This window comes from Benincasa hispida, chromosome 11, assembly GCF_027475165.1.
Source record: "Benincasa hispida cultivar pf3 chromosome 11, pf3_genome.v1.1, whole genome shotgun sequence".
Lineage (NCBI taxonomy): Eukaryota > Viridiplantae > Streptophyta > Magnoliopsida > Cucurbitales > Cucurbitaceae > Benincasa > Benincasa hispida.
In genome coordinates, this window is record NC_143488.1 from 68564824 (window position 1) to 68636912 (window position 72089).

Below are 72089 nucleotides of genomic sequence, written 5' to 3' on the forward strand. Positions count from 1 at the left end.
GTTCAACAAGTTAAAATCAATATTAATTGGGATTCGGACAGAAGACCTTCTCGATTGATACATGAAAAATCATCAATTCCCTTAAAAATTAAGCCGATGGTTTATGGTAAATTTAGTTATTTTAATGCCTTAACACTACGAACTTCAATGACCCAGGAACAGGCAAATGGAACAAGGATCAAGAATATGATAATTTTCTTCAACATGAATCACCTTGTTTGTAGGGTATACTTTCTCCTTATACCAGTCAGGCCTGTGATAAAGGTTGAGAGGAACTAGCTTTATTTTATCTTGTAGTCCCTGCACCCAATGAAGAAGAGCAGAAAATGACAATTGGTGCAATAAATGATACAAAATACAAAAACAAAAACAGAACCAAGAACCAAAAAAATTCACCTAATTAAGAGTACTTCAGAGTGGAATTAGATCCATGAATTAATTAGCGTTGAAATTAATTAAGTGTTGTAAAGCATAGTCAGCTACCATTAAATCCAAAACAATTAAGTCGATACCATATTTAATATTTAATTTTATATGCATGTAGATGAAATTGAAAGGATACAGCCACCGCAACTGCAAATAACAAGACGGTGCATAGACCGACAAATAATAAATTAACCTCATTCTTCTAAATCGAGTTGTTGAATACCTTTAAAAAATTTCGAAACTCAAAGACTCGCTGTTTTCCAATTGAGAACCAAAATCCTTAATCATAAACTAAATTTCCCATGTGACTGATTACAAATTTACAAATGAACCCAAAACCTATTTTAATAGAAAAGAAGTCGATTCCAACCATTTTTTAACACTCCTCTGACCTGTGGATTGAGAACTTACCATAAGAATCAGGACTCCACATGTGATCACCTCTATTCTGATACTAATTAAACTATCACTAAACCATAAAACTTTAAGCACATTTAATGTTTCTAGTTTATCTTTAAACTTTAAAAAATATTTAGTAAACCCCGACTTTTAATTTTGCATCTAATAAGTACGTATATATTCAATATTTTAAAAAATAACAAATCTATAATACATAAATTATATTTTATATCTGATAAATCGTCAAAGTCTCGATTTCGTGTCCGATAAATTAGTAAATTAAAAAAAATATAGAAAAAATTGAAATTTTAAAAATCTATTAGAAACATTCTGAAATTTAGAGACTTATTTGACATAAATCTGAAGCTCCAAACTAAACTTATAATTTAACCATTTTTTTTTAGTACATTCTTAAAAAGTATAATTAAACAAAAATAATAATAACGATCGTAAAGCAGCCATGACAAATAGGCAAGAAAATAGAATAAGACCTCGCAACCCAAAAATGAACAAGCAAACCTTGTAGTTCCGGGTGATCCACACACGTTGAGCATATGGGCAAATGTAAGCAGTATACAGCCTTCAAATAGCAGAGGAAGAAGAAGTCTCAAATGCGAGTGAATTTAGGGTTAAAAAGGAACTCAATCAGCGAGAATCAGAGATCTCAACAGATAAAAAGGGCAAAAAAAAAGCGAACCTAGTAGTTCCGTCGAACAAAGGAGGTTGTTCGGCGGTGGCATTCAACGACGGAGGTAGAACTTCTTCCACGCTGCAACAAGAATTAAATTCATGAACGGAAAAAAAAAAGAGTGAAAAATCATTTACTGAACTCGCAATACTCACACAGCAGCCATGGGTGTTCTTCGAGAGATGATTGTAGAAAACTTCACTCTCGGAAATGCAAAACTTGGAGAAGATGCTCTGAGACAGACAGGACTATGAACGATTTCAGTAAAATGAAGATTATTTATAGGGAATCGAAGAACGCGGGTAGTGAAATTCACAAGGCTTCGGTCTCAGTATTAACCACTGGGAGAAGGTTATGGGACTTTTTTGGGGCTTTGATAACTGACCGACTAACTACGTCTGAAGAAAAATAATAAAAAAAAACGCAAGCACTGACGTGTGGTCTGCAAGGATATCCCGAAATTTCCATTTTAGCGAAAAGTACTTTTAGGATTCTCAAATTAATAAAAGAGTATGACATTTGAGATTCTTGACCCACAATTTTATTCCAATTATAAATATGTTAAATTAAGTATCAATGTAGATGTCAATTCTTAGTGTTAATTAGCTATATGTCACTTATTCATTATCCTGTCCATGTGTCCAAAGATTGCATATTATTAGTGTCTATATAATACATTTACTTATCAAATTATCTATAAATGGTAATATTTGGTGGGTTTTGGAAGATACATATTAGACAAAGTCCATGAAAATTGGAGAGAGTGTAGAATTTAGAGAAATTCCTTACTTTATATTTTGCTATTTTATTTTATTTTATTTATTTATATATTTTAATATTATATTTTATTGATATCCGTGTTTCCGTTGTGTTCTTCAATTTCACAACACGCTAAAAGTGTGGGGATGAAAACCCTAAAGTCATAACATACAGAACCCAAAACGTATTTCAAATTGCCATTTAAAATCAAAACAATTTTTTGGAATAAAAACTACATATCAAAATAGATTAAACATATAATTTTAGAAACAAAACCTACAAAGAGAAGAAACCTTACCTTGCAAACCTTTAGGAATTATGTGAAATTCAACGGGCACTACCACTTGGACTCCTCCATATTTTTGTAGGAAAATTGAGGATTTGAGAATGGTGGGATTCTCTTTAGAAATTGGGAGGATTTTGGGAAAAACACATAGAGTTTTTTGCTTCTACAAAAAAAAAAAAGAAAAGAAAAAGAAAGGGAGAGAGATAAAGAAAAAATGTTCTTCCTTCTGCATTTTTTTTTATACAGAAAAAATGAGAGAGAAGTAAGGAGACGTGGGATGTAACTCGCCTACGTGGGGAGTTACATTTTTATTTAATTAAAATTGAATAAAACCATCTATTTAATTTAACTAAATAAATAAAAGCCAATAGTCATTTAAATCTGATTTAAATGGTTCCCTTTCACATAACCTATGATTTTAATGCGCATCTATTGTGCATTAAATTTAACCTATAGTAGAGACATACAAGTGAATCATGTTTGAGTGATAACTTAAATGACTGTAGTAGATGGATAAAGTTGGATACCTTATCCTGGTGACACTACAAATATGACCCATTTTTTAGATGTTACAGTTTTTATAAAGTGCTACAAATGATCTGATCCTGATCATTCATGTGTTGATATGTGAGCGGGAGTATTCTTGTAATGACCCGACATTTTGAGTACTCTGACAAAGGCCGTTATGACTAAATACACATTTAAAACCCATATATTTTGTTAAAAGAAAATTCATTAAAACAATAAGGATAGTTTTTCTAAAACTCGAAAACAAATAAATAATAAATAAATAAATAAATAAAACATTTATTCGGGGTCCCTTAAAAAATAATATTCACAAAGAAAACATTTAAAATGTTAAAATTTGCTGTCTTACATTAAATTCGAATTTCAAAGCATTCAAATGACAAAAATATAGACTGGGCGGAAGTGATTTCTATTGTCCCCATATGGCTCTGTCACAGATCCTGTCTGTCATTCGCCAACATGTTTCTGTCATTCCCTGAAAAACATAAAGGAATAAAGGATGAGTATAACAATACCCAGTAAGTAATCCCATTACCGGGATCAGGTTGGAATGCTTGTGGTTAGTGGAACTTTCATGGTGAAGATGTTCCTGAATGGCTAACTAAGGGGATAACCTGACTCGCCTTAACTTAGTGGCACACCGTCAATCATGGAAAAATAAACATAATCATGTACCTATCGCATCACACATGTCTAGTGGCCTGAAGGCACACCGTCAATCATGGGAAAAGAAACATAAACGTGTACCTGTTGGTTCACACATGTCTAGTGGCATGAAGGCACACTGTCAATCATGGAAAAAGAAACATAAACGTGTATCTGTCGGTTCATGCATGTCTAGTGGTCTGAAGACACACCGTCAATCATGGGAAAAGAAACATAAACGTGTACCTGTCGGTTCACGCATGTCTAATGGCCTGAAGGCACACCACCAAACATGGAAAAAATAACATGAACATGAACCTGTCAATTAATGCATGTCTAGCAGCCCGAAGGCTCACCGTCAAATATGAAATTGGACTCATCGGTCCCCTGTAAATATACATGTATCGAGATGAGATGGTATATCGCCCCTACTAGTCTAATCATGCATCATATACAAATATTTCATGGGTAGTTCCACAGCTCATATGATGACATAACAAGTAGTCTCAAACATGCTCAAACTCCAAAAAAACATACATATACAATAAGGTATAACTTCCAAGTCTAGCTTCTAGATCCCAATAAGTAACTTGATAAACCTAAATTAGGGTGCCAGACATGGAAACTCCGGTAATAGATTCACTTACCTCAAATTAAGTTAAGGACAGTTATATCGACAACCAACTCCAACAATTTACTTGAACTAAAACCAACGAAAGGACCAAACTAAATCCTGCTAGAAAGCACGCCATTGATCTCCAAACTTCGAATATGTTCAAAAACTCGTTTCCCTTATTGGATAGTGACCAGAAACGCTCCCAAACTTCAATCGAAAAGTGAAACGCAAAGGATATCAACCAATTTGGGCCAAAAGCTAATAGGTGGTCAAGAACCTCCAAGAATTCTAAAACTTACCCAAAATATCAATTTCGGTGACAATAGCATCAGCAAGGGTGGCAACCATAGATAGACAGCGGATGTTGCTGTCAGACGACATAAATTGTTTAGGCTAGTGGCTGGTAGTGAGGGTCTTGCATGAGGATGGTTTGTGAGAGTGAGAGAGAAGGGGAATTTCTAGTTTTATAGATTTTATTCAACAACAATTACGAACAAACAAGAGCTTCAAACAACAATCCAATCGTTCAAAATGAAACTTTACATGTCTCGAATAGACTGACCAAATTTGAGCACGATTCGACAGTTCAAACTCCGAAAATCGACAATTTTGTGGAATCTATCGCTGAAAAATCAAATTGCTTTCTCCTGGATTTTTGGTCTCTATTCACTCTCATTTAAGTTCGAAAAATCTCAATTCTTTTATTTTTTTTCAAATTTTGAAAAATAAATAAAATATTTTATCACAATATCTCCAAAATATCGAAAGATTCTGTTAATTTAATAAATCAATTAACTTTTCAAATTATCTTAATTTAGGTTTCAAAAACCAAAATTAAATGGCATAATATCCATCAACTTGATACAAATTAAATCCTTCCAAATATTTAAATCAATTCAAAACCACATGAAATTAATTATCTCCTTGATTTTTTTTAAGTTGGCCCTAAAATCCAAAATCAAAAGGAAGCAAAATTCAATATTTTCAAGATAATTAGTTCGAATATCTAATCAATTAAATTCAATTTAACCAATAAAAGTTTTTCAATTATTTCAATTTAATTTCAATTTCCCAAATAAGAGGGAAATTTAAACTCAATAATTTTAGATAATTAACTTAAACTTTTTTAAAATTTGGGATGTTACATTCTTCCCTCCTTATGAGACTTTTGTCCTTGAAAGTTCAAGTCCTTAAAGGCTCATGATACTTAGTACTTGTCTCATCCTCACGTTTCCAAATCGCTTCTTCAGACTGATAATTCTGCCAAAGTACTTATAACTAGCACTGTCTCCAAGTTTCAGAAAGCCTTCACCACTCTAGCAAGAATTTTCCCTAGATTGCTCCTCGTAACTCATGTTCTCATTCAAATGCAAGCACTCATAGTCCAACACATGAGATCGATTTTTCATATACCTCCTTAACATACAAAACTTATGCCTAAGACAAACATTAGGCATATGAAAATTCCCTTTTTGTTCATGTATCTGTGCCTTGACTACTTCAACTCTCGTATCACTTGTATTTTACTTGGAGCTAAAATACTTTCACCTTTAAAGGTCAAATTAATGGCATCATTTGTTTCTCGTTCTAATTTTGTGCCCAAAATCAGGATCACCTAAACCTTGATAACACTAGCAATGATGTACATTTTAACTAATAAAGCCTTATGATTTCATGTCAATAGTTCTCGAACAACTATTGCTACTAATATCTCCACTTACAATATTTCCTAGAACTCTACAATAATCTAAAGAAGCTTGTCAAGTACTCTTCCAATGCGTGATTATCTAGCTTAATCAAATTCTCATTCTAAAACTGAGTTCAAGGAACAATAGCTTAGGTAGGATATCCATTCGACCAACAAATATGAAGATCAAAGTTCCATGTAGTAACAGGATTGTTCATACCAATTCCAAAGATTTGCAAACATATATACCTATCTTAAACACCTATGTTTTCAATCTTAAAACATTAATTCTCTTACCTTCTCAAAACCAAAAAAATATTTCTCAAATACTTTCATTTTCCTTCACCCTTATATTTTTCGAGACCAATAAATCTAAGATGCTCTTTTCTACTTTCCTAGTGAAATATATCTATATCAAATCATATGACTGTTCGAATCCCTTTCCATAGTCTACAATCCAAAACCCTAAGCAAGCTATATATTTTTTTGAATAATGCCTACTGCAGTCCAAAGTTCCAAATGGTAATAAGAGATTCCTCCCTTACACTAAAACCAACGCCTGCTTTATACTAAAACCAACGCCTTGTATCCACCCATATCATGTTTTAAAATCCAAACCATGCTTAACTATTTGGGAGTCTTGAACACATTAATTTTCATTTACCTCTCCAAATTAAAAAAAAAACCTTTCCTTAAATACTTTTATTTTTCTTCATATTTATCCTTGCTTAATCCAACAACTTGAAGGTATACTTTTCCCTTCCAGTGTGAAACATAATCCCTAAACCAAGACACATGACCCTTTATAACCTTTTCCATAAATCTAAAATTCCATTCCAAACTTGGAACTATAGTAGGGTATCCCCACAAGATAACATTGCTTTTAAACTTCAAAACGTTTATCCTTCCTCTTGGTATGATTAATTAAACTTGAACTTTTTCATTGTAACAAACACATAGTTCAAACCCAAGCACCTTAAGACTTTTTCAATCCAACAACTCATTTTCTCCCATCTAAAAGCAACCATAATTTCAACCATCTTGGCATTCCTTGACCAATTCATCTTACCTAGGTCTTGTAAAGAGTTCCTCATACTATCGCTTTATGCTCCATCTAGTAATTCTTCTTCCTTTTAGGTACGTTACATAAAGAATCAAAATACCATACATTACTCGGTCCACCAACTTCAATACCATGAAAGTGATCATGATCTATTAATCCTTTCAAAAATTTTCTTGGAACATTTTGACTTTAATATCTAGTAATCCTTAATAGAATTTATAGTCTCTTCTTCACCTCTTTCTTATCTTATAAAGAAACTTTAATCTCGTAACTAAGAACGTGTGCCTTGTGATAAAGTTCCTTGTAGCACCGCTAGTTTTATTCTCGTAATGCAAAACTTAATATCATTCCCTAGTGAATTTCCAGTTCACCTACCTTATTCTATAGCTTAACCAAATACATTCATTTCTTTCTTTCATGTCATAAGGGCATAACACTTTATAGTTCTATCAGGTTTCAATATCTATGAACAGAAATATATGTCTGTTTCTAACAGTCCTTCCATAAATTGAACTAACGCCAAATGAACTTATTATGATCCTTCTTTTTTTCCATAACACAAAAACAAAATAGTCATCTCATATTAACTTCTTTCAGGTTGTTAAACTAGCAATAACAATTAGTCAATATATAAAGTTTAGACATGAAGGATTTTAAACACATTTTCCATAAAATATTTAATGAAAGAACATACCTGGTAAGGACGAAGGATCCGTGAATAGCCATAGGGGACACAAAATGAAGACTTACATCGTAAGTCAGTCTACAGAACCTAAAACTTAGGCTCTGATACCAATTGTAACGACTTGACCTTTCAAGTACTCTGACAAAGGCCGTTACGACTAAATACACATTTAAAACTCAGATATTTTGTTAAAAAAAAATTGATTAAAACAATAAGGATAGTTTTTCTAAAATAAACTCGAAAACAAATAAATAATAAATAATAAATTTTGGTTTATAAGGGCACTTTGTTTTTGGGCATTAATTGCGATAGAGTATGAAATTCTTTAGTATTGAGTCATTTGTGAGTTTTCCGATGGATGTCTAGAGAAAACGAGGCCAAAATCGGAGGAATTCGCAATTGTAAAATGGCTGTTGTACAGTAGCATTGCAATGTTGTGCCCTAGCATTGCAACACTGCAAACAGTGAACACAAGAATTTTTCGTAGCGTTGCGATGCTAGGCCACAGCATTGCAATGCTCCGAGACGATTTTTTTTTCCAGTTCGCATGCAGTTCGATTCGAGTTGAAGCTGGTTCGCATCCGGTTCACTTGGTTCGTGCAGTTCGAGTGCTGGATGGTCCGATTTGTGCGGTTCAAGACTCGGTTCACCTGTTTTGATCTAGTTGGCTATTATTTTGTAATAATTAGCTATTTTTTAATTAAGTAAATTAATATAAGTGGTATATTAATTTAATTAATTGTTTAGGAGTCTAATCTCGGTCCAATAATTGTTTTAAATTATGCATATGATGTATGATTTATTTTATATATTTATATGTCATAATGTATGCCATACAATAATATCCTATCATAGGTTATGCATTATTCATGCATCACTTATATTATAAATGTTATAATATATAGTTGCATGATTTAATTTTATAGTATGGTCATGCATCATATAATATAAATGTTATAATATATGTTTGCATGCATTAATAACACAACCAAACATCATTTATATTATAAGTGTTATAATATATAGTTGAATGTATGGATGGATGTATGTTATTAATTATTTCATTAGTATATAAGTGTTATGTATATTAAGTAATGAAATGGAATTACATAAAATATGTCACTACTTTAGGTTATTTTATAATTGTTATAATTTACCTAAGTATGCTTTAACATGCAATAATTGGTTTTAACTTATTTCATTTCTAAATTTGTAATTAAATAAAATTAGAAATTAAAATCAATAATGCAGAACTGCATGCAAACCTTAGGTTAAAATCATTTTTTAAAATAGTTTTAAAATATGATTCACATAAACCTAATATCACATTTCTAATGAGATTAGAAATAAGTTTAATAGGATTAATTTGGTTTTAACTAAAAGATTAAATTGGTAGCAAATGTACCTATAAGAGACCTTTTGTCTAGGTTGGGGTATTTGAGCTGACGGAAACGGAACACCTTTATCTAGGAACTGACATAGAAAGGTAAATTTGATAGATTTGCTACAAGCATGAAATTATTAATTAAGGTTTATTAAAGTATTTAATGAACATTAATCAAAATTTTTAACTATCCAAAGTAAGTGTTACTTTTAGGAAAATTTAAACTATCACTTAGTAAAACAATTAGCCGTTTTTTTTTTTCTAAGTTAAATCAATCCCAGATAAAACACTCAGTGGGAGGAAAATGAGGTATATGATACTTCAATGTTCAATTTCACGTTTCTCCTTCAAAGTTCGCATTGTGAGATTTATACTCAGCCTCGAGGCACCTTTGCTTGTGTGCCCCTCTGAGTGATGTTTAGATAGGTCAATAATGGAGATAGTGTTTATAGTAAGTGAGAGTGGGACGTGTGTCAACATATCCCATAGTCTCTCTCATTAGTTTGTTGCAGTGTTTTTGAAGTGACCCCAAGCGTGCGCCTGAGGCGAGAGACAAGGCACCTGAGGGCCTATGTGCCTTGTACGTAGCTGGGGTGAGTAATTTGAATAAGGCGCTTGCCCAATGGCACCTTGCAGTGCCTTGCATCTTGGTCAAAGCGTGCACCTGGTGTTGGGATTGACGTCCTAATTCTCCCGAAGTTCCATAGTTTGTAAACTTTGTACTCATTGTTATTAATAAAATAAGAGTTATTTTATTTACATTTACTCATATCCAATAAACAAAGATTTGTAGTTATTGTATATAAACTTAAGCATGTATATGAGATATACAAGTGGATCATGTCTTAAGTAATAATCTAAAAGGTCTGTAGTATAAGGATAAAGGAGGGATACCTTATCTTAGTGACACTATGGATACGACCCGCTTTGTTGAGGTTTACAAGTGTTGTGAACTACTATAGATGGTCTGATCCTGACCATTCATGAAGAGACATGCGGGTGGAAGTGTCTTATACAAAGAGTTTATATAAGATCGGACCACAAGATGATTAGTCCCTTTATATAACGCCGTTGATACTTGAGACTTACATCTCACTATAACGACCATAGGTGACATGACCTTAATCCTGAGTGTTTTGGGAACTCCTGTTTTTGAGGGCAGTCCTTTGATTAATATGGGTGAGAGTAGCCAAATTGCCAACTCAACAAGCCTATCTTTTTAGGTATTTGTCTGATTGGGGAGTTGGGAACTCAGTTACACAAGATGTAATTCACTCATTCCCCGAAGCATGGGTAAGTAAATAGATTGCTCCCTTAAGGGTTGATTCCAAGTCTTGAACACAGTGGCCACATCCTCTCTTCTAAAGAAAGAACCCAGTCATAGTAGGAATATGACTTATTGTTCATTAGAGTACTTAATGAGTTAGATTTTCTATCTCTTTTTCACCTTTTTTCTTCTTCCACTTTTTGGTGTCTGAAGAGGAAGGCACAAATTTAATACCAGAGGTCGAACCTCTGTAGAACTTTTTAGAGGACGAGGCAATATTTTTCTCATCCTTCTGTTCCTTGACTTTCATCAAGGATTGGAAAGTCTGTAGCTTGTTAAGCAAGGTGATGAAGTTTTAGTCAATCCTATTCATAACAACATTGCTACGGAACTGAAGGAAACTTTTAGGTAAAGTTTCCAGGATGAAGCTAACCTAACTCGCCCCATCAATTATAGACTTGTTCATCTCAGCCACATTAAAGTGGACCGTCATGTTCAAAACGTGTTCTTGAACAGAGACCCCCTCTTATATACAGGCATTGAAGATGAATTTAACAGCGTCATGCCTGAGCTGAGCGGACAGTTTTCCAAAAATTCCTTGTAATAACTCCATGATCTCACGGATAGTGAGCATGGGCTCATGCTCCTTGGCCAAGACTTCAGAAAGACTTGCCAAAATATACGCTTAGGCCTTTTCGTTTGCCCATACCCAGCGTTTGTATGCCTCACGAATGTTTCGAGTGATATTTGGAGTTGAGACTGGAGGACATTCCTCCACTAGAATAAATCATAAGTCATCGATGATTAAATCTGTATTGATTGTGTTTTTCCATGTGATGCAATTATCCTAGTTAATTTGTCGACGACGAGCATATTTAGAGCCACAAAAGTCATATTGAAAAATTGCTTAAACATGCAATTTATTTATATTTGTAATCCATGCATTACTCATTTTGAAAAACCAATCAAATTTAGCAAAATAATTTAATGCACCCTATTTGATATTTATTTTACAATGATGTTTCAGTGAGACAGGGTAAAAGCCACCATAGTGTGATCAGGTATCCTTCACTGAAATGAGACCATCTCAACCAATATACAGAACAACTCTTTGTTCCCGTACATATTAGTCACCTTTGTTTGGTCCATAAAATGTTATACTTGACATTTTCTTATAAGTGTAACCCCTCATTTTTAGATTCTACAGTTCCACCCCAATGAGCCAACCGTAGGAAAAAATCGATTGGGATAAAACTAAAGTAATCCTATCTATTTATGGAGTTTAAGTAAATAGTCATGCAAATATCATCCATAGGGGGACACAAGCAAAGGTGTCTCAAGTCAAACATGAAAATGTACTATAAACTAATGAGAAAGACCATGGGATGTGTGGACACACGTCCCACTCCCACTTACTATAAACACTCTCTCCATTCATCTTAGTATTGACCTATATAAACACCACCCTTAGGGGGACACTAGGTTTCACGGTGTGAACTATGAGGGAGAAACGTGAAAAGAATAATGAAATATCATATACCTCATTTTCCACCCACTGAGTATTTTATGTAAGGTTAATTTAACTTAAGAAAAAAAAGGGGCTACTTATTTTTACTAAATGATTGTTTAAGTTTGCCCAAAAGTAACACTTACTTTGGATAGTTAAACAATTCTGATTGATGTTCATTAAACATTTTAATAAACTTTAATCAACAATTGTATGCTTGTAGCAAATCTATCTAATTCATCTTATAAGTCAGTTCCCAGGTAGGGGTATTCCGTTTCCGTCAGCTTAAATACCCTAGCCTAGACAGAACTAGCCTTAGACAAAGATCCCTTATAGATACATTTGCTATAATTTAATCTTTTATTAAAACCAATTTAATCATATTAAACTAATTTCTAATCATATTAGAAATATTGTGAACTTAGGTCTATGTGAATCATATTTTATACTATTTAAAAAAATGATTTTAACATAAGTTTGCATGCAATACTTTGTTATTGATTTTAATTTCTAATTTTGTTTAATTATAACAATTATAAAATCAAATGAAATAAATTAAAACCATACATTGCATAAAATGACGTACTTAATAAAATTATAACATTTATAAAATTACCTAAAATATTGTCATACTTCATGCAATCTCAATTTTAAATTTCATTACTTAATCATACATAACGATTATATACTAAAATGATGAAATTATTAATAACATGCATACATCCATACATCCAAACTATATATATTATAACCCTTATAATATAAATGGTGCGTGACTATGTCATTAATGCATGCAAACATATATTATAACATTTATAAGATTTGATGCATGAGCATGCTATAAAATTAAATCATGCAAAATATACTATAGCATTTATAATATTTATGATCTATGAAATAATGCATAACCTATCGTGAGATTTTTCTATATGACATATATTATGACATATATAAGAGAAAAAAAAATCATACATTGGACCGGGATTGACTTTCATAATACTTTATTAAATTAATATAATTTTATATTAATTTAATTAATTAAAACCTAAAAAAATTACATAAAATGGAAAAAAAACTGCAAAAGCCGCATGGACCGGACCAAATCTCTGTTGGGTTTGATGCCCTAAATCTCATAGGATCCTATAATTTGTAAATTTTGTGAACAAACTCGTTGTTTATTTAATAAAATATATGATATTTTATTCCAATTTTTATTGCATCAATCGCAAATCAATAAACTAAGTTTCATGGTTATCTTAGAACTTAAACGTGTATTAGAGACATACGGATGGATCATGTTTTAAGTGATAACCTAAATTGTCTGTAGTAGATGGATAAGGTTGGATACCTTATCCTTGTGACACTACGAGTATGACCTGCTTTGTTGATGTTACAATTGTTGTAAAGTGTTTCAGGTGATATGTTCCTAATCATTCATGTGGAGACATGTGAGTGGGGATATTCTATACAAAGAAGTTTATATAATACCGGACCATGAAATGAGTAGTCTCATTATATAACACCGTTCTTAATAGAGACTTTTATTTCATCAGGATGACCATAGGCAACACGACATGAATCCTACGTGAGTTATGAACTCCTGCATATGAAGACAGTCCTTTGATTTGTATGGGTGAGAGTGGCCAGATCGCCGACTCAACATGCCTACCATTTTGGGGATTCGTCTGGTTGGGGAGTTGGGAACACAGCTACACAAGACAAAGTTCACTTTTTCCTCAATGTCAGGGAAAGTAGATAAATTGCTCCCTTAAGGGCTGATTCCACGGCTTGAACATAGTGGCACCACACCTTTTCCTGGCCCGAGAGGGGTTAGTCATAGTGGGACTATGATTTATTGTTTATTAGAGGAATCAGTGGTACTTAAGAAGTTAGATGTAACTACAGGGGCAAAACGGTAAATTGACCCAGCTGTACTTACAAGCAATTTGTGAAGGGTCGTCGTACTGTGGATTGGTTATATCCAATGGACACAAAAATATATCTATAGTACGAAGAGTGCAACTATCGATCTTTAGTGAAGTGCCCGACAGTTAACAAATGGTGAATAATTTAATTAAAGAGTTTAATTAATTATTCACGAACCGTTGGAGCCTTAAGCTACAGGTCCATGAGGTCCCCTCGGTAGCTCATTGGATTTTATGAGAATCAATTTTTGGATTTATTTGAATTGTTCAAATTAATTGGGGGAATTAATTATATATGATATAATTAAGTTTAAGTAATTGTATATGATATAATTACTACGATGTATTTGATATATTATAACATAAAGAATTTATTAGAGGAATTCAATGTGAATATGATTCAAATGTTAATTATATAAATTAGTTTCATATAATTAAAATTTAATGTAAATATGATTTATATTAAATACCATAAGAGAGAGAAAAGAAACTATAGGTTATATATTGTATATGATATAATATTATACTATATGTTATATGTTATATATAGTGAAACCCGGATTTCCATTTTGCCTACTTAAGCAGGTGATTAAGGGAATTAACTAAGTGAAAGTTAAATCCTATGTTAAAGAGAAGGAAAATTTTAAGTGTTTAAAAAATATTGTTTAGTAGCTTTGAGATAAGTCTTAACTAGTAAAAATTTGGTTAAGTATGAATCCAAAAGAACTATGCATTGAAGGCTAGGAAAAATAGCTAAGTATTAGACAATGCGTTGGCCATTAGAATTTAAGAAGTTATTTGGGTATTGAAAGAGGCTGAAGTATGACCGAGAGGAAAGGCTATGCGGGGACAAGCATGCGGCAGCCTATGTTTGAGAGGTTAGTAGAGCATGTGGTAGCCTCAAGTTGTGCGGACATAGACGCAAGGCACTGGAGATGCGTGCGCGAGTTGATCGTGTATGCAGCAATGCTACACAATGGATGCGGCGATGCTACACGATGATGCTACGTGATGGATGCGGCGATGCTACGCGATGGTATGCGGCGATGCTACGCGATGGTATGCGGCGATGCTACGCGATGGTATGCGGAAACACTATGCGATGGTGCTATGCAGCAGCCTTGCTAAAGGATGAGCTAGGCGATGAGACAAGTCATGGTGAATGCATGGTGAATTGTCTTTGTGCTGCTAAGGCTTTTGATAATAAGGTTTATGAGGTGCGTTGGTCTTGAGCAAGAGACTATGGACATTGACAGGCAACAAGGACATACATGCGTTGGTCATAAGGGATGCGTTAGAAAGAGCCTAGGCGATGATGAGCTATACCATGAGGTGTTGAGTTGAGAACCAAGTCGACCCAAAGGTTGTTATGCGTTGGTGATGTGCTATGTGCCGAGGACATCCGAAGCATGTGGACACATAGGACAAGGCTTGAGCAAATAGTATACGGTGGAAAAAGGTTGGTCATAATCCTAGTTGAGCGCATAAGGCAAAGGTAAGCCATGCGGTAGAGGGCATGCGACCAAAGAAGAGCCTTGCGAGCATCTAGTATATGCGACCAAGTTGCGTCGATGGGATGCACAAAGTAAGGTTGCGTTAATTGGAAATGGCACAATCGAGGTTAGTAGGTTACATATGAGGAAAGGTGCTAGGCGACAATGGCGTGAAAGGTGTTATGTTGAGATTTAAAGATGGTGCATATGAGGTTGGATGGACGCATTTAAGGTCGTCATCCGAACATATGGCTTGTTAGGAAGAAATCTTAAGCCTTAAGAAAATAAGGTGGATGCACGAGAAGACATGCAAATGTGAGGGCTATGTTTTGGCTAAAGGAAGAGGAAGATACCTTGGGTTGCGATGATGTAAGATTGTGTTAATGTTGTAAAGAAATGACACTTGGACATGCGGCCAAGTAGGAAGTGTCGACTTTGGAGAGATTTTGGATGCCTATAAATGGGTCCAAGGACTTCTCTTCAGATCATAATTCAAAGGAAATTAGGAAGAGTGTGAAAACTGATTAAACTATGCGTTGGTAGCAAAAACCATGCGTCGGTCATGAAGTTTCAAGAGAAGGAGATGTTGTCGGACAGGAAGATCTGAAAGTAGCATCAATTTGGGACAAAAAGTTCTCCCAAAACACTTGTGCGTTTGGAGTGATTCCAAAGCCACCTGAAAGCTATGAGAGTCTAATTTTTAAGGTAGGGCTTCTAAAGAAGAAACTTCAAGGAATCGAGCTGAAGAATGAGGAAAAGACAGAAGGGTCAAGCTGTCGGGTAAGCTGGGCCAGTCTTGATGTTTTGAAGATTCTAGCCAAACCATGAGGAGTTCTGAGCTAATATTTTGATGTTAGCTTCTTGAGAAATTTTAGAGATTATTTGTAGAAGGAAGTAACTCGATATTAAGCCTATAACTATAAGTAATCTGAGCTTTAAATTGAATCTAGAATTTAGGGTTCAAAAGCGGAGCCTAGGAAGATCAAGGAACTTCTAAGAGAAAGATTCCTATCCTTACCAAGGTGAGTGGTACTTTCCTTTAAGTTTTAAGCATATCTTTTAGATTAAGTTGTATATGCTTATGTTATGAATGAGTATCTAGCATGGGAATGAGATTATGTGATCGGGATAGTCAGGGGGTCAATAGACCTAGTTCCTGAGCCTGAAAGTTAACCTCGCGGGATGGTCAGGGGACCGAGAGGTCTAGTTCCTGAGCCTGTGGGAGGATCCTCATATGGGATGGTCAGAGGGTTAACGGGCCTAGCTTATGAGCTCATGAGCGGGGAGTTATGTGCACATAAGAGACTAAGTAAGCGTTCATGATTAGTATTAGTTAACTATCTACCGTGTGTGTAGGTAGTAAATAGACACATTCTAAATAGTTATCAGTTTAGCTATCTACCGTGCGTATAGATAGAGTTGAGAACAGACTCATTCAAGGCTGAGGTTTAAATGTAATCTCGTATTTATGATATGCTTGTTTTTATGAGTTGAAATAGACTCTAAAAGTTTCTTACTACTCACTGAGCTTTGTGAAGCTCATTCTGTTATTTTATGTTTCTTTCTAGGTAGTGAAAGGTGAGAAGTTCCAGGGTGCTGCTAAGGTCAAGGTCTGCCACAAGCCACAATTATACTTCCGAAGGATTTTACAGTTGTTGTTGTAAACTTTGTAGTGAAGTCTTGGAGTTGTATAAACGTAACATTATTGTAATAAAATGGGCCTACTTAATCAGTTGTTGTTGTCTTCTTGACTTAAAGTTTACTGAGTGTAGTAAAGAGGTACAGTTGGACAGTAGGTATCACAAAAGGATGGTATCTACGGTCCCTCACGCCTCTCATCGGGCTCAGGAGTGCAGTCTCGGGGTAGGGTGTGACATATATGATATAACATATGATTGCATAATATATATAATAAATTGGTTATTATATATATTTTTTATAATTTTAATTGTGAATTAAAATTATTTATTAATTATTTTATTATTAAATAATTTTTTGATTATTTAATTTTAAATTAATTAAGAGGAGGAAGTTGCTTTTTCTCTCCACAACTCACGTAAGGAGTGGTGAAGATCTCTCCTTCTTAAACCTACAAAAGAAAAAAAAACGACAGAAAGAATGTTGCTCTTTGAAGGTTTTTCTTTTAAATCTTTCCTTTTCCCTCAACCCAAAAACACTCTTAGCCCACACCTCTTAGATTCTCACCAGAGAATACTGAGGACTCCTTCGTGGTAGTGTTCGAGGGTTTCGTTTGAAGAACGTCTTCAAAGGTAAGTTTTCCTAAACCTTTTTGGTTTTTTTTGGCATGTTGTATGATTTAATTTTTCCCCAAATGTATGTGCTGTACAATTGTTTTCTTTTAAAAAACGATTGAAAATTGGGATGATCTACTTCCACTGCGGTCCTATTCACAGGGGTTCCTTCAATCTCCCACGGCAAAAACCGCCTAGACCGGACCAAATCTCCCACTGCAAAAGAAAAAAAAGCTCCAAAAATGGCCCCGTCTCTTCCAGATCTTCACCGAAATAGCCACGAACGACTCGTACTTATCAAATTACAGACTCGATTTCATAATACACCCAAAAACAACGGGCTCTTACAAACCAATTTGTAAAAAAAAAAAAAAAGTGGTAAAGAGAAAATCAATCCCGAAAACATCCAATATGTACAAAAACCACATTCTTCTACATAAATACAGAATTTACCCACCATAAACAATATAATTTAATTCCGAAAATTGAAAAATTAGGAATAAAAAACCTGGCTCTGATACCAATTGAATGACTGTGAAGTCTGAAGTGGAAGCGGAGATCGGTCACAATTTTTAATTTCACACTAAACTAAAAAACAGAAACATAAAAAATGCATTCTAACAAAATTTTACAACATGCTAAAGAATAAATATAGAGAAGGAAAAAGGTTCAAAGATATACTTATCCTTGAAGCCAAAGATCTTCACGAATTCTTCTCAACGAAGATCACAAACAAAAGACCAAATGGACACCACCACAAGAAAAATCTTCTGTATTCTCTATAGATTATGAGAATTCATAGTAGTTTGGGGCTTTGATGATTTTGGGAGAGGGAAAAATATTTTGACGGAGAGAAGAAGACAATTTTTTTGCAGGATAGATCTTTCTTTTTTTTTTTTTCTTTTTTTTACGTGCTGACTTTTTGTGTTGATTTTTGGGAAAGAGGAAGATCTTCAAAACCACCCCCACTCGCCACAATAGATTGAGAGAAATCTGTGGAGGGAGTTATATATTTTATTTTTTTTCAAATACAATATAACCTATAGTTTTAAAACTCTCAATAATTCATGATATTTAATATAAATCAAATTCATATTAAATTTAATTATATGAATTTAATCCATATAATTAGTATTTGAATCAAATTCAATTTTTTTCCTCTCATAATAAACTTTATATTATAATGTATCAAATACATTATATTAATTATATCATATATAATTAATTCTCAATAATCCTAGTTGAGTTACAAAGGGGACCTTATGGACCTGTAGATTGAAGCTCTATTGGTACTTGGATAATTAATTAAATTATCCAACTTTCATTAACTGACGGTCACTCCACTAAAGACCGACAGCTACACTCTTCACACTACAAATATATTTATGTGTCAATTGGATATAACCAATCTACAGTACGACGACCCTTATCCCAATTGAATACAATAATCATCAAAATTTTGGGATGTATATTCACCAACATTATCAAGACGAATGGTCTTAATTGTATGATCAGGAAATTATGCTCTTAACTTAATTATTTGAGCCAGTAATCTTGCAACTACAAGATTTCGATGGGATAATAAGCACATGTGTGACCATTTACTGGATGAATCTATTAGTACCATAAAATATTTAAATGGTTCACTTGGTGGGTTAATAGGTCCACATATATCACCATGAATTCGTTCTAAAAATGTAGGTGATTCAGTCTCTACTTTAGTTGGTGATGGTTTAATTATCAATTTTTTCTTGAGAGCAAGCATCACATGATCATTCATTAGATTGAAGAATCTTCTGGCTCTTCAATGGGTGTCCACGTGGATTCTAATTTTTATCATCATTATAGACCCTGGATGACTCAATCTATCATGCCAAATAGCAAATATATATGGATTCATGAATTTCAAGTTCATTGTTGCATATGTTTCAATTATTTGTATATGAATATAATACAATCCAGAAGATAAGGCAAACAACTTTTCCAATATACGTTTTTTTATTTGAGACAATAGAAGTAATATATAGATATTCCACATTATTTTTCCTATCAATCTCAATATGATAACCACTGCAACATATATCTTTAAAACTAAGTAGATTTCTCTTTGATTGACTAGAGAATAATGCATTGTCAATTGTAAATTTTGTTCCTCTAGGCAAAATAATATTTGTTTTTTCAAAGCCTTCAAAAGTTTGCAGAACCTGATATTGTATTGACTTTTGCTTCCAACATTATTAATTTGGAAAAATATTTTCTACTTGTAAGTATTGTATGTGTAGTTGCACTGTTTGCCAGACATGGATCTTATTTACTCTTCTTGAGTTACCCAACATATGAAAATGATCTAGGTTTCTTCATTAAAAGAAAATATTTACAATAAGAAAAAGAACATTTGGAATATACAGTGGTTAACATCTACTAAGAGAAAAAAAGAACATAAAAATGAATAAACAACAATAAGTCTAGAAATTTTCAAATTCAAATGAAACACTAGATGTTCCATCAATTTTGTCGATTTTCTCTTCAAGAGATTCAAAGAAGTCCGCCACATCCAAATTTATCATATGGGATGGGTCAAATATGTCATTGTTCTGGTATGCAAACTTTGCTTCCACATTTTTCTCTTTTTCCTTTGAAGAGTCTTGATAGAGATCAACTAAATGTTTTGACGTACAATAGGTACGTGATCAATGTTCAGTCATGCCACATCGGAAGCATTTATTTTCAACACTTTTTAAACTCTTATCTTGTGGAGTTTTTTTCTTTGTGATCACCATTTTGTGTGGTTATTTTGAAATTTGAATGATCAGAACGACTACAAAAATAATAATCATTTCTTCCTCTACCACAATCACGACTTCGACCACGATTATTAACATTTATCGCATTCACTTCAGGGAATGATGTTATTCCAGTTGGTCGAGATTCATGATTTTTCATCAATAACTCGTTATTTTGTTCGGCATGAGAAGACATGAAATTAATTCAAAATATTGTTTAAAACATTTCTCTTGATATTGCTGTTGTAGGAGCGTATTCGAGACATGAAATGTAGAAAATGTTTTTTCTAACATATGAGTATCAGTAATTTTCTCTCCACATAATAATAATTTCGAACTAATTTTAAATAATGCAAAGTTGTGATCACTGATTCGAAATCTTGTAGCCCTAAGTGCATCCATTCATAACGAGCTTTAGGAAGAATAACTATTTTTTTTTATGATCATACATTTCTTTCAAAAATTTTCATAGATACGAGGATCTTTTATTGTAAGATACTCTATTTTTAATCCCTCATGGAGATGATAATGAAGGAAAATCATAGTTTTTGCTCTGTCTTATTAGATGTCGTATTTTCTTCTTTAATAGTATCTCCTGATTCATAACATCCAGGTGGATTTCGGCATTGAGTACCCATGACAAATAATCATTGTTGTTAATATCAAGGGCGGAAAATTCTATTTTTATGAGATTTGTCATGGTAGCACTATCATAAAATATTGTATTTATATTATAAATTTAATATGTACTAAATACGCAAAATAACATTTAATTTATTAATTATAATAAAGAGAAAAAAGTTGACCTACCTTCAGCGATCGAAGTGATAGGAACTCGTGCTGATAATGTGTTGTGAATTTGAGGATCACAATGAAACACAAATGTCAATAAAATATAATATTAAAATAAATATAATATAATATAATAAAGTATATAAATATCAAAATAAATAAAGCATAATATAATAAATTATAATATATAGAATAAATAAATAATAAAAGAACATAAATACATATATAGATATAAAATAAATAACTTAAATAAAATAAAGAAATAAAAAAATAGTGAAATTATGAAATTATGAAATTTCCTTTACTTCGCCTCCAAAAAAAAGTTAAAGAATTCTCATTAATATTTTCACACCAACAAAATCTACAAATGGCGACTATTTATAGGAGTCTTGGTAAGTAGAATGTGGAATGATTTGGACACTAATGACGTGTATTTATAAGATATGTGGCATTTAAATACTGAGCATGAATATCTATATACCCTCTATTATAATATTTATAATAAAAATCAACTAAAGATTATTCTTACTAAAATACTAAGGAAAATTATCATGCAATTATTTAGGGAAAAAAATAGATAAAAACAAATGAAGAAAAGAAGATGAAAAAGGTGATCATTAAAACCTACTATCATCTATTTTATATTGACATTTTTTTATGGGAAGATTTTGATTTCGACTTTTTCTCTCTAATATATTAAGTTAATCTGTGCATTTAGATGTATTTTACATATGTTCGTAGGACACATATATGAGATGATAATGGACTTTTTATCAATTCAACTACATTCGAATGGAAAATCGTATAAAAATCAAATTACAAACGCATGAAAAGAAAAATAAAATTATCTCCTTAATCCAAACTTACACATATGGTTTAAGTATCAATACAAATAGATGAAATCAAAGTAGATAAATTAAAAAGTTCAATAAATAAGGGATCAATTACCATTTTAAAGGTTAATGGTTTGATCCTTAATCCAATTATTATTAAATTAACAACACAAACCGAAAAAGTAATTAAACATACGATTTTGAAATTCTTGATCGATATCGTCAAGCTAAATGTATCCACGAAGCTCTATTGTTTGTTCTTTTAAGCCTGATAACAACAAAAATAACATTCATGAGCATCATATTGAAAAATTCTTAAACAAAGAATAATGTAATTCATTGAAAGAAATTCATGTTAAGAAGCATATGGTACCATGAAGCGCTTCTTGTAAAGTTCAACAATCGCTTTAGGATCATATTTTGTTTGCTTGTAAGCATCAATCTTGTTGAACTCCTGCAACAAATTAGTAACAGCTTCTGTAGGAAAATTTTATAGTACCATGATCCAACGGTGCGCGTTATGAATCTTTGAGAGTTTTAACTTTTCTTTTTCTGCCCTTTTATTTTGAAATATTTTTGTTTGGTCCCAAAATGTTTACAAATACTCGTTCGGGAAATTGAAAATTTATCCTATTTTATTCCATTGAAATCATAAATAAAATTATTTATGAATATGACGTCACACTCAATATATGTAACTTCGAATACAAGTCAATATAAATACAATCTTCATTCGATATGATGGGAAAGAAGTATACAAGAATTAAGGGAAAACATTTGGGTGTAGTTTTGTACATCTGTCCACAACCTATTCGGTTATCTAACTATAGTTTGCTACGTGACAAACTCTTATTTCTAGATACACCTAACATATTGTTCAAAATTAGGATACTAAAATAAAATTTACTAAATAAAATCGTTAGAAGTGTATACTTATTTAAGAAAAGAAACTTATTTAGAATTAACGTGATGAGTTTCGTTTATTACCTCGATCCATGTAGCTAGATGAGGTCTTCCTTTTTTGATATCATAGTTGAAAATTTCATTTAAGAAAATATGGAATCTTTCCATAAATGTGATATATGCAATGTCCACCTAAACCAAAAAAAAAAAAAAAAAACTCGGTTATAAAAAGTGTGGCCAATACAATATATCATCTTAAATTTTCAACGTATTTTAAGATCCATTTAGATTGACTTTAAATACAAATTTTCAAGTACAAAATAGTAAAATCACCCCACTGAAGTGACCCAAAAAGAATGGGCCATCATCAAATTTCTGCAAAGCATTCTCCAAGTAATCAAATTGAGGACCTAATTAAAGAAAGAAAATTTAATAAAATCAGCTCTTGTTTTGAACAATAAGCAAAGAAAAGAGTTGAAAAAGAGAGATATATGAGGGCCTTTGCCTGCTTCCTTAGGAGGGTCACCCTTAAATGAAGGGTATACTGCCCCAGTAAATGTATCAATATAAGCTAGCAACTCTTCACCAAATTTCCTTTTAGCAGGATCCTATCATTTCAAACATGGTAGAAGTATTTAATTTAGTGCTTCTCACAGTAAAATGGTAAAAATCTCTCAAATATGATTTTTAATAAACTCAAAAATTTGATGGTACGAAAATCGTGTCAAAAGGTATAAACTAAGACTCCATTACTTTTAGATTCTTATGTCCTGTTTAGTAACTGTTTCGTTTTTTGTTTTTTTTTTTTTAAATTAATTCAATTTTTTCGATATTTTTTTACATTGATTTGCATTTTTCTTAAGCACAATGCTTGAATTCTTAGCTAAATCCAAAAAAAAAAAAAAGTTAAAAGCTATTTTTTTTAGTTTTCAAAATTTAGCTTGGTTTTTTTAACCATTAGTAAAATGTTAATAACAAAAGAAAAAATTTAGAGGTGGAAGTTGTGTTTATAAGCTTAATTTTCATAAACAAAAACAAAAAGTCAAATGGTTACCAAATGACCTCTTAATTTTTTTGTTTTTGAAAATTAAGCTTACAACGGCTACTTTCTTCTCTAAGTTCATATGCTTTGTTATCTATTTTCTATTTGTGTTTTCAAAAACCAATTCAAATTCTAAAAACTAAAAGGAAAAAGTTTTTTGTTTTTAGGATTATTTAAATAGAAATTTAAGCGTTTCTTTAAAATGGGTGAATTTTATAATAGAAAAACTAAGAGAAAATAAATATAACTTTCAGAAATGAAAACTATGATTCCTTTTGTTATTCATTTAGTTTTTTATTTTTGTTTTTGAAAATTAGGTCTATTTTATCTACATTTCTTACAATGATTTGCATCTTTCTTAAGTAAAACGGTTGAATTGTTAGTCAAATTCAAAAAAATAAAAACAATTTTTTGAAAGCTACTTTTTAGTTATCAAATTTTTGCCTGATTTTTTAAACTATTGGTAAAAAATAGATAACAAAGGAAGAAATTTAGAAGTAAAAATAGTGTCATAGACTTAATTTTTTTTTAAAAAAAAAACAAAAACACAAAATGATTACCAAACGCGGAACCTAAAATGAAACTCTTCTCAAATGTGTGTAGATTTTTTTCCCAAAAAAAAGCAGAAAAATTTTGCTAAACTCACATCTGGGAAAAGAGAAGGGCCTTCAAAGTTGCTATCTATGTATTTGATCAAATCAAGGCTTTCTACAATAACTTTTCCATTGTGTTCTAATGCTGGCACCTGAAAACAAGAAAGAATTCTCATTGTTAGTTCTCAAAATCACATATAGTTAGCACAATAAAGTCGTCCTATTTGAATCTCAAACTTTTATTATCTCTCAATAATCGAAATTAAACAGTTAATTTACATTTATCTAGACTAATTTCATGTAACAACAAATTACTGAATATCTTATTCAGTTCTTTTCTACTTTCAAACATCATAATTTAGTTCCTAAACTTTTATAGACATTCATTTTATTTTAATCTTTGCCATTAAATTTACTTTTCATATTCAAGTTAAATCTTACACCATTTTTTTTTTTAAGTTGATACAAGATATGATTTATAAGATATAATTAAAAATACGATCTATCATATTACATGAATATCAACGAATGTTGAGTAAATTGCAAGTATTAAAATGAAATAATAAGAGTTTAAAGGTTCGAATTCTCTCAACCTGATTTATTGTTCAACTCATAATAATAACCAAAACGAAAACAAGTAAAAGTAGAACCCTACCTTGTTTGTTGGATTGACTTTTTCCTTATACCAGGCAGGCCTGTTTTGAAGGTTTAGAGGCACTAATTTAATTTTATCCTGTAATCCCTTAAAAAAATAATAACAACAAACAAATAAATAAAATCAGAAGTTTTTAATTATTGCTGGTTTGGTAACCATTTTTTTTTTTTAAGAATTAAGTCTATAGATACTACTTTTACTTCTAAATTTCTTTTTTTGTTATCTATTTTTTACCAATTCTTTAAAAAACCAAGTCAAATTTTGATAACTAAAAAATAACTATTAAACCATTATACTTTAAAAAGGTGCAAAATATTATAAAAAATGCGGATGAAATAGATTTAAATATTAAAAACAACAATAAAAAATCAAATGATTTTCAAACGGGACAATAAATTGAAATAATGAAGAAGTGAAGAGAGGAATGACCTTGTAATTTCTTGTGATCCAAGCACGCTGTGCAAATGGACAATAGTAAGCCATATACAACCTTCATAAACAAAAACCCAAAATTGTATTAGGGTTATGAAATTAAGTTGTTTTTAAATATAGGAAAATTAACCAAAATATTTATAAATATAGTAAAAATTTTATTGTTTATCTACGATAAACTATGATAGATAGACATAGATAGTCTATCACAGTCTATCGTAGATAGATTATGATATATTACTATTATTTATAAATATTTTCAACCATTTTACCATTTAAAATAATTTCCTATAGAATTTTTCAACTCACTTCCATCAAGGCACATACAAATTAGCTTATTTACCCACTTTTCAGTTTGAACTTCAGTAAGTAGTGTTTTAGTCTGGTTAAAATAATATTTTGGTTTTGTATATTTGAGTTTGTTCATTTTTAGTCCTTATACTTTTAAATGTTTAAATTGTATTCTTGTACTTGTAATAAATCTTAAATTTAGTCTATATTACTAATTTATTATAGTTTTTCAAAAAAAATTTACTATTATCAGCCTTTTCAATATAATTTTTGGATATATATTCACATATTATATTTTCTTACATGAAAATTATTATTATTATTTAACCAAATTTGACTAAAAAACTACACATTTGACGGACTAAATTTAGATTTTATTAAAAGTATAGGGACTAAAAGTAGACATTTGAGAGTATAATGATTAAAATTGAACAAACTCCAAAGCACAAGAATTGAAATGATATTTTAACTTCTTAGTTTTTATATTTTCAAATGTGTAGATTAAATTATAAATTTAGTTTCTCTATGTAACATCCCGAATTTCAGAAAAATTTAAGTTAATTATCTAAAATTATTGAGTTTAAATTTCCCTTTCATTTGGAAAATTGGGGTTAAATTGAAATAATTGAAAAACTTTTATTGATTAAATTGAATTTAATTCATTAGATATTCGAACTGATTATCTTGAAAATATTGAATTTTGTTTCCCTTTAATTTTGAATATTAGGGCCAACTAATAAAAAAAATTAAAGAGATAATTAATTTCATGTGGTTTAATTGATTTAAATATTTAGAAGGATTTAATTTGTATCAAATTGATGGATTTTATGCCTTTTAATTTTGGTTTTTGAAGCCTAAATTAATATAATTTGAAAAGTTAATTGATTTACAAATTTAATAAAATCTTTGGAGATTTTGGAGATATTGTGATAAAATATTTTATTTATCTTTTCAAAATTGGAAAAAAAAAATAAAAGAATTGAGATTTTTTTCGAAATCAAATGAGAGTGAAAAGAGGTCAAAAATTGGGGAGAAAGCAATTTGGTTTTTCAGCGACAGCTTCCACAAAATTGTCGAAGTTGGAACGGTTAGATCACGCTCAAATTTGGTCAATCTGTTCGAGAAATATGGAGTTTCATTTTGAACGGTTGGATTGTTGTTTAAAGCTATGGTTTGTTCGTAATTGCTACTGAATAAAATCTGTAAAACTAGAAATTCTCCTTCTCTCTCACTCTCGCAAACCCTCCTCATGCAAGACCCTCACTACCAGCCGCTAGCCTAAACAATTTATGTCGTCTGACAGCAACACCCGCTGCCTTCTATAGTATCCACGAGCCAATGCATCATCAGCCACCACTTGCCCGATCTTTGCCGGAGTCTTGAGAAAAACCTTGGGTAAGACTTATTTTTCCTTATAATTTGGGAGGTGAAATTCACCCATTTGATTTTAGGTTAGATTAGTAACCTTTCTTAGATTCAAGATTTGGAAGTTTTGGGGCATTGACCATCAAGCTAGAGACCATTTTGTTTTGCAGAAAATTAGTGAAGATCGGTAAGTTTTGTAAGTTGTTGGATGGTTATTCTTTTGGATTGAGAGTAATAGTGGAAAATTAAGTTATTGATTTTGGATTTAATTCTTGATCAGATTGACTAATTGAATCAAGTTTTGGAATTTGTCTTGAACCAAGCCACAACTTTAGGTTGATTCAAGTGTGCTAAAGAAGTTCTAAGGAAATTTTGTTTTGCGTTTTTTTATCAAGTTGAGGTAAGTGATACTATTACCGGTGCCTTCGTGCCAGGCGACCTAGATTTGACCTACCAAGTTACTTGGTGGACTCTGGAGCACGATTTTGTTTGACTTTATGTTTTGCTAGTTGCATGGCAGTTACAAGTATTATGAGCATGTTAAAATTTCTAATCAAAACTGATATTATGTATGTGATGCACGAATAGACCAGTAGAGCGGTTTATTTTCTCGCTTTGACGCATGTTATCATTATGTTTGATGGTGTGCCTACGGGCCGCTAGACATGCGTGAACCGACAGGTTTACGTTCATGTTATATCATGTTTGACGGTGTGCCCACGGGCCGCTAGACATGCATGAGCTGACAGGTTTACGTTCATGTTACTTTTATTTTCATGTTTCATGTTTTGACGGTATGCCTACGGGCAGCTAGACATGCGTGAATCGACAGGTTAACGTTCATGTTATTATCATGTTTGACGGTGTGCCTAGGGGCCGCTAAACATGCTTGAGTCGATTGGTTCACGTTCATATTATTATTATGTTTAACGGTGTGCCTATGAGCCGCTAGACATGCGTTTCAAGGCAAGATAGTACGTCTTTTGGTTTTTCTTTCATCATAAAAAACCGATGCAGCTGTATGAGCCACGGGCTATCTTTCTTTGCTCGTGGATGCACTTTCTTAATTTATGTTTTTCAGGTAATGATAGGAATAGACCGGCAGGTGATGAGAGGGACCTGTGATCGTGCCATATGGGACATGTAAATCACTTCCGCTCAGTTTACGTTTTCAAGCTATTTAAAAGTTTTGATTTGAAACTCAATGTTGGTCAAAATTTTATTTGCTTAAGTTATTTTTTTTCCTTCATTATTTTAGGGGTCCCGAACAAAGGTTTTACTTATTTGTTATTTATTTTGGAAAACTGTCTTTATTATTTTAATGAAATTTATTTTCCTCAATAGTCGAAAAGTTTTGAATGTAAATGTGTGGTTATAAGTAACGACCCTTGTCAGAGTACTCAAAAAGGTCGGGTCGTTACACTTTATTTTGAAGATCTTGACTTTTTGGTCCGTGAACTTTGAAAATTATAAATTTAGTCTATTAGCTTTTTTAAAAAAAAAAAAAAAATCATTGACTACTAGATATAAAATTGAATGTTTAGAATTTAATTGAACATAAAATTCAAATGTATATTGAGTAGATCAATTACTTTTGAAAAAGTTTGAATATTTAAAAGACATATTAAACAAAAATTAAAAGTGTAAGAACATATTAAATATAAAATTTCTATCATTTTCTTAAAGAACCATTTGAATTCAAATTAAAAAACATAAGCAAGTTTCTAGAAACCACTTCTATACTTTAAAATTTGGCTTGAATTTTGAAATCATCCTATAAAGTAAATAACAAAACCAAGAAAGGTAATGGTGAAAATTTTTAAAAACTAAATAGTATCCAAACTCTCCAAATATTTACACAATGATATGATATTCACATATTGTCCAATTTGAGCACAAGTTTATATGGTTGCTTTTGGTTCCAACCAAAAGAGGTATCATACTATTAGAAATAGGTGTCCTCGCTTATATACCATGAATCTTCTTCTTATAATCATATATAGCAAATGTGAGACTTTGATCGCATTATATCACAAACAAGCCTAAAATTATTATAATTATCAAAAACTCGTTCGTGTTTTTGAATTGATAAAAAACTTAAATTATATAATAAATATTTTGGATGAAACAAACACAAATTTAGAAATTAAGGCAAGTATCTAAGGTCATGTGTGGTAATCATTATTTTTGAAAATTAGACCTATTTCTTCTCAATTTCTCACAATGGTTACATATTTTTTTAAGTAAAAGTGTTGAGTTCTTAGCTATATTCCAAAAATGAAAACTATTTTTTAGGCTCCGTTTGGTAATCATGTAGTTTTTTGTTTTTATTTTTGAAAATTAACTTTATTTCATCTATATTTCTTATAGTGGTTTGCATTTTTCTTAAGTGTAATTGTTGAATTCTAAAAACAAAAATAATTTTTTTAACGCTACGTTTTTTAGTTCTCAAATTTTAGCTTGATTTTTTAAATAATTGAAGAAAAATAAATAATAAATGAAATAATTTAAAAGTAAAAGTAGTAGTATTCATATTTTAATTTTAAAAAACAAAAACAAAAAATAAAATGCTCACAAAACAGAACCTAAATTTTAGAAAGTTAAATTGTTTTTTTTTAAATAACGGTAAAAAAATAGATGACAGAGAAAGTACTGTATTACAACAAACAACCTGGTGGTTCCGTCGAAGAGCGAAGGTTGTTCGGCGTCAGCTTCCAATGACAGCGGACGAACTTCCGGCACGACGGTTCTATACAGAACAGAAGAAAATCAAACAACAGAAACAACAACTAATTAACAGATCAACCAAAAAAGAAAAAGAAGCTCAAATGTTAGAGATGAACATGTAAACGAGAAATTTATGTCTTCAGTAGCAAAATACTCACGGAGTAGCCATTAATTTCTTCAGTCCGGGATCTGCGGCGGTTTCGGGGAACTGGTGACGAGGAAAATGGCCGGCGAGAGCCGTTTATATAGGCCATCGTCGGAGCAAAATCCAAAATGTGGACTTCGCAAGCAGTGACGTGGCGGTCGAGCTGGCGGCTCAGTTGGGTATATTTAAAGATGTTCAAGAGACCAAGTGTTCAAAGAAAAGTGTACAGCTTATTTTATTATTATTTATTATTTTATTATTATTATTGATTTGATTGTAAAAGATTTTTTTTTTTTTTTTTCATGATCTTTACTTGGTTTTGTTACGTCCTTCGTTACATAATTTTATTGGATTAAATATATAGAATATGACACCATTAACTTTGCTTTGCTTTTAAGTCTACACCTATTTTCTCATTCCTCTCTCCTTTCTCCCTTACTCTAGCTGCCCATTGACAACGAGACTCGTACCTTGTGACAACCATGGTTATCTTTGTCTAGGTAGGCACCCATGACGAAAAGAGTTCGATCAGAGATAGATAAACGAGAGGAAGAAAAGAGAGAAAGAGATAAGACCGTCTCATAAAAATTTATCTCAAAATTAATATATTTTACAAAAGCAACAATGTACAATCACTTGTTAATCCAAACATAGTTTCATTAATAAGGAACGAATTACACTTCTAAACATTAACGATTTGATCTCTCACCCCCACAATTATTTAACTAAAAAAAGTACAATTATCACATCATTAACAATCATTGGGTTGGGTCAGGTCGAGTCAGTTAAAATTGGAAGCTGAAGAGGATACCAGATTAACACCGGAAGCTGAAGCGTTTGCAGTCGGTTGGTGAAGAAGTTGAAGAGACGGTAAACGATGGGATTCAACCAACTTGACTTTTCTATTTTTTTCTTATTATATTCAATATACATATTTGTTTCTTTTATACAATTGGAATCCTTAATTTGGGAATTTACGAATAATTCAATAATAGAATGACTATACATGTGTTGTGACCTTATTGGTCCTTCTGTAACTAAACTATTCTTCTATTAAATGGTGAGACTGTAATTATGAAGACTTTCCTTGCTGACTGAGTTGCTGAGTAGGTTTTCCTTAGTGATGTGGCTGGTTGTGTTGGCATCCTTAACATCCCCCCTCAAATGAGAGGGTAGTTCTACTACACTGAGTTTGGATCGAAGGTTGAAAAACTGTGAGTGTGTTAGTGTCTTGGTGAGGTAGTCAGCTATTTGGTCGGAGGATGGTACATATCGAACATCAAGCTGACCACTGAGGACTTGATCAGGAACGAAGTGAATGTCGATTTCAATGTGCTTGGTTCGTGCATGAAACACCAGATTTATCGCTAGAGCACCTGCGCTGAGGTTGTCACACCATAGGATTGAAGTCGACTTCTGTTTTACACCAATTTCACATAGTAGTTGTTGTACCCATATGATTTTTGCAGAGGCATGAGCTAGGCTCTGTATTCAGACTTCGTGCTTGACCGAGCTACAAAGGATTGTTTCTCTGAAGACCAAGAGATAAGATTGCCACCAAGAAAGATGCAATAAGCAGCAACTGATTTACGCTCGTCTATATTAGCTGCCCAATCTGCATCAGAGAAGGCAGAAATGGACAGGTCTGACCCTTGTTGAATGTAGAGGCCAAATTGTCGAGTGCCACTCACATACCTTAGTATTCTCTTCACCGTTTGTCAGTGAACGTCCGTAGGTTGCTTTAAGTACTGACTTAGGAATTAACCACATATGTAATATCAGGTCTCGTTGTGGTTAGGTACTGTAGGGCGCCAATCGTGCTCCGATAGATATAGGGATAGTTAAGGGGAGTGCCATATGAGATGGAGAGTTGCTTATTCAATACACTTTGAGAGGGTGTCGGTTTCAGGTCTCCAAGGTCAAGTCGGTGTAGTAGGTTCTCAACATACTTTTCTTGATTCAATATAACTCCATTGGCTACATTGTGCAGTTGGACTCCAAGGAAGTAGCTGAGTTGGCTGAGATCCTTTAGAAGAAACTTGGAGTCCAAGGCTATTACAATCTTGTTGATTACCTGCTGATCGGTGCCTGTAATAATAACATCGTCAACATATACCAGTAATAGTATCAAGGAAAAAATGCTTCGATATATGAAGAGGGATGTATCAAACTTAGCATTCTGAAATCCTCAGCTGCATAGTGCTATCTTTAGTGTGTTGTTCTAGGCCCTTGGTGCTTGTTTTAGGCCATATATGGCCTTGTGTAAGCGGCAGACATGATTTGGTAGTTGGGGATGAACAAATCCTTACGGTTCGCACATGTAAACTTGTTCATCAAGGACCCCATTGAGGAAAGCATTATTGAAATCTAACTGTCTCAGTTACCACCCTTTGGATACAACAAGGCTAATAATGATCAGGATGGTTGACGCCTTTACCTCGGACTAAATGTCTTGAAGAAATCAATGCCCGGATTTTGATGGAAGGCTTATGCTACGAGTCGTGCCTTGTAGCATAGAATAGAGTCGTTAGGAATCCTTTTGATTCTGAATATCCATTTATTCCTTACAATGTTCATCGACGGTAACGGAGGAACTAAAGTCTAGGTTTACTTTTTCATCAGTGCTGTAAATTCTTCACTCATTGCTTTATTCCATTGAGTGGTTTTTAGCGCATCAGTGACTCGTGTAGGTTCGGTTAGGGACCAGTCTTTTTGAGTGTGAGAGGACAGGATTTTGGGTTTGAATATGCATGCTTTTCCTCGGGTAATCATGGGATGAGTAGGTATTGGTAAAGGTTTTGGGATAGTATCGGGTGTAGACTAGGCAGTGGACGATGAAGGTAAATGATCGGTAGGTTGGGCAGTTGACGATGGTGAGTAAGAAGGTAAACGATCAGAGGATTGGGCAGTAGATGATGAAGGTAAATGATCGGTGGGGTGGGCAGTAGACGATGGTGATTGTGAAGGTAAGCGATTAGAGGATTGGGCAGTAGACGATAAAGGTAAACGATTGGTAGGTTGGGCAGTAAACGATGGAGGTAAATGATCGGTGGATAAATGATCGATAGGTAAATAATCAGTGGGTAAACAATGGTGGGTAAACGTGTGTTGGGTAGACGATCGATGGGTAAACGATCGATAAGTAAACGATTGGTGGGTACACGATTGATGGGTAAACGATCGGTGGGTAGACGATCGGTGGGTAAACGATTGATGTGTAAACGATCGGTGGGTAAACGATCGGTGGGTAAATGATCGATGGGTAAATAATTGGTGGACAAACGATCGATGGATAAATGATCAGTAGGTAAACGATCGGTGGGTAAACAATTGATGGGTAAACTACCAGTGGGTAAATGATCGATGGACTGGCCAGTAAACGATCAGAAGAGAGAGGTGGGAAGGCTGGGCTATCTGTAGTGTTATCAGTTGGTGATTGGGTGTGGGTTGGTCTGATTATTGGTAAGGGTGAGGTTGTGGATGTAGAAGGTATAAAGTCACTATGTGGTGTGTTTTGACTGAGCGGCAGCCAGTGAACCTGGTGGACTACAACTTCTTGCTTAGCTGTCCTGTAAGCTGAAGGAGACACTTGACAAGAAAAGTCAGTTTCATCAAACACAACATATCAAGAAATGAATTGCCTACCATTGGAGCTGAGGCATTTATAACCTTTGTGATTCACAGCAGGGCCTAAGTAGATGCACTTTTCTGTGTGATAATTTAACTTATGTGAATTGTATGGTCTTAAGCATAGGAAGCATGCACACCCAAATATTCGAAGGTCCTCAAACTTGAGCTTCTTTTTTAACATTACTTCCATTGGGGATTGTCCTTTTAGGATAGGGGTGGGAAGACCATTAATCAGTAGTGTTGAGTATAGAAAAGCATCCCATCAATGATGTAAGGGAAGATGTGCTTAGGCAAGTAGGGTTAGCCCTGTCTCCACTATGTGTCTGTGCTTTCGCTCAGCCCTTCCATTTTTTGTTGATGTATATGGACAGGTATACCTGAAGGCAATGCTAAGTTGATGACAGAACTTTGTGTATTTTGACAAATTCTCCACCATTATCCGACTGTAGGGACTTGATCAGGGTATTGAACTGAGTTTGTATCATGGTGAGAAAATGTTGAAAAGCTACAAGTATGTCGCTTTTTAATCTTAGAGGGTAGATCCATGTGTACCTAAGATCATCAACAAAGATAGCATAATATTTGTAACCATCTGTAGACAAGAGAGGGGCTGGACCCCACAAATCAGTATGTATAAGTTCAAAAGTTGCAGATGCTCTTGAGTTAGAGTTAGGGAATGCTAAATAAGGCGATTTGCCATAGCTACAAGAATCACAAAATTTGAGCTCTTCATAAGATGATATAGGGAGATTACAGTCTTTGATAATAAACTCTAGTGTTTTTTTATGATGGATGGCCAAGTCTTCTATGCCATGTAATCTTAGACACCCTATGCTTAGAAGATACGCTAAGAGCAAACAGATCTTTATTCTTGTGCACTGGCTACAGTGGTACGCTGTTTTCTACTGACTTCGAGCTAGCTTCGACATCTTCTAACTGATATAGTCCATCTTTAAGCACTCCCTTCATTATTGTTTGTCCTGTACCCTTGTCCTTAACAAGACAGTAATTCGTGTGAAATTTAATAAACACGTTATTTTCTTTTGTTAACTTAGATATACTGACAAGATTTTTTGCTATGGCAGGCACACATAACATATCATTCAGTTTCAAATTGCAGACATCACTAGACAAGCAGTTCTAACATGAGAAATTTCTAGAGTATTACCATTAGCCACAGTGACTGCTTCAGTACCTGAGTATTCAGTCGGGTTGCCAAGATTGTTGAAATCTGAGGTGACATGATTGGAGGCACCACTGTCAGCATACCAATTAGCATTAGTCATGTTTTCTTGTCTTGTCAGAAAGGAGTTACTTCCTTAGGCAGTGGCTAGGGCTGTTGGATGAGACTGTGTGTTTTTGGTCTAGTTGTTGGGGAAGGGTTGTCCCATTTTTTGAGGAGAACTGGGAATAAATTCTCTATTATACCTGTTGAAGTAATAAAACGTTATGTGCCCAATCTTCCCACAAACCTGACATACAGGTTTGTTGTTGTTCCTTCCCCTGCCTCGACCTCTACCATGACCACCACTACCTCGTTGTCCTCCCCCAATAGACTGGTTGCTGTTTTAGGCTTGTTATTTTGGTTGACATGTCTTGTATTTGTCATATTCCCTTAAGCATTATTGACTTGGTTGAAGCATACTATTGTCTTCTGGTTCGACTAATGTTCCGGCCTTTTTTCATACAGGAGAAGTTCCTACTGCATATCAAGCCACGACATGTCCGCTCTCCCTTGGATTGTGGCCACGATGGCATTTTACTCTTCATTAAGTCCTAGTAGCACCTGCAAAACAAGAGCTCTCGGTGGCACTAGACTACCAGCCTACTCGAGATTATCAACATTCATTTTCATAGTTCAAAGATAATCTTCCATTTTCAAATTATCTTTTCTGGTTGTTTGAAACACATGTCTCAGATAGTCTTCTTCAGCCCTAGACTGAACACCAAAGAGTTATTGGATGCTGGTCCACAGATCCCTTGCACATTCACACCTCATCACTTGAATGGCAACCTCTGATGTCATGGAGTTATACAGCCAGCCGAGGAGAAGTTGATCTACAGCCATCCACGCTTCATATTAAGGATTTACCTCATATGTTGTCGACTAGCTAGAAGCTCCACTGCCGGAACTTCCTTCTGCGCTGAGCGGAGCAACTTCTGCTCCAGTCGATCCAGTCGCCATACTCTCACCAACTGCAGATTGTAAAAACATGGGGGGACATACCTTTTGTCTGGTCAGGTACCCTTCGAGTCGGTAACTCCGAAGGATTAGAAGTGTCAAGTTTTTCCATAGAAGAAAATTGTTGCGATCGAGTTTGATGGTGGTTATCTATTGAGAAGTTGGTTTAAGGGTGGGTTGCTGAAGTTAGCTGTGCCGAGGGTGGTTTCCTTGATTGATGTTGGTCATTGTTCACTCTAATACCAAGTTAAAATTGGAAGCTGAAGGGGATACCAGATTAACACCGGAAGCTGAAGTGTTTGCAGTCGGTTGGTGAAGAAGTCGAAGAGATAGTAGACGATGGGATTCGACCAACTTTGCTTTTATTTTCTTATTATATTCAATATACATATTTGTTTCTTTTATACAACTGGAATTCCTAATTTGAGAATTCAGGAATAATTCAACAACAGAATGGCTATACATGTGTTGTGACCTAATTGGTCCTTCTGTAACTAACCTATTCTTCTATTAAATGGTAAGACTGTAATTATGAAGATTTTCCTTGCTGACTGAGTTGCTGAGTAGGTTTTCCTTTGGGGACGTGGCTGGCTGTGTTGGCATCCTTAACAGAGTCGGTGTTGTTTTTTGGACCAACCCAAAAATTCAAGTTTGATTAGGTTAGCAACCTAAAAGACTTGAACAAAATCTCCAACCCAACCCCTTAAAATTCGGGTTGAGTTAGATTGGGTTGTCAAGTAATAACTTATTTTTATATTCTTAATTTAAAATACATAAAATTATCTACGACACATGACTAATAACTAAAATCTTATACAATTCCAATCTTAAAAACAAAATATCTCTAATATTTATTACAAAATTTAAACAAACACAAACATCATAAAAATTTTAAAAATATATATATTAAAAATTCAAAATTTCATTAACCCAAAGTAGTCAAACTTTAAACAAAGAGAATTATATTTTTTTTTAATTAATATATATGTAATTCAGATTGGGTTGGGTCAACTCAAATGTTTACTTAACCAACCCAATCCAACTAAAATATAAAAAGTTCACCTAGGTTGAGTCAGTAGTCTGGGTTATTTGGATTGTCAGATTTTTTGAACACTCTTACTTTTAGATATTGTTAAAAGGAAATTAGGCATTATTCCTAATTATTTTATTTTCCATTATTATTTCATTTTTGGTATTTTTCATTTATGTATTTTTCTTTTTTGGTTTATTGGTGTCTATTTATTTACCTTATAAAAGGTTGATTGTGTACTGAATTACTCTAATTTTATTCAATAATATACAAATTTAACATGGTATCAAAGTCTATTAGGTTTTGTCTCATTAAACCCTAGCCCCCAAAGTCCTATTCATTCTCTGTCTCTATCGATCATCGACGGAGGTAAACCCATCAGCTGTTACCAAAGGGTTTTCTATTCGTTTTCTCTATCGTAGATTTTCTGTCACAACTTTGTATATCAGATTGCCCAACCCCCGCCTAGCTGCAAACTGCTTAGATCCATTGTCTCTCACTTCTTCCATGCAGCTGTCGATCGTTAAGCCCTTACCCAAATCCAGGTTTCGTTGTTCGTCTTGGGCCTCTACCCTAGCCCACGACATTGCCGCTCGTATAGATCGTATTTGTACTGCCCAGATCCGTCGACACATCTCACATTGCACACCCAAGTTATTTCTTGCTTCTCTGCCAAGGACATTTTCATTCGTGCCCTCTGCCATCAAAGTTGTTGCTTGACTCAAACGTTTTTCACCAACCAAACCCACTGATTTTCAGACATCAATGATGTTGGTCCCTGCTCGACTTCCACTGCTAGTATCTGCAAGTTGTGGATTTATTTCATTCACCAAGACAGATAAGAGAACCCTAAAGAAAGGTGAAGTGTTTCATGGCCTGGTTTAGTGTTTTTCACTTATCCGGTTCAGTTAATTCATGGAGGTCCAACCAACCTAGATTTGGTGGTTCAATTTTGGTTTGGTTCTCTCAGCCCAATTTTGATTTGGTGGTTCAGTTAAACCCAGTTAGTTTAATCTGTTGGTGGTTCAAATGAAATTGGTTTGGTTAAGTTGGTTTAGTCAACTTTGGTTCAGTTCGATTCAGATGGATCGATTCATGTCATTCAGACCAATTCGATTCAGCTTACATTTCATCGGGATGACCATAGGTAACATGACATGAATACTGAGTGAGTTGTAAACGGAATTGGAGAATTGGATAAATATTTGATTTTGATTTAAATATTAATTACATGAATAGGGTTTTCTTGGTTGGGTTCAGTTTTTCATCTCGATTCAGTGTAGTTTAGACAAACCAATTTCAATTTAAATTCGGTTTAATCAACCAAGTTTGGTTAAGTTAATTCAGTTTGGTGTTGGAGTTGAAATTCAACATACAGAAGTTATTAGGATCCTAAGCACTTTAACTACATCAATTTTAGTGGATTAGCATGCATATACATGAAAATATCATAAATAGAGTTTCAAGAATACAATCTTTGATGATTTCACTTGATTGCTCCAAATCTCCTTGAATTTCTCCTTCAATCTTTGAAGTAGACCACCATTAGAGCATTCTCATTAATTCTTAGGCCTTAGATTGATTGTGGGATCCAAATTGAGAAGAAATTGAAGAAGAAAAGAAGAGGGCTCTGGTTTTGGTGTCAAACTGAAATGAGGGAATGATTTTGCATGAAAAATCTGAATTTTTCAACCCCAAACCAACTTAATAATCTTTACATGCAATTGAATTGCATGATTACATTGATAAAGTTGACATTCAACATGCGGAAGAGATTTGGATCTTAAACACTATAATTACATTAATTTTAGTGAATTAGTAAGCATGTTCAAGAAAAATAAGAATAGGGTTTGTAGAATACAACCTTTAATGAATCCTTCAATTGATGTAATCTACCTACCACCAGAAAATTCTCTACTATTTTCAGGCCTTGGATTGGGTTGTGAGATATAAATTGAGAAAGATTTGGGTGAAAATTGAGAGTTGGAGTGAAGGAAATTTTTCAGAAATTTCACATTTGAAATTCAGATTTCATGAATCTAAATTCATTTGAATTAACTTGTATTTAAGTAACTTGAGCATGCAGAATGACTTAATTGTGGCATTGACACTTAAAATTCCACTCAATTAGTGGATTAGGTGTCTGAGTTAGTGGAAAAATTTTGATTATATATCTTGAATTTTATAAATTCAAATATTTTTAACAAATAATTAAATTATTAAAACACCCAATTAAAACATGAATTCCAATTCATGTTATTAATATTTAAATCTAATTTAAATATTTTCAACTCTCCAAAATCCGTTAAATTTGTTGACTAAAATTTTATTATATCGAATATAATAATCCAAACCCTAAATCAAATTTAAACATTTCAAATCCTTTCAACACGCTATTCTAAGGTTTTGATCCTTTTACGAGCTAGTGGAGGGACTTAATGGACCTAAAGATTATGAACTCTAATGATTTGAGATTAATTGGCTAAACTCTTTAAACCGAATTAATCAATATTCGTTAACTACCGAGACACTCCATTATAGCTTAGTAGTTGCACTCTCCTCACTGTTGATATATTTCTGTCCATTTGATTTAACCATAATCAGTAAGTCGATCTTTCACATGTTGTTCGTATTTACAATTAGGTAAAATTACCATTTTACCCCTGTAATACATCTTGCTTCTTAAGTCTACGTCGATCCTTTAATGAACAATTGGTTTATGGTTCTACCAATAAACTAAGTCCCTTTCAACCAAAGAGAAGGTGGGGCCCCTTTTTTTCAAGACCAAGAAGCAGTACTTAAGAGAACAACCTATGTACTAACCCTAAAACGGGTAGGAGTGAATTCCGTCTTGCAGGACCATGTCCCTAACTATCTATCCGATCTTACCCCTAAAATGAGAGGCTTATCGAGTGGCGATGTTTAACCACTCTTCCTCGCAGATTAAAGGATAATCTCGAATAAACAAAAGTTCACAGTTAGCTCAAGATTAAGATCTCGTTACCTTAGGTCATCGAATTGAAATAGTAAGTTTTAATAATAAATAGTCGTTATAGAGAGAAGTGACTATTTTGCGGTCCGGTCTTATACAAACATCTTTTGCATAGGATGTCCCCACTCACATGTCTTCTCATGAATGAATTTGGGATCACATCGTTTGTATCATTATACAAAGCGGACCGCATCCATAGTTGTTGGGTTGTATGTCCTAAAACTCGTAGTTTGTAAGATTAAACATATTATGTTTTCAATAAAGATATTATTGAAGTTTTGTTCAATAAAACTAATGTTGAATATGTAAATTGTACTAAATCTAATAAACTAAGATCTCTGGCTATTACATGAGTACTTGGACTTTATGTGGAGACATAAGAGTGGACTCAGTTCGAGTAGATAGCCAAAACGGTCTATAAGTATACAGATAAAGTTGGATACCTTATTCTGAAAACACTATTGGATGCGGCTCACTTTGTATCTTGTACAAACGATTTGCTCCTGAATCGTTCATGTGAAGACATGCAAGTAGGGGAATTCTATGCAAAGAGTTTGTATAGAGATAACCTAGAAATAAGTCACTCTTACTCTATAACTTTTTTTACTGTTTAAAACTGACTATTTCAAAGCGATGACCTAGGTAACTTGACCTTAATCCTGAGCTAATTATGAACTTCTAATTATTCGGGATTATCTTTAGATTTGCATGAGTGAGGGTTGGCTCAACAATGCCGGCTCAATAGACCTCCCATTTTGTAGATAAGACCAGGTAGATAGCTGAGGACATTGGATGCAAGACGGAATTCACTCCTACCAACTTTTAGGGATAGTAGAGAGGTTGTTCCCTTAGCTGCTGACTCTGGGTCTTAAACAAGGGGTCATACCCTATCATTGGCCCGAGAGGGACTTGTTTTGGTGATTGAATTATAAACCAATTGTTCATTAGAGGATCAATAGGACTAAAGGAGCAAGATGTAATCTCGGGGGTAAAACAGCTTTTGACCCAGTTGTTATTATGAACAACTTGTGAAGGGTCGACTTACTGATTATGGTTAAATCAAGTGGATAGAAATATATCTACAGTGAGGGGAATGTAACTACTGGGCTTTAGTGGAGTGACCCAATAGTTAGTGAATGTTGATTAATTTGGTTTAAAAGTTTAGCTAGTTAATCTCGAATCGTTGGAGCTCATGATCTGTAGGTCCGTTAGGTCCCCCTACTAGCTCACAAACGGACTAAACCTTAGAATAGAGTGATGAGTAAATTTGAAGCATCCAAATTCAAAATAATGGAATAAAAAATTATATATGATATAATCACGTATTTAATTATCAAATCAACCAGAATTGGATAATTGGATTAAATTTGATTTAAATATTAATTACATGAATAGGGATTCATGGTTATGGAATTGATGTTTTTCAATTTGATTGATTAATTAAATTATTTATTGAATTAATTAAAAAATAATTTTATCTAAAATTAATTTTTAAAATACTAATTATTCAATTAGTATTTATGAAAATTAAATTTCACTTTTTTGTTTTGAAATTTATTTTTTCAAAATCAATTTTGATTTTTAATGAAAAATTCAATAAAATTGAAAAAAAGAAGAAGTGGGTTTTTCCAACCCTTTCCACTCACTGTTCCACTACATTTATTGATGTTTTGATTTTAGTTTGCAATGTGATTGCATGACTAAGTTACTTAAAAACCAAAAAGTTTATGTTGAGAGAGAAGAGATTGCATGGCTATTCTTTAGAAAGAATATTGAAGAAGAGTTCTTCAAATTTTTACCTAAAAACGTAGTCTTATTCTCCATAAAATTTCCTTCAATTCTAGATTATTTTAAATCTCATCCAATCTAAGGTCCTAGAGAATAGTAAGGAAGATCAAGTGGTGGTTCACAACCTTTTGAATAGGAAATTCAAGCTGGAGTTGTTGAATTTAAGAGTTCAACAAAGGTAATTTCAAAACCCTATTTTTCTTATCTTGAACATGCATGGTTCTTTGCTAAATTTGAAGGAATAAGAGTGTTTAAGATCCTATTTGATTTGGTTAATTGTATGCTAACTCCATCGATTGGTATTAGAGCATGATTTAAGCACTCAATTCGTGTTAATTTTAGTTTTGTGGGTGATTTTCATAGGTTGTATGAATTTCAGTTTTGGCATTTAAATTCTCTTCAATTAAATGTTGATTGTTGTAATTGGCTCTTTGTTTGTGGGCCTTAATGTGTGATTAAGTGTCTATAAATTTGTTAAAGTCAATAGAGTTGCAATTAGGTTGTAATTGAAGAAAGAAGCAAGAAAGGTCAGCTGCAGAAGACAAGGGTTGAAGCTACTGCCAAGCAGTGTTGCAACGCTACTCTTAAAGCATTGCAACATTGTTCTTCAGACAGCCCAAAAATGAGAAAATTTCTCGTGGCAACATTGAGATGAAGAGTCACAACACTACTCATCTTAGCCTAGAAGACGCGCGCCCGACTCGACCGGCAGTTCAAGTGAATCGGTTCAGCCAGTTTGAGTCTTGGAGGTCTATTTCAACTCGGTTTTGGTTGGTTCAACACTTTTTGGAGCTCTGAAGGTTTGGTTCAGGTGGTTCGGGTCTAGTTTGAGTTAGTTTGTGAAGTCCATAGGCAATTTGAAGATATTTTTTATTATTATTGTAATAATTTGGGTTTTTTGCTTGCTTAGGATGCAAAAACTGGTCCATATCAATATATATTCAATTATGTATGCATTATGAATGTATGTTATAATTAAATAAATCTTGCATGAGCATATGGTATGCCATGTAGATTTAAAATCACCCATATGAAACATGTAGCATGCACTGAAAATATATTATAAAAGGTTATAATATATAGTATGGATGTTTAGGGTTTCAAGTGTTTAATATAAATAGTTATATTAAATGTTGAAATGCTTGATGGATGTTATGGATGAAAAACATATCTATAGTTTTATAAGTTGTTATAAAATTGGATTAGACTTTTAAAATCCATAACAAAGATAAGATGCATACCCGCTTAGGATTAACAAATAACAACTTGTTTTAATAGTTAAAATATATCGTTATCTTGTAAAATTCTTGTTACAGACTCAACCAGTCGATAATCTTGTCTAAGGATGGAGATATTTAGGTTGATGGTTTACGAAACACCTTCTACTTGGGGATTATAGTCAAATAATTGACCGTTGTAAACTCAATTTTATGAGCATGCGTGAGCAATATGAGGTTTTAAAATCGGTTTATCACATAGACATCGTAGGTTAAATCCAAATATAAACGTTATACTTGGATAATCACCTAGACTTCAAATGTTTATTAGCCAAAATATACCTAAGTAAACATTTACCCAAAACAAATAGAACATTTTAGTGGGAGATTAATAACATATATGATATGTTGTTCTTAGCTCTCACATCTCTAAGAGTTCACATCGTGATATTCATGTTCGACTTCGTCTCACCCTGGGAGTGAATCTCCATTCGAAAAGTATTTACATGGGTCAATAGCAAAGTGAATAGGGGAAGTAGTTCATAGTAAGTGGGTGAAGAATGTGTGTCAACGTGTCCTGCGGTCTTTTCCATTAGTTTGGACTGTGAGATTCCTATGTTGCACCTACTTGTCGTTTTTAGGCAACATAAGCTAGTTGTTTTTGGTGACTATCCCCTTGGAGGGTTGTAACATGGGATTCAGAATAACTCAAACTCCATCAATGGATAAGATTTCTTAGGTCTATTCCTAACTTTGACTTTCCAATCCGGTAGCATCGTTGGGGCCGATATCTGAGGTCTGAAAATGGAAGGTTACACTTATAAGAATTACTAAGTGTTAGTAAGTTCTTGACAAAAAACGATAACTAAATGACTATAGGAATAAGAGTTATTTTAGAATTAGTAATTAGTCAAGAATGTCTTGCTTCATTGAAGGAGTATTTGACTGCCCCTTGGTAACATCTATTCTGTTATTATTGCAAATAAATAATGAAATTTGGGTAAATTATTATTTTGTTAAAACTTGATTAGATTTGAAAGTAATTTACTAATTAGAATTTTTTTTTCATATTTTCAGCATGTCGGATTCTTCTAAATCACTTGCTTCCGATAAATATAACGGTCTAAATCTTTCAACATCAAATATAAACGTAATACTAGCACATGATGATTTAAAATTTGTTTTAACAGAGGAATATCCTTTATTTCCTAGCTCATCTGTAAACCAAAAAGTTTTGAATGTTACAGATGAAGAAACAAAAGAAGCACAACAAAGTAAATATTTGAGACATGTTTAGTGAAAAATGACAAGTTAATCTAGATATTAGATTTAAGAGCCGTTGATCATATTTGTGCTTTCTCCCAGGAAACTAGTTCCTGGAGGCAACTTACAAATGGCGAAATAACCTTTTAAATAGGAATCAGGGAGATTGGCTTAGCTAAAGCAGTGGGAGATATAAAGTTATTTTTTGAAGATAGATTCATTTTACTTGAAAATGTTTATACAATTCCTACCGTAAGGAGGAATTTAAAATCTATCTTATGTTTACTAGAACAAAAATATAAAATCTCTTTTGAAGATAATGAAATGTTCATTTTCTCAAAAGGTGTTAAAGTATGTTATGGGAAATTGGAAAATAACTTATATGTGTTCAAAACAACTAAGGTAAAAGCTATTTTAAACATAGAGATGTTTAAAACAACCAAAATTCAATACAAGAAACGAAAAATTTCTCCTAATGTCTACCTTTGGCACTAAGACTAGGTCACATTAATCTCAATAGGATTGGGAGATTACTCAAGAGTGGACTCCTCAATCAGTTAGAAGATATCTCTTTACCACCTTGTGAATCTTGTCTTGAGGGTAAAATGACTAAAAGATCTTTTATGAGAAAATATCTTAGAGCCAAATACCCTTAAAGCTAGTACATTCAGACCTCTGTGGTCCAATGAATGTTAAAGCTCGGGTAGAATATGAATATTTCATCAGTTTTATAGATGATTATTTTAGATATGGCTATGTTTACCTAATGCATCACAAGACGGAAACCCTTGAAAATTTCAAGGAATATAAGACAGAGGTTGAGAACAAATTAGATAAAAAATATTAAAACACTTCGATCAGATCAATGTGGTAAGTATATGGACATAAGATTCCAAGACTATTTGATAGAACACGAAATTCAATCACAACTCACAGTACTCGGTACACTTCAACAGAATGGTGTAGAGGAAAGGAGAAATAGAACCCTGTTGGACATGGTTCATTCGATCATGAGTTATGCTCAGTTGCCAAATTCTTTTTGGGGACATACAGTAGAGTCTATTGTATATATTTTGAACATGGTTCCTTCGAAAAGTATTCCAGAAATACCTTACGAGTTATGGAGAGGACGTAAAGGAAGCTTACGTCACTTCAAGATTTGGGATGCCTAGCACATGTGTGTTGGGGTTGGTGCCTTAAATCTTATGGGGTCCTATAGTTTGTAATTGTAGTGTACAAACATTTTATTTATATAATAAAATATGTGATGTTTTATTTTTTTTTTAGTTGCATTAACCACAAACCAATAAACTAAGATCCAAGGTTATCTTGTAGCTTAAACACATATATAGAGACATATGGGTGAATCATGTTTAAGTGATAACCTAAAAAGTTTGTAGTAGATGGATAAGGCTGGATACCTTATCCTAGTGACACTATAAGTATGGCTCGCTTTGAAGATATTACAATTGTTGTAAAGTGCTACAAATGATCTAATCCTGATCATTCATGTAGAGACATGTGAGCGGGGATATTCTATATAAAGGAGTTTGTATAAGACCGGACCACGATATGTTTAGTCTCATATTTAACGTTGTTCATAATAGAGATTTATATTTCATCGGGATGACCATAGGTAACATGACCTGAATACTGAGTGAGTTGTAAACGAAATTGGAGAATTGGGTAAATATTTAATTTTGATTTAAATATTAATTACATCATCAAAAAACGACGATTGTTCGTGAAGGTTTCCATAGAAAGACCCCTTAAGTTCTGGCAAACGGATCACAATTATAGGTACCTGGGAGCATACCGATAGAATGAACGAAATACGAACAGTTAACATAATATGGTCATAGATCTTAGGTTGTAACTTGATCGTGAGCAAATTTGTTGATGTTGCACCCACGAAGTATGGAAAGTGCCAAACATTGGGAACTACCCGGGGAAGAGTTAGGAACAGGAATTTGTTTTCAATTAGTATTTATGAAAATTAAATTTCACTTTTTTTTAAAAAAAAAAATTCAAAATTAATTTGAATTTTTAATGAAAAATTCAGTAAAACTGAAAAACGAGGAAATGGGTTTTTCCAGCCCTTTCCATTCACAACTCCACTACATTTATTAATGTTTTGGTGTCATTTTAGTATATAATTTGATTTGCATGACTAAGTTACTTAAAAACCAAAAAGCTTCAGTTGAGAGAGGAGATTACATGGCTATTTTTTTAAAGAAAGAATGCTGAAGAAGAGTTATTCAAGTTTTTACCTAAAAACAGTTCTATTCTCCATGCATTCCCTTCTATTCTAGCTCATTTTGGATCCCACAATCCGATCTAAGGTCCTAGAAAATAGTAGGGAAGATCAAGTGGTGGTTCACAATCTTTTGGAGAGGAAATTCAAGCTGGAGTTGCTGAATTAAAGAGTTCAACAAAGGTAATCTCAAAACCCTATTTTTCTTATATTGAACATGTATGTTTCTTTGCTAAAATTTAAGGAATTCGAGTGTTTAAGATCCTAATTGCTACCGCTAATTACATGCTAACTCCATCAATAGTATCTCTAAGATAAGGAACCCAATCCTATCCATATACTTATAGACCTTTTTGGCTATATACTTAAACTTGATTCTTTTTATGTCTCTACATAAAGTTTAAATATTCATGTTATAGCCATGGGTTCGTTTAGTTTGTTGGATTTAGAAATCTATAAATGAAATTTATATGTTCAATAACAACTTTAATGAAATAATCTCAATAACATTTTTATTGAAAATAAAAATATGTTTAAAGTTTATAAACTGTGAGTTTTGGGACATATAACCCAACAAACTCCCACTTCAACTGAAACTCCAGTGGGTTTAAACATATACAATGTTGAGTATAAGAGAATAAATACAATAAACTAAGGCATCTAAATACCCATGAATTCTCCCTCTTACCCTAGATTTATGAAGCTCGTAGTCCTAGTTTGGCTAGGTGATCCTCGAACACTTTAGTCGTGAGGGTCTTTGTAAATAGATCAACTAAGTTGCCTTCTGAGGCTATCTACATGACGATCACGTCTCCTTGGTGTACTATCTCCAGAATGAGATAGAACTTGTGCTTGATGTGCTTTTCGCACTTATGGCTTCTTGGTTCTTTTGATTTTGCAACTGCTCCACTGTTATCACAATAGAGGGTGATTGGAAGATGCATATTTGGAACAACTTCTAAATAGGTCAAGAATTTTCTAAGCCATACTGCTTCTTCGACTGCTTCACATGTAACTACATATTCGGCTCCAATGATGAAGTTAGCAATACAACTATGCTTAATACTCCTCCATACTATAGCTCCTCTATTTAGAGTGAATACTGATCCTAAGTAGATTTTCTAGAATCCACATCGGTTTAAAAATCAGAATCAGTGTATCTAGTAAGAACCAAATTCTTAGAGCCATACACAAGCATATAGTCCCTTATTCTCTAAAGATACTTGAGGATATTTTTAATGGCAGTCTAGTGACTATATCCAGGATTGGACTGAAACCTGCTGACCATTCCAACTGCATAGCATATGTCAACATGGCATACATCAAACTCATGACTGCTAATGCATATGGAATTCTTTTCATTTCCCCAACTTCTTAAGGTGTCTGAGGACACTGTTTCTCAGACAAATGAATACCGTATTTAAAAGGTAATAAACCTCTTTCGGAATTTTGCATCTTATATTTAGACAACATCTTGTCTATATAAGATGCTTGAAATAGTGCTAGCGTTCTATTCTTCCGGTTCTAAACTATTTGGATTCCAATAACATACTGTGCATCTCCTAAACAGTTTATTTGAAATTGCGATGCTAGTCATCTCTTGACGTCAGCAAGGAATCCTATCTCATTTCCAATAAGTAGGATAACATCAACATATAGTATTAGAAAAGCTACAGTTTTGTTGACAATTTTCTTGTAAATAAAAAGTTCATCAACATTCTGTTCAAAGCTATAAGATTTGATCGCAGTGTCAAATCTTATATTCCAGGATCAAGATGCTTGACCCATAAATGGATCTATTAAGCTTGCAAAATTTTTGCTCTTATCCTTGTTCAATGAACCCTTCTGGTTGAGACGTATAGATACTTTCTTCAAGATAACCATTCAGAAAAGCTATTTTGACATTCATTTGTCATATTTCATAATCATAAAAGGTGGCAATGGATAAAAATATTCTAATAGACTTGATCAAGGCAACAGGAGAGAAGGTTTCTTCATAGTCTACCCCCCTCTCTTTGGGTAAATCCTTTTGCCACGAGTCTAGCTTTGTAAGTCTGTACCTTACCAGCTTAGTCTCGTTTTCTCTTGTATACCCACTTACAACAAATAAGTTTTACCCCATCTGGTTGATCTACAAGTTTCCAGACTAAATTGAAATATATAGACTTCATTTCAAGATCCATGACATTTATCCATTGGTCTTTATCTACATCCTTCATTGCTTGTTTACAAGTCAATGGATCCTCTAAACCATCATCAAGTATGATGACCTGAGTTTCTATTAAACCCATGTACCGGTCAGACTGTTGAACAACCCTCATATTAGGTTGAGATATTTTCAATTCTTGAGAAAGATGTGACAGGCCAGTTTTATCGACAACTCTTGTTAAAAGACCAACATGATCTACAACTTTAGTTGATTTGTCTGTAGTTTCTCTGGACATCTCATTCAATACTACTTTACTGTGAGGTTGAATTTCTTATGTGGTCTTCCTCTAAGAATGTAGTGTTTATCGATACAAGCACTTTATCATCTTGAGGATTATAAAACATACCACATTTTGTTTCTTTGGGGTATCCTACAAATAGGCATACTTTAGAACGTCGTTCCAATTTCTCTGGGTTTTGCACCAACACATGTGTTGGGCATTCCTAAATCCTGAAGTGACGTAAACTACCTTTACGCCTTTTTCGTAACTCATACGGTGTTTCTGAAACATTTTTTGAGGGAACCATGTTTAAAATAATTATGGCAGTTTGTACTGCATATCTCCAAAAGGATTGAGGTAACTGGCATAACTCATCGTCAAACGAACCATGTCTAACAGGATTCTATTTCTCCTGTTTACTACACCATTTTGTTGTGGTGTACTAGGTGCAGTAAGTTGGGATTGAATTTCATGTTCTATCAAATAGTTCTGAAATTCTAAATCCATATACTCACCACCTCGATCTGATCGAAGTGTCTTAATCTTTTTACCTAATAAGTTCTCAACCTCTACCTTGTACACTTTGAACTTTTCAAGAGTTTCGGCGATGCATTAGGTAAGCATAACCATATTTCGAATAGTCATCAATAAAACTGATGAAATATTCAAATCCTCCTCGAGCTCTAATATTCATTGTGAAGGAACTCTTATTCAAGAGTACCTATGAGCGGAAACAGATCTTTAAAAAAAACATTGTGATAGAATTACCATATTTACATTCTCACATACAGATATGCATTAACAACGCTAAATTACTGGCATGCTTAAAGGATAAATAAACAAGAGACCGAGAGAACATACCAGTTGAAGATTTTCTTCACAGTAAATCTCGCTTTCTTTGGAACGACAAGCTATCGTTCAGCAACACCCAATCATCTACCACGAACAATCTCCACACAAACACGACACCACCACTTGGAACCCTCAGTATTCTCGAAGTGAGAATCCAAAGAGTGGACTCTGTTCGGATTTGGTAGAGGGGAGGAGAAAAAGAGATCGTATACAACGATCAAACAAGTGGGAGAAAGACTCGTCTATCGTATAGACAAAATGCATGATCGTTTAGGTGAAGTATACGATTGTGTAGGAAAAGCTAAGTGATTGTCTATACGTTCGTTTAGTAAAGCTCGAGCGCTAAACGATCATTTAGTAAAAGATAAGTGATCGTTTAGTAAGTAGCACGCGTGGATGTAAACGATCGTTCAGTAAACAGCACTATCGTATAGGCTCTGATTTACTGAGCGATGACCTTCTCGAATTGCAACACATCATGAGCTATTTAAGCGTCTCAAAACGATTCTTCATCTTACTCATCAGTTACGAAAAACAGAAGAGACATGGGCCAATTATCCCATAACTATCCAATTAATAAAAAATAAATATAATCACATTATATTAATAACCTATGGTTTAATATCATATATTAACCATAGTATTTTTCCTCCACTAGATATAAATTATATTTATATCAAATTTCCTCCAAATAAATGTATCTCATACATAATGTCAATTATATCATATATAATTAACTAGTTCAATTATATCATATATAACCGAACTCCCTCTTATCAATTTGAACATTTCAAACTAACCCAAAAACTGATTCTCAACTTGTATCCAAGCTACCGAGGGGACCTTATGGACCTATGGCTCGAAGTTCCAACAGTACATGAATAATTGACTAAACTCTTTAGCCACGATATCCACCATCCGTTAACTGTCAGACATTCCACTAAAGACCCGTAGCTGAACTCTTCTTACCACAGATATATTTCTATATCCATCGAATATAACCAATCATCAATACGATGGCCCTTCACAGATGCTCGTAAGTAAAGTTGGGCCAATTTACCGTTTTGTCCCTGTAGTTACATCTTACTCCTTAAGTACCACTGATCCCTCTAATCAACAATCAACATATTCCTACTATGTGTGAACACCTCTCGGGCCATGAGAAGGGGTGTGGCGCTACATTGTTCAAGCCCCGGGATCAACTCTTTTAAGGAGCAATTTATCTACTTATCCCTACTTTGGGGAAGGAGTGGACTCCATCTTGTGTAGTTGAGTTCTCAGCTTCCAAATCAAATGAATCCTCAAAGTTGTTGGATCGATATGGCAACCCTAGAGAGGGTGAATAGGGTTTAATTAAACTTTTTTTTTCTAAAATAACCCAATTAAACTAATTAATACACTTTTTATAAATAATAAGAAAAATTCAATTTATGCAACAAATAAGATGACAAATAGTTTGATGATTTAATTCTATCAAATTTTAGCAAATAAATAAGAACAAACTAAAACATACAATAAATTGCTTAAATTAATTGCAAAAATAAAAAAAAATAGTTAGAGAAGAAGACACCATAATTTTTATAGTGGTTCGGTCAAACTCGACCTACTCCACTCTCCAAAGTGCCTCTTGGAAATTTGAATAAAATCTTTCCGACTTTTTCCATGGATTAGAGCCCAACCATTACACCACTACTCCTTTTACGGGTTCATGAGCAAACCCGATCCTTTCCATGGCTTAGGATCAAACCGTTACAAATGTTGGAATTTTTGAAGAACACAATACAACTCACTAGAGTGGATTTACAAGTTTAAGCACTCAACAAATTTATTCTCACAATACAATAACACTTTCTCAAGAATAAGATGAAAAGAAAAAAATTGGGAGCTTAAAGAGAGCAACAATGGAGAATTTTGAGTTTTGGAGGATTATGAAATATAAAATTTATTCATATAAAATTTGGAGAGGAAGATGGTTTATATAGAGATGGAAAAGGAAAAAAATTGAATTTAAATTGGACCATTGGATTTTGGAAAAGAAAAATCAATGGTGGAGATTTTAAACTAAACTAGTCGTTAAATACAAACAAAATATAATATTAAATTCTTTTTCTTTTGAAATTTATTTTCTTTTTAAAATTAATCCAAAAAATAAAAAACATATCATGTGTAAAAAATTAGCCGTTAGACACAAGCATAAAATAATATTAAATTCATTTTCCTTTTAATTCATTTTCTTTTTAAATTCATTTCTTTTAAAGTCAATCCAAAAATAAAAAAACATACCATGTGTAAAAATCTAACCGTTAGACACAAACATAAAATAATATTAAATTTCTTTTGAATTTCATTTTTTTAAATCAATCCAAAAATCAAAAGTCTATCATATGTTAATCTCTTAATGATCTACCATTCAACCAATATGCTGCCACATGTCTATATGCAAATGGTCTGGTTATGCCACGTCATCCACCACGGTATTTTCTTTATAGACTTGTTTCGGTCATATCGTTTTCATTTTAGCTCCGATTTGATTGATTCAAGAGGTGTTGGAATCGTTATTCTGAGCTCTACGCTATGGACAATAAAATTTACAGTAATTAAAAATTGAGTTTGTTATCATCAAAATATTGATTAATTAATTAATTAAAATTAATTAATTTGAGATTAAGGGCCAAAAAGCCAAAATCTCCCCATTTTTTATGATGACAAACCATTCAAGAAAAATAGCTTGAAATACATGTAAACCATATGTAGCACACAATAAAATTCAACATATCACCATAAAAATCATTCTTGAAATTCACTCAAAAAAATAAATTCTCTCCCTAATTAATACAATCAAAATCATAATAAATTTATATCATATTTTTCTTAAACTTCTCCCCCTTTGAAATCAGCAAAAAGAATAATTAAGAAAAATTTAGAACTACATAAATGTTCCCTTAAAAACATGAATATAAATTTAGCACAACTTCCCCTAAGAATATTAACACATACTTTCCATATCTCCCCCTATCAAAATGCCTTCTAAAAGATTTAACAAGTAAAATTATAAAATCAAGAGGCATCACAACGAATAATACCGAGCTCAAGCCTATTTTTGCAAAAGTTTTCTTCATTCAAAGGCTTGGTAAAAATATCCGCTAATTGATTATTAGAGCCTACAAATTCAAGAGTAATATTATCATTTTGCACATGCTCTCTAATAAAGTGATGTCTAATATCAATATGCTTAGTCCTAGAATGATGTATAGGATTTTTAGTCAAATTAATAGCACTAGTATTATCACAAAATATAGGCACATTATCAAACTTTAATCCAAAATCACAAAGAGTTTATTTCATCCAAAGAATTTGAGCACAACAATTAGCAACTGCAATATATTCGCTTCGTAATGGATAAGGCAACCAAATTTTGCTTTTTACTAAACCAAGAAACTAAGGAACTACCAAAAAATTGACAAGTCCCACTAGTACTTTTGTGGTCAAGTAAACTACCCACAAAATCCGCATCGGAATATCATACCAAATTAAATTCAACATTTCTAAGATACCATAAGCCTAAATCAATAGTACCAAGCAAATATTTAAAAATTATTTTAACGACATGTAAATGTGATTCCTTAGGACAAGATTAAAATCTAGCACAAAGACATACACTAAACATAATATAGGGTCTACTAGCAGTTAAATAAAGTAAAAATCCAATCATACCTCTATAAGTTTTTATATCCACACACTTACCTTTTTCATCCTTGTCAAGCTTCGTGGATGTGCTCATAGGAGTTTTTGCAATTTTACCTTCATTGAATTTGAACCTTTTGAGCAAATCCCTTGTGTATTTTTCTTGACTTATGAAAATACCATCCTTGAGTTGTTTGATTTGGAGTCCAAGAAAGAAGCTAAGTTCTCCCATCTTACTCATCTCAAATTTACTATGCATACACTTAGAAAATTCTTCACACAAAGATGGATTAGTAGAACCAAAAATAATATCATCCACATATATTTGTACTAAAAGCATATCATTTTCTTTAGTCTTGATAAAAAGAGTAGTATCAATTTTACCCATTTTAAATTCATTCTCAAGCAAGAAATTACTAAGTCTATCATACCAAGCTCTTGGAGCTTGTTTTAAGCCATAAAGAGCCTTTTTCAACTTATAGACATGATTAGGAAAATCAAAACTTTCAAACCCCAGAGGTTGTTCTACATAAACTTCCTCCATGATATAACCATTTAAAAATGCACTTTTCACATCCATTTGATACAAAATGAAATTCTTATAAGAAGCAAAAGCAAGCAACATTCTAATAGCTTCTAATCTAGCAACGGGTACAAAAGTTTCTTCATAATCTATTCCTTCCTCTTGACAATAACCTTGAGCTACAAGTCTAGCTTTATTTCTAATGATATTTCCATTTTCATCCATTTTATTTCTAAAGACCCATTTAGTTCCAATTATAGAAGCATGAGAGGGCCTAGGGACTAACTCCCAAACTTTATTCCTTTCAAATTGATTTAATTCTTTTTGCATAGCTAAAATCCAAAATTCATCATTTTCGGCATCTTTGAAACTTTTTGATTCAATTTGAGAAACAAAAGCAACATATTAAGAGAGGAACTTGTTTTCACACCTTGTTCGGGATCACCAAGAATTAATTCTTTGGGATGGGAAGGAGCATACCTCCACTCTTTAGGCATGGATGAAGAACCAACTTCGTTCTTTTTTATTAAGCTCACCTCTTGCTTACTTGAAACAATTTCCTTGCCTTTGTCACTAACAAGTAAATCTCCAAAATTTCCTTCTTTCTTGTTGTCACCAAAGGTTACAAGACCGCCATCCTTTTTGAAGAGAGAGACAAACTTGGATGGGTCTCCCGTCATGTGCCTCGAGCAACCACTATCCAAGTACCAGTTGTTTTTCTTAGAGGCTTTCAAACAAACCTACAAATACAAATGTTCAAGTTTGATTCTTTGGTACCCACACTTGTTTGGGTCTTAGATGGTTAGCATTGACAAACTTGGGAATCCATTTCATTTTTGCATAGACATTTAAGGCATTGGATTTAGACAAGTAACAAGTATCTCTTACAACTTGGGAATCTAAACTTGCCACATGAGAAACAAACATTATGCAAAGATTTATCTCTTACAACAAATTTATGCACTCTACTTTTCTTGGAGAAATTATTCCTTGGAGCATTGTGAAACTTTATCCTTTGAGAAAAATTTCTTCTTGGAGAAGTAGTATGAGCATATTTCAATTTAAAACACTTAGGTCTAATATGGCCTTCAACACCACAATAATGATATATAGGCACAAAGTTAGATTTAACATGCTTAGACACAACTTTAGGCATATTAAGCTTAGACATATTATGAGATGCTTTAACAAAGATAGTTTTAGAACTTGAAGGAGTAGAACATTCATCAATATAGTTTTAGAACTTGAAGGAGTAGAACATTCATCAATATAGCCTAAACCTCTTTTATCACCAAAAGGCTTGCCTACTTCAATTATCTTGTCTAATCTTTGAGCACCTATTGTCAACTTTTTAATAGATTCTTTAGTCTTATCAAGTTCTTGCAAAGCACTAAATTCCTTTTCTTTGAGTAATTTAATCAAATTATCTTTTTCACAACTATCATGCTCAAGAAATTTAACTTTGTCAAGAAAGGCATTTTTCTCATCACAATCAAAAGCATGCTTGTCACAAGAGATAATCATTTCATCGATATGCATAGCATCATGCTCATTCTCTTTTAAGCAAGCAATTTCTTCAAGTAAAGGCTTATTTTTACTAGATAAAACATTGTATTTCTTTTTAAGCACAACATACTTAGAACTAAGTTTTTCTAAATCATTTTGCATATTTTCAAAAGCTTCAAACAATTCATTATAAGAAAGAGGTTCTAGAGTTACCTCATCATTTTGTTCATCCTCTTTGTCACTATGAGCCATGAAGCAAAAATTGGCCACTTCTTCATTATCACTCCCACTTTCGCTTTCATCGCTATCATCCCAAGTAGCTTTCATTGCTTTCTTCTTGGATTTCTTGGATGATTTGAGAAAAGGACAATCGGTTCTAATATGACCCGGCTTCTTGCATTCATAGCATATTACCTCATCCTTTTTGCTCTTTTCACCTTTTGACTCTTTTTGGTTGGAGAGATGCTTCTTGAATTGCTTCTTTCTCTTGATGAAGTTCTTATACTTACGTGAAAGATAGGCAAACATCATCTTCATCAAGGTCATCTTCATCTTGGGAGTCAACTTCTAAAGAGATGGTCTTTAAAGCTATACTCTTTTCTTTCTTTTTCTTCTCATCCTCCATGTTTTTCTTGATCTTTATCTCATACGTCAACAACGAGCCCATGAGTTCATCAATAGAAAGAGATTTGAGATCCTTTGCCTCTTGAATGGCGGTGACTTTAGGCTCCCATTGTTTAGGCAAAGACCACAATAGCTTCTTTATCTTCTCAAGATTTGAGTACTTTTTCCCAAGTCCTTCTAAAGCATTGACAATGTTAGTAAATCTAATAAACATATTGGAAATAGCTTCATTTTCATCAATTTTGAACATTTCATATTGATGAACTAACATGTCAATCTTTGTTTCTTTTACTTGACTAGTTCCTTCATGAGTAATTTCTAATTTATCCCATATCTCTTTAGCGGTTTTGCAACTAAACACTCTATTATACTCAACTTCATTCAAAGCACAAAATAAACAATTAATAGCTTTGGCATTTAAAGAGCATGCTTTCTTTTCATTTATTAATCATTCTTCCTTAGGTTTTACAGTGCTAACACCATCAACATCTTTTGTTGGAATTTTAAAACCTTCCTCAACAATATCCCATAAATCATAATCAATAGAAAGCAATAAAAATCTCATTCTATTTTTCCAATAACTATAATTAGTACCATTAAAGAAATGAGACTTTGTAATAGATTGATTATCGATAAAAGGGATAAAACCTAAAGTTGTCATAGCTAAAAAACAATTAAGTTTATCAAGAAATAAATATTTCAAGAAGAGCAACCTGCTCTAATACTAATTGTTGGATCGATATGGCAACCCTAGAGGGGGGTGAATAGGGTTTAATTAAACTTTTTTTCTAAATTAACCCAATTAAACTAATTAATACACTTTTTATAAATAATAAAAAAATTCAATTTATGCAACAAATAAGATGACAAATAGTGTGATGATTTAATTCTATCAAGTTTTAGCAAATAAATAAGAACAAACTAAAACATACAATAAATTACTTAAATTAATTGCAAAAATAAAAATGAAAGAGTTAGAGAAGAAGACACCGTAATTTTTATAGTAGTTCGGTCAAATTCAACCTACTCCACTCTTCAAGCGCCTCTTGGAAATTTGAATAAAATCTTTCCGACTCTTTCCACGGATTAGAGCCCAATCGTTACACCACTGCTCCTTTTACGGGTTCACGAGCAAACTCGACCCTTTCCACGGCTTAGGATCAAACCGTTACAAATGTTGGAATTTTTTAAGAACACAATACAACTCTCACTAGAGTGGATTTACAAGTTTAAGCACTCAACAAATTTATCCTCACAATACAATAACACTCTCTCAAGAATAAGATGAAAAGAAAAAAAAATGGGAGCTTAGAGAGAGCAATAATTGAGACTTTTGAGTTTTGGAGAATTATGAAATGTAAAATTTGTTCATACAAAATTTGGAGAGGAAGATGGTTTATATAGAGATGGAAAAGGAAAAAAATTGAATTTAAATTAGACCATTGGATTTTGGAAAAGAAAAATCAATTGTGAAGATTTTAAACTAAACTAGTCATTAGATACAAACAAAATATAATATTAAATTTCTTTTCTTTTGAAATTCCTTTTCTTTTTAAAATTAATTCAAAAAATAAAAAACATATCATGTGTCAAAAACTAGCCGTTAGACACAAACATAAAATAATATTAAATTCATTTTCCTTTTAATTCATTTTCTTTTTAAATTCATTCTTTTTAAAGTCAATCTAAAAATAAAAATACATATCATGTGTAAAAAACTAGCTGTTAGACACAAACATAAAATAATATTAAATTTATTTTCCTTTTAAATTTCTTTTAAATTTCATTTTTTTAAATCAACCCAAAAATCAAAAGTTCATCATATGTTAATCTCTTAATGATCCACCATTCAACCAATATGTTGCCACATGTCTACATGCAAATGGTCTGGTTATGCCACGTCATCCACTACGGTATTTTCTCTATAGACTTGTTTCGGTCATATCGTCTTTGTTTTAGCTTCGATTTGAGTGATTCAAGAGGTGTTGGAATCGTTGTTCTGAGCTCTACGCTATGAACACTAAATTTTCCAGTAATTAAAAATTGAGTTTGTTATCATCAAAATATTGATTAATTAATTAATTAAAATTAATTAATTTGAGATTAAGGGCCAAAAAGCCAATAAAAGTGGTAGGTTTGAGTCGGTGCTCTGACCACTCGCACCCAAGCAAATCAAAAGACCACTTTTAATGGCAGGAGTTCCCAACTCACTCAGGATTGAGGTTATGTTACCTATGATTATCCTAGTGAAGTGAAGTCTCTGTCATGAACAGGGTTATATGATGAGATATTAACACTTCATGGTCAGGTCTTGTACAAACTCTTTGTATAGGACGGCCCTGCTCGCATGTCCCCTACACGAATGATCAGGATCAGACCATCTGTGACAAGTCATAACACTTATAACTATTCAACAAAGCAAGTCACATCCGTAGCGTTACCAGGATACGGTTTTCCTTCTATATCTATATACTACATATCATTTTGGTAATCACTTAAGACATGATCTACTTGTATGTCACCATATACATGCTTAAGTTACATAAAGACAATCAGAGATTTTAAGTTTATTGGTTTGTGGTAAAGCAAATAAAACATCTAAATGTGCAAAGTCAAGAAGTGAAGTAAATACAATATATTATACATCACAAGCGTTCGTACAAAATCTGTTTACAAACTACAGGACACGAGACTTTAGGGCATCAACCTCAATACATTGGACCACAGAGATCTAAGTGTACAAGCTCTAGAGGTTCTTTGGCTCTTAGATCTTTTTTTGTAAAAGATCTTTTGGTCATTTACCCTCAAGGTATGATTCACATGGAGGTATGAATTATCTTCTAACTTATTTAGAAGTCCATTCTTTACTAACCTCTCAATCCTATTGAGATTTATATGTCTAAATCTTAAGTGCCTAAGATAGGCATTAAGAGAAATTTTTCCTTTCTTATTTTGAGTTTAAGTTGTTTTAAACATCTCTATATTTAAAATAGCTTTTTTCTCAGTTGGTTTTAACATATATAGGTTATTTTCAAGTTTAGCATAACATATTTGAACACCTTTTGAACTAATGAACACATTGATATATAAAGTTACTTTATGCATATGTTCTAATAAACATGAGACTGAAATTAAATTTCTTTTCATTTTTGGTACATAATATACATTTTTAAAAAAAAATGTAAGCATCTCTAAAAAATAAATTTAGATCTCTCACTACACGAGCCGAAATGACTTCACCTGTTCCCACCTTGAAAGTTATCTCGTTCTCTATCAGCTGTCTCTAGGAACTAGTTTCTTGAAAGAAAGTGCAAATATGGTTAGCAACGTCTGAATCTAGTATCCAGGTCAAATGAGAACTTTCCACTAAACATGTCTACAAGTAAATCAAATTTACCTTGGTTTGTCTTTTCAACAAGTTATTTAGGGCAATTTCTTTTCCAATACCCATCCCCACTACAATGGAAACATTTTCCTTTTGCAACCTTCTTGTTGCTTTTCTTTGCATGAGTCTTCTTTTTTCCCTTTTTCCTTCTTTTTCATTTGGATACTTTTATCCTTAGAAGTTCTGGCTTCTTATTAGAAGGTTTCGTCTTAGATGACGATCCCTTCTGGAATTTTTTTTGGGTAACAACGTTTGCTTCCCCTTCTTGATTCTTATTTTTCATCAGGGATTGGTAAGTCTAAAGCTCATTCAAAAGAGTAGTTAGATTATATTCTATTTTATTCATCACAACATTTGTGCAAAATATCAAGAAACTCTTAGGAAGAGATTCCATGATGAATTTGACTTGTCTCTTTTCATCTATGACAGCCTCGTTTGCTTCCGCTATATTGAAGTGGACCATAATGTCCAAGGTATGTTCTCTAATAGAGGTCTCCCCCTTCATACGGGAATTGTAAACCTATTTAATAGCATCATGTCGAATGGATGAGAACGATTGTCCAAACAGCGGATGTAACGACTTCATGATCTCCCTTGCGATGACCATGTTTTCAGGCTTCTTAGTTAACACATCAGATATTCTAGCTAAGATGTAGGCTCAGGATTTTTCATTTTCCCTGACCCACCTGTCATATGCATCCAGAACATTTCGGTTTGTAGTAGAGCTAGGAACTGAAGGATGTTCCTCCATTAAAATGAACCTTAAATCATCTACAACTAGTATCATATTGATGTTTGATTTCCAGTTTGAATAATCCTCGCGGTTAAATTTTTCGGAAGCTAAAAGTTGGATAATTGGATTTGACATGCTGAAACATAAACAAATTCTACTAGAAAATTGTATCAAAATCCAAATTTAATTTTAGGAAAAGTAATAATATATCCATATTTCATTATTTATATGCAACGATACTTTAATGAGTCAAAATAGATGCAAACGAGGGGCAATCAAATATTCCTTCACTGAAGCAAGACATTCTTGTCTAAAAAACTAATTCCAGAATAACTCTTTATCCCTTTAGTTATTTATTTACCAGTTTTGGTCAAGAACTTACTAACACTTAGTAATTCTTGTAAGTGTGACACTCCCTTTTCATTTTTTTATAGAACGGTATCAACAAGCCCCTGAAATGAAAGACAACGCTGAATATGGACTAAAAAAACCCTATTCATTTCTGAATTAAGTTGTTCTGATTCTTATGTTACAACCCTCAAAGGGGATAGACACTGGAAAAAATGACTAACTAATGCTGCCTAAAAGCGACAGCAAGCGCAACATAAGAATCTCATGGTTCAAACTAATGGAAGAGACCGTAGGATATGTTAACACATTTCCTTCACCCACTTACTATGAACAACTCCCCCTATTCACTTTGTTATTGACCCATGCAAACACTTTTCTAATGGAGCAGTCGCGGTAAAAGAGACAAGAAGTCGAACATGGATCTTACGGTGTGAACTTTTAGGGGACGTGAAAGCTAAAAACAATACATCATATATCATGTTAATCTCCCACTAAAGTGTTCTAATTGATTGGGTATATCATTAACTTAGGTATATGTAGGCTAAAACATCCAAAGTCTAGGTGATTATCCAAATATAACGATTATATTTGGATTTAACCTACGATGTCTAAGTGGTAAAACTATTTTATTACCCCAGACTGCTCACGCATGCTCATAAAACTGGGTTAACAATGCTCAATAATTCGGCTATAATCCCCAGGTAGCAGGTGTTTCATAAACCGTCAACTTAAGTACCTCTAGCCTTAGACAGGATTATAGTTCGATTGAGTTTGTAACCAAAGTTTTACACGATAACGACCTAGTTTAACTATTAAAACAAGTTGTTATTTATTAAGCCTAGGTGAGCATGCATCTTATCTTTGTTATAGATTTTAAATGTCTAATTCATTTTATAACACTTTTATAAAACTATATACATATTATAACATACACTAAGCATTCCATAATTTAATATAACAACTTATATTAAATACATGAAATCCTAGATCATGCATACTATATATTATAACATATTATAACATAATTTCAATGCATGAAACAAGCTTCCTATGGTGGGATTTTAAATCTATACGACATACTTTATGCACATACAAGATTTAATTTAATTAATCATACATTCAAAATACATAAATAATTAAATATACACTGAAATGGATTGGTTTTGGCATTCTAAGCAAGAAAAAGCTTAAAATTATTACAAAATAATTTAATACAAGTCTTGAACTTCCCGAACCGGCTTCAAACCACCTGAACCTGACCACCAAGGAAAAAAATTGGGTTGAACTGGTCTGAAACAGGTTGAACCAGACCTCTAAGATACAAACTGGTCGAACTGATTTTGTTAAACCGTCGGTTGGTTGACGCGCATGCCTTCTGGGCTGGGATGAACAACGTTGCAACGCTGTAAGGCAGAAGCTTCACCTACTGTTAAGTATGCTTCGATTATTGTTCACTTACAACCTAATTGCAACTTTATTATCTCTAACAAAGTTACAGACTCTTAATCATACATTAAGGTTCATAAAAAAATTGGCCAGTTACAACAATTACTTCATAATTGAAGAGAAATCTAATGCCAAAACCATAATTTATCCATTTTAGCACCCATTTCATGCAACTCATGAAAAACATCCACCAAGCTAAAATTAACGTGAATTGAGTGCTTAAAACATGCTTTGATACAAATTGATAGAGTTGACGTTCAACATGTAGAAGAGATTTGGATCTTAAACACTCTAATTACATTAATTTTAGTACTGGTATGCATGTTCAAGAAAAACAAGAATAGAGTTTGTAGAATACAACCTTTGATGAATCCTCCAATCGACGCAATTTTCCCGTGAATTCTTTTCTACAACTTGTTCTAGACCACCACAAGGAACTTCTCTACTATTCACAGGCCTTGGATTGGATTGTGGGATCCAAATTGAGAAAGATTTGGATAAAAATTAAGAGTTGGAGTGAAGGAAATTTTTCAGAAAAATCACATTTGAAATTCAAATTGCATGAATCTAATTCATTCAAATTGACTTGTATTTAAGAAACTTGAACATACAAAATGACTTAATTGTGGTATTGACACTTAAAATTCCACTCAATTAATGGATTAGGTGTTTGAGTTAGTGGGAAAATCTAATTTTTCCCACTAATCTCATTTTATTTTAATTTTAAATGAAATTTCAAATTACTTCCATAAAATGAAATTCAATTTAATTTAATTTATTTATTTATAATTAAGTTAATTTAATCAAATTAAATTATATATCTTGAATTTTTTAAATACAAAAAAAATTTAATAAATAAATTATTAAGTAATTAAACAATTTAATTAATTAAATTATTAAAACACCTAAATCAAACATGAATCCCAATTCATGTTATGAATATTTAAATCTAATTTAAATATTTTCAACTCTTGAAAATTTGTTTAATTTTTTTTATTAAATGCTTGTTATATCGAATATAATAATCTAAACCCTAAATCAAATTTGAACATTTCAAATCCTCTCAACACGTTATTCTAAGGTTTTGATCCTTTTACGAGCTAGTAGCGGGACTTAATGGATTTACAGATCATGAACTCCAATGATTTGAGATTAATTGGCTAAACTATCTAAACTGAATTAATCAATATTCGTTAACTACCAAGATACTCCACTATAGCTTAGTAGTTGTCCTCTCCTCACTGTAGATATATTTTTGTCCACTTGATTTAACCATAATCAGTAAGTCGATCCTTCACAGGTTGTTCGTATTTACAACTAGGTCAAATTACTATTTACCCCTGTAATACATCTTGCTCTTTAAGTCTTCATTGATTCTCTAATAAACAATTAGTTTATGGTCCTACTAACAAACCAACTCCCTCTCAGCCAAAGAGAGGGTGGGGCCCCTTTTGTGCAAGACTAGGAATCAGTACTTAAGGGAACAATCTATCTGCTAACCCTAAAACAAGTAGGAGTGAATTCCGTCTTGCAAGACTATGTCCCTAGCTATCTATCTGATCTTAACCCTAAAATGGGAAGCTTATTGAGCGGCGATATTGAGCCACTCTCACCTATGCAGATTAAAGAATAATCTCGAATAAACATGAGTTCATAATTAGCTTAGGATTGAGATCAAATTACCTTAGGTCATCAAATTGAAAATGGTCGTTATAAAGAAAAGTGATTATTTCACTGTCCAGTCTTCATTTGCATAGGATGCCTCCACATGAACAACTTTGGGATCACATCGTTTGTATCATTATACATAGCGAGTCGTATCCATAGTGTCCCCAAGATAAGGTACCCAACTCTATCCATATACTTATAGACCGTTTTGGCTATATACTTAAACTTGATCATTTTTATGTTTATACATAAAGTTTAAGTATTCATGGTATAGCCATGAGTTCATTTAGTTATTGGATTTAGGAGTCTATAAATACAATTTATATGTTCAATAATAACTTTAATGAACTAATCTCAATAACATCTTTATTGAAAATAGAAATATGTTAAAGTTTATAAACTGTGGGTTTCATGACATATAACCCAACATACATGACACTTAATCAACTACTATAAAATTGGATTGAGTGGGAAATGTGGGAAAACTCCACTTTTCCCTTAATTTTCAGTTAATCTTAATTTATCATTTGAATTCTTAAATTCAAATTTTTAATAAAATTAATACAAATTATTAATTTTAAATAATTTAATTAATTTTAAATTAATTTTAAATAATTTAATTAATTTAAAATTAATTTGATATCACATATTTCATTATTTTTAAAAAACCAATAAAAAAACATGAATCCTTATTCATGTGGTCAATATTTAAATCATTATTTAAATTTTTTCTAACTCTCTGATACGTTTAATTTCATAATTATATGTTTAATTATATCAAATATAAGAATCCAAATCCTACCGAATTTGAACATTACAAATTCTCTCAATACATTATTCTAAGGTTTAATCCTTTTATGAGCTAGTATAGGGACCTAATGGACCTACAGATCATAAGCTCCAATGATTTGAGATTAATGGGCTAAACTTTTTAAATCAAATTAATCAATATTCGTTAACTACCAAGACACTTCACTATATCTTGGTAGTTGCACTATCCTCACTATAGATATATTTCTGTCCACTTGATTTAATCATCATCAGTAAGTCGATCATTCATAGGTTGTTCGTATTTATAGCTAGGTCAAAAACCATTTTACCCCTATAATACATTTTGCTTCTTAAGTCTCCACTGATCCTCTAATGAACAGTTGGTTTATGGTCCTATCAATAAACCGAGTCCCTCTTAGCCATAGAGAGGGTAGGGCCTCTTTGTTCAAGACTTAGAGTCAGTACTTAAGGGAACAACCTATCTGCTAACTCTAAAACGGGTAAGAGCGAAATTCGTCTTGCAAGACTATATCCCTAGCTATCTATCTGGTCTTACCCCTAAAATGGGAGGCTTATTGAGCGGCGATGTTGAATCATTTTAAAATTAATTTGATATCACATATTTCATTATTTTTAAAAAATCAATAAAAAAACATGAATCCTTATTCATGTGGTCAATATTTAAATCATTATTTAAATTTTTTCAAACTCTCTGATATGTTTAATTTCATAATTATATGTTTAATTATATCGAATATAAGAATCCAAATCCTACCGAATTTGAACATTACAAATTCTCTCAATACGTTATTCTAAGGTTTAATCCTTTTATGAGCTAGTATAGGACCTAATGGACCTACAGATCATAAGCTCCAATGATTTGAGATTAATGGGCCAAACTCTTTAAATCGAATTAATCAATATTCGTTAACTACCAAGACACTTCACTATATCTTGGTAGTTATACTCTCCTCACTATAGATATATTTCTGTCCACTTGATTTAATCATCATCAGTAAGTCGATCATTTATAGGTTGTTCATATTTACAGCTAGGTCAAAAACCGTTTTACCCCTATAATACATTTTGCTTCTTAAGTCTCCACTGATCTTCTAATGAACAGTTGGTTTATGGTCCTACCAATAAACCGAGTCCCTCTTAGCCATAGAGAGGGTAGGGCCTCTTTGTTCAAGACTTAGAGTTAGTACTTAAGGGAACAACCTATCTGCTAACCCTAAAATGGGTAAGAGCGAATTTCGTCTTGCAGGACTATATCCCTAGCTATCTATCTGGTCTTACCCCTAAAATGGGAGGCTTATTGAGCGGCGATGTTGAATCATTCTCAACTGTACAGATTAAAGGATAATCCCAAATAAACAGGAGTTCATAGTTAGCTCAGGATTAAGATCGAGTTACCTTAGGTCATTGAATTGAAATAGACAGTTTTGACAGTAAATGGTCGTTATAAAGAAAAGTGTCTATTTTGTGGTCTGATCTTATACAAACATCTTTTACGTAGGATGTCCCCACTCGCATGTCTCCACATGAATGACTTAGGAATCACATCGTTTGTACCAATATACAAAGCGGGTTGTATCCATCATGTCCCCAGATAAAGTACCTAACTCTATCCATATACTTATAGACCGTTTTAACTATATACTAAAACTTGATCCACTTTTATGTCTCTATATAAAGTTTAAGTATTCATATTGTAGTCATGGGTTCATTAGTTTATTAGATTTAGAAATATACAAATTCAATTTACAAATCTCAATAATATTTTTATTGTGAAGCAGAAAATGTTTAAAGTTTACAAACCACGAGTTTTAGGACATTTTCCAACAAACTCCCACTTGGACTAAAACTCTAGTGGGTTAAAATATATACAAATATACAATGTAGAGTATGAGAGAATAAATACAATAATCTAGGACATCGATATACCCATGAATTCTCCCACTTGCCCTAGATTTTTGTAGCTCGTAATGCTAGTCTGACTAGGTGACCCTCAAACACTTTAGTCGCATGGGTCTTTGTAAATGGATTAGCTAAGTTGTCTTCTGAGGCTATCTGTGTGACAATCACGTCTCCTCAGTGTACTATCTCTCTGATGAGATTATACTTGCGCTCGATGTGCTTTCTGCGCTTATGCCTTCTTGGTTCTTTTGAGTTGGCAACTACTCCACTGTTATCACAATAGAGGGTGATTGGTAAATGCATATTTAGAACCATTTCCAAATCGATTAAGAACTTTCTAAACCATACTTCTTCCTTGTCTACTTCACATGCAGCTACATATTCCACTTTTATGGTGGAGTAAGCAATACAACTTACTTCTCCATACGATAGCTCCTCCATTTAGAATGAATATTGATCCCGAAGTAGATTTCCTGAAATTCACATCAGTCTGAAAATCAGAATCAGTTAAGGATCAAATCCTTAGAGCCATACACGAGCATATAGTCTTTCATTCTTCGAAGATAGTTGATAATGTATTTAATGGCACTCTAATGACTATATCCACGGTTGGACTAAAACCTATGGACTATTTCAACTGCAAAGTATATATCTGAACATGTACACACCATGACATACATTAAGCTCCCCTGCTGAAGCATAAGGAATTCTTTTCATATCCTCAACTTCTTAAGGTGTTTTAGGACATTGTTCCTTAGACAAATGAATTCCATGCATGAAAGGTAACATATCTCTCTTACAATTTTGCATTTTATTTCTAGACAACATATTGTCTATATATGATGCTTGAGGTAGTACTAGCATTCTATTCTTATGATTCTGAACTATTTGGATTCTAATAATATACTGTGGATCTCCTAAATCTTTCATTTTAAATTGCGACGTTAGCCATCTCTTGACATCAGCAAGGAATCCTATCTCATTCCCAATGAGTAGGATATCATCAACATATAGTACTAAAAAAGCTACAATTTTGTCGACAATTTTCTTATAAACACAAGGTTCGTCAACGTTCTGTTCAAAGCTATAAGATTTTATTGCAGTGTCAAATCTTATATTCCAGGATCGAGATATTTGTTTTAACCCATAAATGGATCTTTTAAGCTTCCAAACTTTTTTCTTTTGACCCTGTTCAATGTACCCTTCTGGTTGAGACATGTAAATATTTTTTTTCTAGATAGCCATTCAGAACGGCTTTCTTGACATCCATTTGCCATATTTCAAAATCATAAAATGGACTTGATCATGGCAACAGGAGAGAAGATTTCTTCATAGTCTACCTCCTCTTTTGGGTAAATTCTTTTGCCACGAGTCTAGCTTTATGGGTTTGTACCTTGCTAGATTGGTTTCGCTTTCTCTTATAGATCCATTTACAACCAATAGGTTTTACCCATCTAGATGATCTATAAGTTCCCAGACTAAATTGAAGTACATAGACTCTATTTCAAAATCCATGGCTTTTATCCATTAGTCTCGATCTACATCCTCCATTGCCTGTTTAAAGATCAATGGATCCTCTAAGCGATCATCAGGTTTAACGACCTGAGTTTCTTTTAAATTCATGTATCGATCAAGCTATTGAACAATCCTCCTACTATGCCGAGGTATTCTCAATTCTTGAGAAGGATGTGACGAACCAGTTTCATCAATAACTCTTGTTGAAGGACCAACTTGATCAACAACTTTTGTTGATCTATCTGTAGTTTCTCTAGACATCTTTTTTAATATTAATTTACTGCGGGGTTGATGATTTCATATATGGTCTTCCTCTAAGAATGTATACAAGTACTCTATCATCTTGAGGATCATAAAACATACCACCTTTTGTTTCTTTGGGGTATCCTACAAATAGGCATATTTTATAACGCCTTTCTATCTTTGGGTTTTGCACCAACACATGGGTTAGGCATCCCCAAATCCAGAAGTGACGTAAATTACCTTTACGCCCTCTCCATAACTCGTACGATGTTTTTGAAACAATTTTCAAGGGAACTATATTTAAAATATATAATGTAGTTTGTACTGTATATCCCCCAAAAGACTGAGGTAATTGCGCGTAACTCATCATTGAACGAACCATGTGTAACAAAGGTTCTATTTCTCATTTCTACTACACCATTTTGTTGCAGTGTACCAGGTGCAGTAAGTTAAGATTGAATTCCATGTTCTATCAAATAGTCTTGGAATTCTAAATCCATATACTCACCACCTTGATTTGATTGAATCATTTTAATCTTTTTACCTAATAAATTCTCAACCTCTGCCTTGTACTCTTTGAACTTTTCAAGAGTTTCGAACATATGATATATCAGGTAAATATAACTATATCTTGAATAGTCATCAATAAAACTAATGAAATATTCAAATCCTCCTCGAGCTCTATTATTCATCAAACCACAAAGATCTAAATGTATAAGCTCTAGAGGTTCTTTGGCTCTTAGTCATTTTTCCCTCAAGACATAATTCTCACGGAGGTAGAGAATTTTCTTCTAACTAATTTAGAAGTCCATTATTTACTAACCTATCAATCCTATCGAGATCTATGTGTCCAAGTTTTAAGTGCCAAGATAGGCGTTAGGAGAAATTTTTCGTTTCTTATCAGCGCCTGAATCTAGTATCCAAGTCAAATGAGAACTTTTCACTAAGCATGTTTCAATTACAAGTAAATCAAATTTACCTTGATTTTCCTTTTCAGCCTTTTTTCAGCAAGATATTTAGGGCAATTTCTTTTCCAATGCCCATCCTCGTTGCAAGGGAAACATTTTCCTTTTGCAACCTTCGTCTTGCTTTTCTTTGCAATAGGTTTCTTTTTCCTTTTGCTCTTCTTCTTCATTTGGATACTTTTATCCTTAGAAGGTCCAGACTTCTTGTCAGATATACTAGCTAAGATATAGGCTCATGCTTTTTCATTTTCTCTAACCCATTTCTCATATGCATCCCGAACATTTCGGTTTGCAGTTGAGCTGGGAATTAAAGAATATTCCTCCATTAAAATGAACCTCAGATCATCCACAACTAGTATCGTATTGATGTTTGATTTCCAGTTTGAATAACCCTCGCCATTAAATTTATCAAAAGCTAAAAGTTGGATAATTGAATTCGACATGCTGAAACATAAATAAATTCTATCAGAAAACTGCATTTAAATCCAAATTCATTTTACCAAAAGTAATAAAGTACCCATATTTCATTATTTATTTGCAACAATATTTTAGCGAGTCAGAAGACATGTTACCGAGGGGCAGTCAAATATTCCTTCACTGAAGTAAGACATTTTTTACTAAATATTAATTTCAGAATAACTCTTTATTCCATTAGATATTTAGTTACTGTTTTCGGTCAAGAACTTACTAACACTTAGTAACTCTTGTAAGTGTGACCCACCATTTTCAGATTTCATAGAATGGTATCAACAAGCCTCCGAATTTGAAGACAATGCTGAAGACGGATCTAAGAAGCCCTATTCATTACTGAAGTTTGAGTTGTTTTGAATCCTATGTCACAACCCTCCAAGGGGATAATTGCTGAAAAACAACTAGTTAATGTAGCCTAAAGCCGACAATAGGCGCAACATAACAATCTCACAGTTCAAACTAATGAAAATGATCATAGGATATGTTGACACATTTCCTTCATCCACTTACTATGAACTACTTCCCCTATTCACCTTGTTATTGACCCATGCAAACACTTTCCAAATGGAGTAGTCGCGGTAAAAGCGACACGAAGTCGAGCATAGATCTCAAGGTGTGAACTCTTAAAGACGTGAGAGCTAAAAACAATATATCATATATATTACTAATCTCCCATGAAGTGTTCTATTTGTTTGGATATGTTTTTACTTAGGTATATTCTGGCTAAAAACATCCTAAGTCTAGGTGATTATATAAGTATAACGATTTATTTGGATTTAACCTACGATGTCTAAGTGATAAAACCATTTTTATTATCTCATATTTCTCATGCATGCTCATAAAACAGGGTTAACAATGCTCAATAATTCGGCTATAATCCCCAGGTAGCAGGTGTTTCATAAACCGTCAACTTAAGTACCTCTAGCCTTAGACAGGATTATAGTTCGATTGAGTTTGTAACCAAAGTTTTACACGATAACGACCTAGTTTAACTATTAAAACAAGTTGTTATTTGTTAACCTTAATTGAGCATGCATCTTATCTTTGTTATAGATTTTAAATATCTAATTCATTTTATAACACTTTATAAAACTATAGACATGCTATAACATACATCATGCATTCCACAATTTAATATAACAACTTATATTAAATACATAAAACCCCAAATCATGCATACTATATATTTTAACATATTATAACATACTTTCAATGCATGTTACATGCTTCCTATGGTGGGATTTTAAATCTACAAGGCATACTTTATGCACATACAAGATTTAATTTAATTATACATACATTCAAAATGCATAAATAATTAAACATACACTAAAATTGACTGCTTCTGAAGAATCATCAACAGCAGAAACATGCAGGTGAAGTTTCGACATCACAACGTTGCAACGCTGCCCTTGGAGCGTTATAGTGTTGTTCTTCAGCCAGCCTAGAAAAGAAGAAAAATCCCCATGGCGTTGCAATACTAGGGATGAAGCGTTGCAATGTTGTTCAATCCTTAGCCCAAAACGCACGCGCGACTACCAATGGTTCAACTGAACCGATTCAACCAATCGGGTCATGGAGGTTTATGTCTCAGACTGGTTCAACCCAAATTTCTTTCTTAAATGTCTGGTTTGAATGATTTGGAGCCAGTTCGGGTCGATTCGGGCAGTTCAAGACCTGTATTAACTTTTTTTTATAATAATTTTAAGTTTTTGTTTACTTAGGATGCCAAACATATGGAAGCTATTAGAATCCTAAGCATTCTAACTACATCAATTTTAGTGAATTAGCATGCATATTCATGAAAATAACAGAATTAGGATTTCAAGAATATAACCTTTGATGATTTCACGTGATTGCTTCAAATCTCCTTGAATTTCTCCCTCAATCTTTGAAGTAGACCACCATAAAAGTTTATCTACTATTCTCAGGCCTTATATTTGATTGTGGGAACCAAATTGAGAGCCCTGGTTTTAGTATCAAACTGAAATGAGGGAATAATTTTGTATGAAAAATCCGAATTTTTCAACCTCAAACCAGCTACAATTGAATTACATGATTACATGACACTTAATCAACCACTATAAAAATGGATTAAGTGAGAAATGTGGGAAAAAATTACTTTCCCCTTAATTTTCAATTAATCTTAATTTATCATATAAATTAAATTAAATAAAAATTAATTTAAATTTTGAATTCTTAAATTCTAATTTTAATAAAATTAATATAAATTATTAATTTTAAATAATTAATTAATTAAAAAATAATTTGATATCACATATTAAATTATTTTCAAAAAACCAATCCATAACATAAATCCTTATTCATATGTTCAATATTTAAATCATATTTAAATATTTTCTAACTCTTCGATATGTTTAATTCGATAATTAAACATGTCATTATATCGAATATAAGAATCCAAATCCTAAATTGAATTTGAACATTTCAAATTTCTTAATACGTTATTATAAGG

The 72089-nt window shown here is 32.9% G+C and overlaps 2 protein-coding genes across 3 annotated transcripts in view; both read right to left on the reverse strand.

The window, feature by feature from the left end:
• Window positions 1-1987, reverse strand: part of LOC120091650 (glutathione S-transferase L3-like) — a 4336-nt gene extending 2349 nt beyond the window's left edge. The window contains exons 1-4 of the mRNA XM_039049752.2: window positions 1669-1987; window positions 1523-1594; window positions 1345-1405; window positions 214-300 (exon numbers count right to left, since the gene is read on the reverse strand). Of these exons, the coding sequence (XP_038905680.1) occupies window positions 214-300; window positions 1345-1405; window positions 1523-1594; window positions 1669-1679 (231 nt within the window). The 5' untranslated portion in view covers window positions 1680-1987. The remainder of the gene's footprint in view (window positions 1-213; window positions 301-1344; window positions 1406-1522; window positions 1595-1668) is intronic.
• Window positions 1988-22014: 20027 nt separating this feature from the next.
• On the reverse strand, window positions 22015-30315 carry LOC120091544 (glutathione S-transferase L3-like). 2 transcript variants are annotated; one of them, XM_039049629.2, is made up of 10 exons: window positions 30185-30315; window positions 29971-30048; window positions 25641-25701; window positions 25212-25289; window positions 24610-24708; window positions 23427-23529; window positions 23255-23331; window positions 23006-23113; window positions 22392-22472; window positions 22015-22286 (listed from the first exon to the last, which is right to left on the reverse strand). In XM_039049629.2, exons 1-10 carry the CDS (start codon window positions 30193-30195, stop codon window positions 22281-22283), a joined length of 702 nt encoding a protein of 233 aa, XP_038905557.1. In that variant the 5' UTR covers window positions 30196-30315; the 3' UTR covers window positions 22015-22280. The 2 variants fall into 2 exon arrangements, with proteins under 2 accessions (XP_038905557.1, XP_038905556.1); XM_039049628.2 differs by having other exon boundaries at window positions 25212-25298.
• Window positions 30316-72089: the final 41774 nt, after the last annotated feature.

Coding starts and splice junctions, on each gene's coding strand:
- LOC120091544 (XM_039049628.2), bottom strand. Junction 25,702..29,970: donor CTCTTCGACGGAACCACCAG/GTTGTTTGTTGT, acceptor TTGTTTATGAAG/GTTGTATATGGCTTACTATT. Junction 23,332..23,426: donor TGACCCTCCTAAGGAAGCAG/GCAAAGGCCCTC, acceptor TTCTTTAATTAG/GTCCTCAATTTGATTACTTG.